At 36.1% G+C, this 72,089-nt stretch overlaps 1 protein-coding gene across 7 annotated transcripts; it reads left to right on the top strand.

Annotated features, from left to right (window-relative positions):
* The first annotated feature begins 46,117 nt into the window (after positions 1-46,117).
* Positions 46,118-51,833, top strand: LOC149549877 (ammonium transporter 3 member 1-like). 7 transcript variants are annotated; one of them, XM_089793089.1, is made up of 4 exons: positions 46,118-46,272; positions 48,088-48,819; positions 49,324-49,609; positions 51,076-51,833. In XM_089793089.1, exons 2-4 carry the CDS (start codon positions 48,175-48,177, stop codon positions 51,609-51,611), a joined length of 1,467 nt encoding a protein of 488 aa, XP_089649215.1. In that variant the 5' UTR covers positions 46,118-46,272; positions 48,088-48,174; the 3' UTR covers positions 51,612-51,833. The 7 variants fall into 7 exon arrangements, with proteins under 7 accessions (XP_089649215.1, XP_089649217.1, XP_089649216.1 ...); XM_089793091.1 differs by having other exon boundaries at positions 46,119-46,272; positions 47,909-48,819; XM_089793090.1 differs by having other exon boundaries at positions 46,177-46,322.
* The last annotated feature ends 20,256 nt before the right edge of the window (positions 51,834-72,089 follow it).

Genomic DNA, 72,089 nt, shown 5'->3' with positions numbered 1-72,089 from the left:
CAAGACCTCAGAGATGGAGCGAGAGCGAAGCTGGCGAGTGCGCTGGTCAATGATTGCCACCGGCTCCAGGATAATGGATCCTTCCGTATCCATTTCAGGGAGAGTAGTTTGTGCTCTGACAGTGGTACCCAGAACTTTCTTTAGACAAGAAACATGAAAAACTGGATGAATGCGGGAAGAAGGAGGAAGTTCCAGTTTATAAGCAACTGAACCAATCTTCTGCAGAACCTGATAAGGCCCATAAAATTTTGGGGCCAGCTTATGACGCCCTTTCAGCTTTAGGGAGGATTGTTTGTATGGCTGTAGACGAAGAAAAACCATATCCCCAACTTGAAATGAGCGCTCAGAACGGTGTTGATCTGCTTGCTGTTTCATCCGATTACGGGCCATGTGAAGATTATCCTGTAAGGTACGAAGAATCTGATCCCTGCTGCGGAGAACTATGTCAACTGCCTGGACTGGTGAGCTGTTGGGAGTGTAGGGAAGGAGCACTGGAGGTGCCTGACCATAGACTGCTTCATATGGAGTCATTTTAGAGGCAGTGTGGTAAGAGGTATTGTACCACCATTCAGCTAAAGGGAGCCACTTGGCCCACTGATGTTGTTGTTCGGAAGTGAAGCAACGAAGATAAGTTTCCAAGCATTTATTGACAATTTCCGTTTGACCATCAGTTTGTGGGTGATAGCCCGAACTCATCTTCAGTTTGGTGCCAGTTTTCTGAAATAGTTCAGTCCAAAAATGACTGGTAAAAGTTGCATCACGATCAGAGACAATGGAAGAAGGGAGTCCATGAAGACGAAATATCTGGTCCATGAAGATTTGTGCAACAGAGGAGGCAGTATAGGGGTGGCGGAGGGCACAAAAGTGACTATATTTCGAGAGACGATCAACCACAACCAAGATCACTGTCTTGCCACCGGATTTAGGAAGCCCTTCAATGAAATCCATAGAAATATCAGTCCAAATCCGTGTAGGGATGGGCAATGGTTCGAGCAAGCCAGGAAGGAGGGTCGTTTCACCCTTGTGGCGTTGGCAAGTATCACATTCAGCCACCATCTGTTGAATCGTCTGTTTCATTCCTTTCCAAAAGAAGTTTCTCCTTGCTCGCTCATAAGTTTTGAGGAAGCCTGAGTGCCCTGCTGAAGGAGAAGCATGGAGTTCATAAAAAATAGCCTGATGTAGAGCTGGGTTCTGAGGAAGCACTAGCCGACCCTTGTATCGAAGAGAAGCACCATCCCAAGAGTAATGTGGTATAGCAGAAGGATTATTGGCTAGCTGGTGAATGATTTGAGATAAAGAAGAGTCACTGTCATAGCCCTGCTGAACAGACGCTAACCAATTGGGAATGGGCTTAGAAATAGCGGAAAGGGAAGCTTGATTATCAAATGTGCGAGAAAGAGCATCTGCCACAATATTCTCCTTACCCTTCTTGTAGGTGATCTCATAATCATACCCCATGAGTTTGCTGACCCATTTCTGTTGTGTAGGAGAGGATACTCGTTGTTCCAGGAAGTATTTCAGACTTTGGTGATCGGTTCTGATGCAAAAATGACTCCCTAAGAGGTATGGCCGCCACTTCTGTACAGCATGCAAAATAGCCATCATTTCTTTTTCATAAGTAGAGAGGGCTAGATTCTTACCAGAGAGGGCTTTGCTAGTGAACGCAATAGGATGGTCATCTTGCAGGAGAACAGCACCCAATCCATTGCCGCAAGCATCACTCTCAATAGTGAAGGGTTTGGAAAAATCTGGCATCGCGAGAACAGGTGTACTGCACATAGCCTGTTTCAGTTCTTCAAATGCAGTCTCAGCAACAGGGGTCCAGGAGAAGGCATCCTTTTTTAACAGAGCTGTCAATGGTGCTGCAATTTTCCCGTAATCTTTGACAAACTTGCGGTAGTAGCCAGTCAACCCCAAAAAACCCCGAAGGCTCTTGAGAGTTTTAGGATGCGGCCAAGTTTTCATGGCATCTATTTTTGTAGCATCCACCCGCACTCCATGGTGTGCAACAATATGCCCGAGATACTCCACTTCCTCCTGGCCAAACACACATTTAGATAGTTTTGCACAGAGTTGATGATCAGAGAGAAGTTGCAAGACAAGCTCCAGATGATGGAGATGCTCAGCCCAAGTTTTGCTATATATGAGGATATCATCAAAGAAGACCAGAATGAATTTCCGGAGGTATGGTCGAAATATGTTATTCATCACTGCCTGAAATGTTGAAGGAGCATTCGTGAGGCCAAAGGGCATGACTAAAAATTCATAGTGACCATCATGTGTGCGGAAGGCAGTTTTAGGTATATCCTCCTCATTAACCCGAATTTGATGATACCCAGAACGAAGATCTAACTTGGAGAAAAAATGAGCCCCATGAAGTTCATCAAGAAGTTCATCAACAACTGGAATGGGAAACTTGTCCTTTATAGTGAGATGATTAAGTGCTCGGAAATCAATGCAGAGTCGCCATGACCCATCTTTTTTGCGAACAAGCAGAACTGGAGAAGAAAAGGAACTGGTACTAGGGCGAATAATACCTTGCTTCAGTAAGTCACGGACAAGTATCTCGATTTCGGTCTTCTGATGAAATGGGTAGCGGTAGGGCCTGATGTTGGGCGGAACACTGCCAGGAAGGAGCTGAATACGGTGGTCCTCTGGACGAGAAGGAGGTAATCCCACAGGGTCAGCAAATATACCAGAATACTTGTCCAAAATGTGTTGGAGATCGGCAGGAGTGCTAGAGACTGCTGATGGCTGCATCTGAATGGAATGGAGCTGAGCGATGACACCATGTGAATTCTTCTTAAGAAGTTTTTCCATACGGTGTGAACTGATGATGCTGAGAGACCCTGGTTGTAAGCCTTTCAAAGTGTGTTGGTGCCCCTCGGCTGAAAACTGCATCCAAAGTTCAGCAAAATCCCAGAGAATGGGGCCAAGAGTGCGTAACCATTGGGCACCCAAAACCACATCACAGCCACCTAAGGGTAAGGCAAACATGTCAGAGCGCATGTTATAATCTCCAATAGAGAGACGCACATTGCGACATTTCCCTTTACAAGGTAAAGTGCCCCCATTGGCAATCATGACTTCAAAGCTAGAGCAGGGATGGATAAAGCAATCAGCCTGTTTGGCTATTCGTGGATCAATGAAGTTATGAGTGCTACCAGAATCAATGAGTATAGTAAGAGGGATCTTCTTGAAGAAACCCTGGACCCGCATGGTTTGTGGAGTAGTGACTCCTGCCAAAGCATGGACAGATATCTCTGGTGGAGCTTCTGGGGAAGGAGGTTCAGGCTGGTGAGGCTCAACCTCAGCATCCACTGTTTCCTGAGCATCTACATATTCTTCCAGTTCTGGTGGAGAATCCACATCCAAGAGATAGAGCTTTTGCTGAACACATCTATGGCCCCGAGACCATTTCTCATCACAATTATAACAAAGCCCTTTGTCTCGCCTAACTCGCATCTCTGTTTCAGACAAGTGCTTGATCGGAGTAGTTCTGGGAGCTGGTATGACTGGAGGGTTGTGAGAACCTGTATTTCTGAATGGAACAAAATTAGATCTGGAGCGTTGTAGAGCACTAATCTTGTCTTCCGCTAACTTAGCCAACCCAAGGGCTTCCATCATTGTAGTAGGTCGAAACATTTTGACTTCTGAGCGAAGTGCATCCTTCAGACCACTGACAAAACAACTACGGAAGAATTCATCAGACAAGCCCTCTGTGTGATTAGCTAATTTTTCAAACTCTGTCTGGTATTCTCTTACAGTGCCTGTTTGACGCAGTTTAGTGAGTGCTCCTGTGAAATCATCAAAGGAACTAGGGCCAAAGCGCTCCAAAATGAGGGTGCACAATTCGCTCCACGTTGGGCCTACATTAGCCTTGATGTACCAACGGAACCATTGAAGAGCTTCATGTTCCAAATGAAAAGATGCAAGGGAGACTTTGTGGTTATCCAAAGTATTATGCAAGCTGAAATACTGCTCTGCCCTATAGATCCATCCAGTCGGATTAGAACCATCGAAGCGTGGAAAATCAAGCTTTGGTCCACGGAAATTGCCAGAAGAGGACCCAGTATCTCCTGAATGGTTTCGGCTCATGGCTGACTGCTGAAAGTTAAGACCCAGAATTTTGTCATCCAGATCTTGAAGTCTGGTTTTGAGGGATGCAATTTCCTCTTCCATGATTTTTGCTCCTGTACGCGTAACAACCATAAAACAAGGTTTTTTTTTTTTTTTTTTTTTTTTTTTTTTTTTTTTTTTTTTTTTTTTTTTTTTTTGAAATGGGTAGAAGATGAGAAACAAAAACTTTTTTAGTTACGGCAAACTTGGATTTGGGTAAAACTCATATAGGAAATGGGTGTTCGACGGGTGGTGGGAGACTATCTGGGGACAAGGGAAAAAGAAAAATGAGGGTTTCAAGGGTAGGGAGGCGAAATGAGGCGAACAGTCCAAGAGGGATAAGGGAGCAAAATGAGGAATTGAATCTTGTGGCTCAGTTTGGTGGCGATTGGATGAGAGGTGAAAAAGATAGGGCAAACCCTAAAATTAGATAAATGAGGGATTTAGGGCTTTGATATGTAAAATTTGGGGTTGGGTCGCCAAGGAAGGAAGTATGCGAAATGATATTGCAGACGTTCTGCGGAAGTATGAGCAGAAACAGAAAGCAAACAAGGAAGCTACGACTAAAAAACAGAAAAATTTTTACTTTTTTTTTTTTTTTTTTTTTTTTTTTTTTTTTTTTTTTTTCTGAACAGTCGACTTAGAAAAATTCACTCACAGACAGAACAACTGAAAAGAGTTATTGCAATAACAAGAGATATTAGAAGTGAGAGGAACCTGAAGGCCACGACAGAAAAAATTTGATGTAATTTCCACCCAGCGAGCCCAAGAGAGTGCTCTGATACCAGATGAGAAGAACCTCCTTATAGCAATATCGTGAGAATGCTCGAAATAACAGAATACAAAGTGATAGCAGAACTCAGAATAAATCTACTGATCGCAGGCCACTTCGAGGGGGTAATCTCCTTTGAGCAAGCTCAATACAATAAATTCGTCCGTGCCCATCAAGGGCCTCAACCTATTCTTATATACTGGGTACGATCTAGAAAAGTAATACTACCTATGCATGTGGGATAATAAAATAAACTCACGGGACGACTTACAAAGCATATGCGTCCAACAACTCTACTCTAACAAAATAAACAGAAGGAACACACAGGTTCCTAACAGGATCATGGATACTAACCTCACTCCAAACAATGGCAAATAAACAGTTGTAGTAGAGCTCCTTATCCTCTTCCTCCAAACCCTAGTTGTCTCTAAAGATAGAGAGTGGCCAAGTGAGTTTCTAATTTGGCCATGCCTCTATATATATCACTCTCATTTCAAATTCAATGAAAAATGCATTCCTTTTGGGGTCTCCTAGGTCTTCTAGGCACCCTAGTGGTCATTATTAGCCCCTAACTTAAAGTATTAACATGGGTAGAGTTTATCTTTATCACAAATTTATCTTAGAGCTACTTTATGGCCCGCACAATGCTAGGTAAGTTCAAATTCCAAATTTCCTATGGTGGTAACCTTGTTCTCTTTACTAATTTAAGGCAATAAGTCAAATTTCTCAATCAAGGTATTTAACTTTGGATAAGGTGGCCACATGATCCATCATCAAACAACATGTCATTTTCAAATAATGAGTACAAGTGTCAAGTGACACATACAAAATTCACTATACATCACACATGATACGTTCAAAATCTACACATGAAATACCTACTACACACGTACATCTCACGTTTACAAAATAAACATATCACAGTGAAGTGTTAGAAATGCTTTAAAATAACTGGTGGGGGGTGAATCAATTATTCAAAGTCCAAATGTCCTAATAAAACTTTTCACCAAATATAGTGAGCCAATTTAACTAAACACCCATCTAAGCTTAAAATTTTCCTACTTAGCAAGTTACAGCAAAATTAACATGCAAGAATAACACATAACATAGTGATTTACATGGAAACCCAATTTGGGAAAAATCACCAATAACATGCTACTTAATTCTCACTCTTTTGAAGTGATGCCCTGTGAAAGGCCTGCCCTGTTAAAGGCTACAACATACTGTTAAATGTGACCTGATTAAAGGATTTCAACTGCCCTGTTAGAAGTGGGCCTAGTTAGAGGACTTTAGAATATTCACTTGGAATGCCACCCTATTAAAGGTTTTACAAATGGCTGTTAAACCAACCTTAGTCCATAGGATTTTACCCTGTCTGATACAATTGTTAGAGAGTAACAACAAGGGCTTTTGACTTGATACAACTCAAAACTTAGCTTGTATATTTCAAATCTCACTTCAACTCATAACATTTTCTTGGTTTTCAGTGTCTATAGCTCTGATAGCTTGTCCTCCTTTCAAGCTTCATCTCCTTGATTCTCCATGCTCGATGTACCAATACAATCTCTTATATGGCCACTTATCAAAGCAGAGTCTTTGTGCTATGTTCTTCCTACTTGATGCCTTCTCCTTGACACCCTTCAACAATTTTGTAACTTGGAAACTCAACAACTCTTGCTTCTTGACCTGTGACTCCTTAAATAGAAGTCTGGAATACTCTTCCAACTCTTAATTTCAGTTCGAATGGATTAGGTAGGATTCAATGAATCTACCCCTTATCTTGTTCCTTCTAGAAACATCATGAAGAATCCTCCTAAATTTTCTCAAAAATGGTTTACCTCAAATTTTGTGCCTCCATCTCATCATCCTTATCCTCCATCTAGCTCACAAAATTCAAGGTAACAAATTTGTCAACTTAGATCTAGTGAATCTTTGACTTTTCAAATAATGTAGTAGCTCGACACTATTGAAATTCTGGTGCTCAGCACATACTATGTTACTTAGCACCAACTATATTTTACTGACGCTTGACATCTACTATGGATTCACTCAGCATCAACTAAATTTTACTGATGCTCGACACCTATAACTTGCTTGGCTCCTTTCGTTTCACTTGGCACACACTAGATTTTGCATTTGCTCAACACTTACTGAAAATCTGCTCAGCATGAACTAGCTTGCTTGACACCCACTAATGAACTTAGTCAAACTTTGCAGACGACTTTGTTACAAATTATTCTTCCAAAGTTTCTAAGTGTAGCCAACATCTATATCCTCAAGTATACTGTCAATTCATCATTTTATCATTGTCTTAACTGATCCTTGCACTTCGTTATAAAACCATAACTCAATGTTTCCCTTAGATGCTTTTGTTACATCTCATTAATTAAATCCTCTCCATCAATCAACTAAGTGATAGTACTTGGATCTTATAAGCAATTGTCATTCCAACAAATAGAAAGTTTGAGATCAGTGACAAAACAATGATTGAAAACATTCTTTATCAACAATCTTCCTCTTTGCAAACAATCTTTTTTCTTCAATAATGATCTTTTCAATCAGATTTCCAACAATTTCCCTCGTTGGCATTGATGGCAAACTAAATTGATCAACCAAATTATCAAAATACTAACTAGGTTAAAACAATAAATCAAATGCCAATTTTTTTTTTTGTTACCATTGTTATTTTCATCAGCTTTCATATCTCCCTCTTTGCTGATACATTGTCTTCTCCTCTTTGTTTTGCTCTCTCTCTGCTTGATGCTTGTCTGCACTATTTTTCTCCCTCTGAGCTGCTATTTTATTTTCTCCTTCCTTTCTGCTGTTGTTTTGCTATTTCTCTTCTACTATTTCTACCTTTTACATTTTGATCCTTTAAACTTGCTACTTCTCCCTCTGCATGTATTGATCAATTTCTACTATTTTGATATCATCTCTTTCTTTTGATCAGTTTAGCTACTTCTCCCTTTGTCCAATTGATTTTGTTGATTAGTTTCTACTCTGTCTTCCTCTTTGACAACAATGCTAAAGACATACTATTTCAGCATCTTATCATGCAAGTATTTGCAGGAACTCCAATTTCTCCCTCTATCACCTTGCTTGTGACTTATTTGGTATTTTAGTACTTTGATTACTTTAGGGAAAAACCTAAAGTAAGTATCCTCTGCATCAATTTGTAACATTTCAACAATCAACTCATTTGATACAGGACAGTCTTATTGTTGCTCAAATAACCTTAAATAGTGATATCACCCCTAACTTACCTCTAAGATACTCAAATGCATCTTTAGGTAATTCTTTTATGAAGATGTCAACAATTTGTTCTTTTGAACTGACATATTCCATCCTCACTTGCTTGTCTTCCACCAATTTTCTTACATAGTGATACTTAATTGCAATGTGCTTTGTTTTGGCATGCATCATAGGATTCTTCGATATGTTGATGGCATTTGTGTTATCACAATAAAATATCATAGGTTCAGTTACCTCTTCCTTCATACCTTGCAACAGGTGCTTGATCCATACAATATTGGTGCAATTGATAGCAGCAGCAACATACTCAGCTTCTGTTGTGGACTGTCAGGTGCAACTTTTCTTTTTGCTAGTCCAAGTGACTAGTCTTTTACCTAAAAAAAGTGCTCCTCCATTGGTGCTTTTTCTGTCATCAATATTAACTCCCCAATCTGCATTAGTGTAGGCTTTCAACTCAAACTTTTCACCCTTCTTGTAGTATAATCCAAAGTCATATGTTCCTTTTAGGTACCTGAGTATTCTTTTTACTGCCATAAGATGATTTTCTCTTGGGTTTGCAAAAAATCTTGCCACTATTCCAACAGCTAATGCAATGTTTGGTTTGTTATGCACAACATATTGTAACTTTCCAATCATTGATCTATACATTGTTTGATTTACTTCAGTTGACTCATCATTCTTGGATAACTTATGTCTCATTACCATTGGTGTAATGACTAGTTTTGAATCTTCTAAGCCAAATGTCTTGAGTATCTCCTTGATATATTTTTGATTGGATAAAAAATATACCATGTTTTAGTTGATGTACTTGCAATCCAACAAAGAATTTGATTTCTCCAAACATTGACATTTCAAACTTATGTTTCATTTGATCAGAAAAGTCTTTGCATAGGGCATCTTTTCCTCCATATATTATATCATCAACAAAGATTTTAGACATCAAAATATCTTTTCCTTTTTCTGCCTTGATATACAGATTGTTGTTACCATTTGTTCTCTCAAATCCTATCTTCACAAGATATTTGTGCAATCTCTCATACCATGCTCTAGGTTCAAATCATAGAGTGCTTTATGTAGTTTGCAAACCATATCTTTGTTGTTGTCATCAACAAATCCCTCTGGTTGTTCTATGTGCACTTTCTCTTCCAGTATGTCATTCAGAAAAGTAGACTTTACATCTATTTGGTAGACTTTAAAACCTTTGAAAGCAGCATATTCAAGTAGTGTTCTTACTCCGTCCATTCTTGCATCAGGGACAAATGTTTTCCCATAGTCCAGTCCTTCTTGTACATAACCTTTGCAGACTAGTCTAGCCTTCTTTCTTGTGATCTCACCATTCTTATCCAGCTTGTTCCTAAAAACCATTTAGTACCAATCACATTTTTATCAGCTAGTCTTGGAACTAAGGTCTAGGTTTCATTCTTCTTTATCTGATCTATCTCTTCTTCCATAGCTTTATGCCAATTATCATCTTGCAATGCATCTTTCACTATTTTGGGTACAATCTTGCTCAACATACATGATTCATTCCTTAGTTTGTTCCTTGTCATTGGTCTAGCTTCCTTGTCACCAATGATTTGTTCTGCAGGGTGATGTCTTCTCACATACATGGATAACCTTGGTTCTGTCCTCATTTCCAAGTTTGGTCTTTCATCTTCAGAGTCACTATGCATATCTCTTCCATGTGTACTGATTCTTGAATTAGAATGTCCATTATCTTGATTCTGCAACTCGGCTTCTAAATGCAGCTCGATATTCACTTGTTGTGACTCAACTGATACTGAAACTTGTTGTTGATTCCCAACTTGATTGGTAGCTTCATCTTCAGCAAGAGTTCCTTCATATAAGTATATAAAGGATTTTTACTCTTCTAGTTTCTTAGTTTTATCAATATGAGCTTCTGCATGCTCATCAAAACTTACATTTGCACTCTCCACAATCTTGTTAGTGTTAGTATTCAAACAATTATATACTTTACTTCTAATGGAGTATCTAAGGAATATGCCTTCATCACTCTTTGCATCAAACTTGCCATTTCTAGAATCTTTAAGAATATAGCATCTACAACCAAATACTTAGAAATGTTTTACATTGGGTGAGTGACCATACCATAATTCAAAAGGTGTTGCATTTGTACCTTTCTTGACTTGTACTCGATTCAGGGTGTAGACATCTGCACTTACAACTTCTCTCCAGTACTTTAGAGCAACATTTTTCTCCATCATTAATCTTCTGGCACTGTCTATTACTGATCTATTCCTTCTTTCTGCAATGCCATTCTAAGGTGGAGTTCTTAGTGCTGATGTTTTCCTTTTAATTCCTTTGTCATTGCAAAATTTCTCAAATTCTTTTAATGTGAACTCTCCTTCTCTCTCTGGTCTTACACATTTCACACTCTTTCCTATTTCCTTCTCAACCTTGGTCAAATACCACTTAAACATTTGAAATGCTTCAAATTTTTGTTTTAAGAACATGACAGTCATCGTCCTAGAGTAGTCATCCACAAACAACATTTTATATATGTCTCCTCTGTAGCTTTGCACTTCTATTAGGCCACATAAATCAGTATGCACTAACTTTAGTACTTCTTTGGAAGTATAGGTTTTTCTTTTGAAACTTGACTTGGTCATCTTTCCTAGTTGACATTGCATTTTCAGGCTTCTTCAGCTTAGGCAAGCCTCTGACTTTCTTCATTTTGTTGATGCTAATCAGATTATCAAAGTTGACATGACATAGCCTTTTATGCCATAACCACACATCATCAAATTTAACAATAAGGTAGGCTGCATCTTCCATATCTAGATAAAACAGATTACTCCTAGTTTGGTCTCCTTTTCATATCAGATTTTCATTAGTGTTATAGATTTTGGCAGTTTTGTTTCCAAATTCTACTTTGCAACCTATATTGCCTAATTGTGTCACACTTAGTAGATTGTAGTTCAATCCTTCAACATAGTATGCATTATCACATGATTTTTTCTCTGTAAGTTTAATGGAAACTTTTCCTTTGATTAGACATGGAGCATCATTTCCAAATCTAACATATTTCCCATCATACTGAGTAAAGGTAATAAACTTACTTTTGTCTCCTGTCATGTGATGTGAGCATCCATTGTCTATGATCCATTTGTCATTCTTGTTCACACAGGTTATGAGTGTTGTTGTCTCATCTTCATCTCACTCATCCTTCATGGCTACATAGACTACCTCATCATCATTTTTATTAGAATCCTCTTCTTCAACAATGTAGCACTTTTTGCCTTTATCTTTGTATTCTTTGCTATCATCTTCTGTTCTTGTTCTTGTTACCTTCTCTGAAGTTATTTTTTCTATGTGCATCTTGTAGAAATATGTCCTAGTTCATTACCATTAAAACATACGATGGGCAGCTTAGTTTTGAATTTTCTTTTACCTCTGTGAAATCTTCTGGCCAGCAATGCCTCCAATTGTTCCACATCTTCTTCATATGTGCTGCTATCACTGGATTTTATCTCTATTCTTCTTCTTCTTCTTTGGTTTCACCTCCTCAGTATCTTTCATTGATAACTTGACCTTGAAAGTAGATTCAAGGTTCTTAGGTTTGTAGTTATCAAAGTTGGACAACTCAAATGTAGCAAGTCTTCCCACTATATCTTCAAGAGTTGGTTTCCTGGTACACATCTTAATTCTTGTATGGCTAAAACTCTAATAGCATAGAAGGGAGCAAGGTTCTTGAGGATTTTCTATTAACAGTGTCATCATCTAAATGACCACCCAAACTTCTTATTGCACTTACTACTTCTTTCATTCTAGAGGCATATTGAGCAACGTCTCACCTTCCTCCATTTTCATGTCATCAACTTTCCTCTGAGGCTTTCTCTTTTTGCTCTTTGAACATTATGATCTCCATAAATATTAGTCAAGGCTTTCCACATCTTGAATGCAGAGTCACATTCCTTGATGTCATCAAATTCAACATAGTTGAGGGTAGAGGCAATCTCCAACATTGCCTGATTATGCTCTTTCTTTTTCTTCATATCTTATGCAGTGGGTATAGCTAGATCAACATGTTCTACTTCAATTGAGGTTTGGTGCATGATCAGTTATTGATCCAAGGTGTAGCTTCATTAACCTTTGCCATCTCGTGAAGTTGTCTCTATTGAGCTTGGAAACTTCTCTCTCGGACATCTTGATCTTCCCACTTCTAGTACCTTTAAACTAAATCAGCAGATGGATCTGATACCAATTGTCAGAAATTCTTTAGAATAACTAAGAGAGGGGGAGGGAGGGGGGATGCATCATTTATTTAAGGTCCAAATGTCCCAATAAAAATTTTCACCAAATATAGTGAGCCCATTTAACTAAACATCCATCCAAGCTTAAACTTTTCCTACTTAGCAAGTTACTGTAAAATCAACATGCAAGAATAACACATGAAGAATCGACACATAACATAGTGATTTATGTTTTTGGCATATGTAGCTAACAAGAACTTTATAGTTTATCAAATGGATGTCAAACCAACTCTTCTGAATTGAAAACATATACAGAAGATATGGTTTGCAAATTGAAGAATCAACACATAACACAGTGATTTATGTTTTTGACATATGTAGCTAACAAGAACTTTAGAGTTTATCAAATGGATGTCAAATCAACTCTTTTGAATCGAAAACTTGAAGAAGAAGTATTCATTGAACAACCTGATGGTTTTCCTTTGACATATACAGAAGATATGGTTTGCAAATTGAAGAATCAACACATAACACAATGATTTATGTTTTTGACATATGTAGCTAACAAGAACTTTAGAGTTTATCAAATGGATGTCAAATCAACTCTTATGAATTTAGAACTTGAAGAAGAAGTATTCATTTGAACAACCTAATGGTTTTCCTTTGACATATACAGAAGATATGCTTTGCAAATTGAAAAAGGCATTGTATGCACCTAGAGCCTAGTATGAAAGTTTGGACAAATATTTGACAAGTTTGGGATTTGTGAAAGGTAATGCTATAGTAACTTGTATATGAGATAGAATGATAATGGCTTACTGATTGTTGAAGTATTTGTGGATGAAATTCATTTTGGAGGTAATAATAAGGCAAGTAAGACATTTTTAGAAGAAATAATTTGAAATGAGTATAATTGGAGAGATGAAATATCTCTTGGGATTGCAAATTGTGCAGAACAAAGATGTAGTTTCCATATCACAAGCTAATAATCTTAAAGATTTTTTGAAAAAAATTGGATTATAAAATTGTAAACCATTTGGAACACCTATGGTAATTGGTTATAAACTGTCTATAAAAGATGAATCCCTTACTGTTGAACAAAAAAAGTACACATATATGATTGGTGGATTACAATATTTGACACACACTAGACCTGATATAACTAATGCAGTTGGAATTGTGGCATGATTTTAGACATATCCTAAAGAAGCACATTGTGCCATAGTAAAAATAATTTTAGATATTTGAAAGGTACACCTGATTGTGGTTTATGGTATGAAAGATCACATGATTTTACTTTATATGCATATACTAATGTTGATTAGGCAAGAAGTGTAAATGGAAGAAAGAGCACTAGTGTTGGAGCATTCTTCTTGGGGGGAACATTAGTTTCTTTGATAAGAAAGAAATAGGTTTGCATTTCACAAAGCACAAAAGAAGTAGAGTATGTAGCAGAAACAAATAATTATAATCAGATTATTTGAATGAAGTAGATGCAGAAGGATATTAGAATAGAGTTTACTAAACCTATTATCATACATTGTGATAATACAAGTACAATTAGTATCTCAAAGAATCTAGTTTTACATTCAAATTAGTTTTCTTGCTTCATGCAAACTTGTAGTTTTTTTTTGCGTATGGCCTTTCGCTTGCACTACCCTTCTATCAACACTTGTCATATCGCATTTATTGTGAGAGCTTTAGGTTAGGATATAATGGCTTCGACCAGCGGTGAACTAGTTGTTTCTGGTGTTCATGCTGCTACTTCGAACTGCCATGGCATTGCCACCGAACAAACGCCCACGCAAGTTTGTCCCAAAGGTTTTCCACGAGGTAAGCCTGATATTGTCCTTCCTTTGCAAGAATTTGATGCTGCATGTGACTGGTTAGAACAACATACCTTGATAGGGTATTTTGTTGGTAGGACCCCCCTGAAGCTATGCTCAGAGAATGGGTTAACAAAAGTTGGACTCCTCATGGCGTCTGCCTTGACGCTATGCAAAACCTTACCAAAGGTTTTTTTTATTTCACTTTGCTAACCCGTCGCAAGCTGACGCGGTTTTTAGCAACGACCCTTGGTCTGTGCGCTCCTCTCTGCTTGTTTTTCAGAAATGGTCCCGAGACTTCTCTGTCTCGGACGATAAAAAGCTTAGGGTTCCTGTTTGGGTTGAATTCCTAGATCTACCCTTGCCCTGCTGGCCTTTTATTGAGTCTATTGCCCAAGTCCTTGGCAAAGTTGTTACCAAGGAGCCAAAGAAATTTTTTAATGCTTGCCCTCAGCGGCGTGTTTGCATTGAAGTTGATCTTTCTAAAGATCTCAAGGATTCGATGGAAATCCAGATTGGTGCTCAAACCTTCATACAGAAGGTGCTTTACTTGAACTTACCTAACACCTATTATAGGTGCCAGTCTGCGGAACACAAGATCAGGGACTGCCCTTTTGCCACGCCTAGGGTCAAACCCTAGCCTAAAGCGACGCCTGTCAAGCAGGTCGAAGGAAAAAAAGAAGAATGGGTTACTATTGGGCGCAAAGGCAAGCCTGCCTTGAATCCTTTGGCCCCTAAGCCATCCTATGTGGCCATAACCGCGATTCCTCCTACTTCCATCGAAGTGTCAGCACCTGCTAGCATGGAGACGCCAGCGGCTTCTATTGCACCGGTTTCGGTTCCGCAGGTTTCAAACCCTACTGGCTTGCAGGGGATTAAGGCAGCCGCCAGGACCTCGTCCTTGGCTGGGGCTCATTCTCCTCTTGCAGTCTCTTCCATAGTACCACTAGCAACAAGGCATTCTCGTAGTCCTCCTGGACATGCGAAGATATTAGGGGTCAAACGACAGGCTGTAAGTCCAGACAATTTCCCGTCTGACTTTCACCCAATTTCTACCTTTTTGTAGAATAGTTACTCCTCTCTTGAGGACGAGGATAATATGGAAGAGTTTTCATGAACTTCCTCTCTTGGAATGTTCGAGGTCTTATAGACCTCCCCAGAAAATTTTATGTCTGGGATACCCATCATGACTTGGGAATTTAGATTTTCTCTGCTTGCAAGAAGTTAAGATTTTTGGTTTCATGCTTTCTGCTGCATGCTGCATCATTTGGCAGGATAGCGTCATGTTTTCTTCTCAGCATGAAGCTGGCCGAGGTGGTGTAGTTACTCTCCTGTCACCTCGCCTTCATTCTAATATTATTTCACATGGTTCTGACCCCACACACCGTATTATTTGGCTTTTGCTTTCCATCAAAAATCATTCTTTTGGAGTCATTAATGTTTATGCCTCCAATGATGATGTGGAAAGGGCGCAAATGTGGGTTTGGCTTGCTGATAACCTACCGCTGGCTACTTGGGTCTTGTGTGGGGACTTCAATATGGTTGAAGTGGCCTCTGACAAAGATGGCATTCTGCCTTTCTGTTGGACAGCTGGGGAAAGAGAAGCCTGATTTTACATGCGTCATAAATTGGGCCTCTTTGATCCCAATACTAGTCGCCATCATGATAATGGGGCTTGGCACACTTGGTCCAATTTTTGAGCTGGACCTAACCGCATATTGAAACATCTTGGTCGTGCTATGATCTCGGCGCAATCTTTTTTTATTTTTCTGAAGATCGTGATCTACCTGTCATTCCCCTGACAGATGTGATGTTGTCAGACCACTATCCCATTTATTTTGGCATTTCTTGGCAAACAGCTGTCCCCAAAGTGGTTAAGTCTCAATTCTTCCTCAACACGTCTGTGCTATTGCATGGCTCCACTATCTCCCACATACAACGTGTCTGAAATTTAGAACCATGTCCACATTCCCATTGAGGTTGGATTCAATGGTGGAATGATGCCATTACCAAAACGTCTCATTTTTTGCGCATCTACGGGCGTCAACTGGCAATTTTCAGAAAATGATCTTATGAAGCCAACACCCTTGCCCTCAAAAAAGCCTCTGAAGTGCTCACCTTCAACCCCTTTGATGTGGGTCTGCAACTTTAGCTTGCCAAGCTTCGCCATGAAAAGCAAATTGCTGATAACTATGCTGCTCGAGGAGCTCAAATCAAAGCCTGTCTCCACTGGTTGGAGGTTGGCGACAAAGCCTCGAAGGAGTTCTTCCAAGCTCTCCGAGCCCGTCATACCAATATTGGGATTAAAAAGATAAAACAGGAAACTGATGTTCTTTCTAATCTGCTAGACATCCTGCAAGCTTTTGTTCTTCACTATGAGAACGTCTTTGCTTCGTAGGGCCATTCGGTTGCTCAGGAGGAGGCTCTCAAAAAGTGTATTACTGTTACTCCAAACTGTCTCATAGTTGAGCAATGCACTTTCTGTGAGCAACTTCTTTCCCTCTGAGACCTTAAAGAGGCAACTTACTCCATGGCGGATGACAAATCCCCTGGGTGTGATGGATTTCCCTGTGAATTTTACAAACATCTTTAGGAGCAAATTGGTCCTAATTTGCACAAAGTCTATCTCGAAGCATACCATTCTAAAATCTTAGGAGCGATCATAAATAAAGGCAATATAAATTCATACCTAAAGCTGGTGATCCTAAGGACATCTGCAACTAGAGGCCCATCACCCTCCTGAATGTGTCTTATAAGATCATTGCTAAGGCGCTCTCTCTCAAAATTCACCATATGCTTCCTCTAATTGTGTGGCCTGAACAAACTGGCTTCATCAAATCCAGGTATATTCTTGACAACATCATTGTTGTCTGGGAAGGTATGGAATGGGCCCGTAAGTCCAACCAGCAGGCTATCTTTTTAAAGATAGATTTTGCTAAAGCCTATGATTGCATTGAATGGCCTTTCATTTTGGCTATGCTTCAGGCTCTGGGTTTTGGTCCCAATTTCCTTCAGTCTGTGGAGATGCTCTTTGGTGATGCTAATGCTTGCATCACCATCAATAATTTGCAATATGAAGCTTTTGGACTTTTTCGTTCCATCAGACAAGGTTGTCTGTTAGCTCCAGCGCTTTATGTCCTTGCTGCCAAAGGTTTTGGTTATTTACTTGCTCACTCTGTGTCTTCTGGGCTGGTCCATGGCATTTCCTTGCCTGATTCTTCCTCCCAGTTAGTCAATGGACATTTTGCTGATGATTCTTTTCTCACTCTTCTCGAAGATGAAGAAAACATCAAAAATGCTTTAAATTGTCTTGACACTTTTTGTCAAGCCTCTGGCTCTGCCATTCAATGGCATAAAACGCTCTGTTACTGACAGTCTTTTTTGCCAGCTCCACCTTGGCTCAGCCAATTCCAATGGAAATGGGTTACTCATGGAGAAATTTTCCACTTTCTTGGCATTCCCTTTGCTTTCCAGGCTTCCCCTATGGAACTTTGGAATGCTGTGCTTACAAAGATTACCAAAAAGCTTGATTATTGGATCACTAAGCTGCTTTCTCTTGCTGGTAAATTCCAGATTTGTTCTAAGATTTTGGCTGCCACCCATGTGTTTTATTCTTCTTGTTGGGCTCCCTCCAAAGCTTCATATCTCAAATTAGAACGTTTGCTCAGAGATTTTCTTTGGGCCTCTGGTTCTGACCATCATGGTTTTCACAGAGTTGCTTGGGATTTCTGTTGTCTCCCAAGGGAATCTGGGGGTCTCGGCCTACTTTCCACTCGGAAGCAGGGCCTTGCCCTCTGTGCTAAATGGATTATCAGAGCTATTTCTGGAGATGAAGCCTAGAAAATTCTTGTCAAGCATTGCATCTCTTCAGGCTTCCCTGCTAATAGACTGGCGTGGAAGGGAATTGGTTTTCAGACCCTTCTCACTATGCGAGAACCAGTTGTCATACAGGGCTCTTTCATTATAAAGAGCATCTGGAAAGCCTGGGAAGCTGTTAAACCTTGGCTTTGTTGGGCTGGTAATGAGTTCCGCAATGCGCTGTCCTTAAATCAACAGAACATTTGGTGGTCTCCCCTATTTGCCTTCCAGGGTATTCCTCTTGCCAAGACTCAAGGTGCCAATGCTCTGCGCTTCTATAAACGAGGCATTCGCACTACTAAGGACATTTTTTCAAGAGTCGCCATGAATTTCAAGTCTTGGGAGAATATGCAAGTTCAATACCGCCTTCTACATGCCGATCGCTAGACTTATGAGCTTTTGTTGTCTTCCATCCCTGTGCACTTACTTCATAAAGTGGGGATTCAGTCTGTTCGACCTTGGTGGTATGATTGGAAGTGGTTTCCTGCCACTCCATTTACCAATTATAAGCCCAATATGGGATACAGATGGCTTTTGCCCCACCTTCCGATGGTGGACACGCTCAATCAGCGGTGGCATTTGCATTCTTCGCTTTCTCAATGGAGAAAACGGTTCGACACCATTTGGAGTGCCATTACAAAACCTAAGATTGCTCACTTTGCTTGATGCCTTGCTTTCCAAGGTCTTCCCTTGGGGCCTCGGCTCAAGCACATTGGGGTTCCTGATCCTAGATGCCTCTTCTGTGGCAAACCTGAGTCCTTTTTGCATATTTTTTGGTTTTGCAAACGTGCTCAGAATTATTGGTACTGGATCCATGATTTTTTCAAGCCTTCAGGCCCGAACCTTTTTCATGGCACATGATCCTACTGGGTGATTCCCCCAGATTTCCTCAGAAGTTTTCCTAGATTTGGCATACCTTCAGGATGGAAATTTTGTTTTCTCTATGGAAAGATAGGAATGCAGTTTTATTCACTCACAGTTTTTTGGATGTTAACATTGCAATGTACACTAAGGCATGCATTTGTAACAATGTCATTATGCAGATACAGGCACAAGCTAATAAAGTTTCCCTGGAGGTTGCCCACTTACAAGAATTGTTAAACCACTGGGGCAATGCGCCTTGTACCATTGCCAGAGTGCCTCTGGATGCCTCGGCTGATGCCTCCTCATCTCGCGGTCGTCATTCTAGACGCCAGTCCTCTGACCGCCATTCGCACACGCTGCACTCCCAGGGTCCCCGCCACCGCTCTCCCAGCGGTGGGCATGGCGGTTGGAGGCGCCGCTCCGCTTCCCCACCATGTGGTGGTTCTAGCTGGTCTCTGGCTCCCCCCTGGGCGGGCTTCTGGCTGGTCTCTGGCTCCTCCCCCTGGACAGGTGCACTCTGGCAAGTTTCCCCAGCTGGCCTTGGCAATTTCTCCTCCGCGGCCAGACAAGAAGGATGCAGAGACTACAACTACCCTAGATCCTGCGGATGCTGCTGACGGCTAGACTGTTCCTAGTCCGCCTCACAATCCCACTGATGCGTTGGGATTTCCTGATAAAGATGATCCTCCTCCCTCTACTGGTACTGCCTTGGCAGCATGAGGTTGTTCTAAATTTTTTTTTTTGATGAATAGTTTATAGTTGCTGGCTGTGGCCATGTTGTTTGCTCTGGCTTCGGCCGATTGAACTCATTTGCGGGGTGATCCTATATCCCCTGGCCCTTTTTTGTGAATTGATCTTAGTAAATTTTATTAATTGAAAAGGACTATTCATCAATATATATATATATATATAGTATAACCTTTTGAGAGAGAAAGTTGCTAAGAAAGAAATCAGATTGGAATATGTTAGCACAAAGGAGAAGATAACATACATATGTTATAACAATTATTCAATTGTATATTGTCATTGATGTTACACAAATGTTATACTCTAACTAAGAACTGCCAGTTGGAACTGAGATAAGAAGAATCCTATATTGATCAAGTAGAAGACAAGTTCAGTGATCCAGTTGAAATGGAGCTAGGTTGGTCACCAAAGGAGTTTAGTTGTAACCGAGTTAGAAGTTTAGTGTAAATCAAGTCAGGTCGGTTACCAAGGGACTCAGTGGTAATCGAGTGACTTAGTTTTAGTTCAAGTTGACCTGCATCAGAATAATTTCCTTTATTTATTTTATTTATGCAAGTTGACTTAATGGATGTTAATTATTTATTTGTAAGGATATGCAAGCCGACTTGACATTGCATTTCATATATATGAAAGGTTAAGTTATGGATTGAATAATGTGTAAGTGTTGAAGAAGATGAGATATGAATAGAGAAGGATATTTGATTAAGGGTAGAATATCCAAGGAGCTGCAAAAAATATTTTGATCAGGGAGGATCCAAAGGATAAGCCATAATAGTGATCTGAATCTATAATCCAATTGCTTTGTCAATTAGGTCAATCATTGCTACTCTCTAACAATTGTAGCAGTGAAGAAATCTCTTAATGTATAGTTGACTTAACAATCATTTTGTAAATTCTCCATATAGGTGGCATTTCTAGATTGAAGTGTCTTAAGACCTATAACAAGGTCACTCCTAACAGGGTGATTTAAATCCTTTATGTGGGTCACACCTAACAATGTGTTTTGTAACCTTTAACAGGATTGCGCTCCTAACAGGGCTCACTTAAAAAGAGTGAAAAGTTGTAACTAGTTGCATTGGTGGTTTTCCCAAATTGGATTTCCATGTTAAATATTGGTGTATCATGTGATCATATTATTTTATAATTGCTTAATATTTTTGCAAGTAAGTTACTAAAGGTCAATGCACATTAGTATATTAGATTTCTTTGTTAATTGAGTTACAGTGGATTTCTAGTTCTAACCGAGCTGTGAGTTTCAAGGAAGTTTTTTTTCATAGGGATTTGGAATCTTTTTAGTGGTAACTAATTCACCCTTCCCCTCTCAGTTGCCCCTCTTATATTTCCAACAATTGGTATTAGAGTTGTTGGTGCTTACAAAAAAGGTTTCAAGGACCTAAACTAAAGAGCAAGATGTCTTACATAAGAGAGATTTCTAAGTTGAAAAAAGATAACTTCAAAGCATGGAAGGATCTCATGAAGCTACATTTGGGAACCATTTGAGATACAGGCCTAAAATTACTAAACACCAAGTATGTGTCACCTCTTGATCCTTTGACTGTAGATCAAATGGTAGAAAAGAAGAATCACAACACAATGATTATTGACATTGCTTCTACTCTCAATTATGTTGAATTTGATGAAGTCAAAGATTGTCCTACTGCTCATGAAATGTGGAAGAAGTTGTAAAATATCTATGGAGGAGATTATAATGTGAGGAAAGCCAAAGAAAAAAGTTTAAGAGATTAATTTGACCAGATGAAGATGAGAGAAGATGAAAACATACAGTGAAGAAGAAGATGAAGAATCTGATGATGATCTTGAAGCCATTGAAGCACTACTTGCAAGGAAGTTACCAAAAGGAAAAGGTAAATATAAAGACAAAATTACATTAGTTTGTTTCTCTTGTGAAGAAGTTGGTCACATTGCTGCAAGGTGTCTAAACAAGGAAAGTAAAGATGACAGAAAATCCAACAAGTTCAAAGGCAAGAAAGGTTTCAAAAGCTACAAAGACTACAAAGACAAAGGTAATAAATCTTGTTATATTGCTAAAGATTTTGATAGTGATAATGAAGATGAAATGGTATATATTGTTATTAAGGATGAATAAGATAATGAGGATAATAAAAAGATGGCACTTATTTCTCATTAAGAAAGAATGACACATGGATAATAGAAAATGGTTGTTCTCATCACACGACTGGTTATAAAACAAAGTCTGAACACTTGGAGCACTATGATGGTGGAAGTGTTAAACTTGGAAACAATGAACCATGTTATGTGAAGGGAAAAGGCTGCATTGCATTGATTGATGTAATAGATGTGATAATGCCTATTGGGTTGAAGGATAGATACATAATCTTCTAAGTGTGTCACAATTGGACAACGTTGGATTCAAGGTAGAATTAATGAATGGCAAGGCCATACTTCTAGACAGTAAATGAAACCTATTTGGAATTGGAAATTAGATAAAAGGTAATTTGTTTTACCTATAATTCTCTAAAACTACATGTTTGCTAGCTCAGACAGAGGAAACTAAGTTTCAAATAGAGGAGACCAAGTTGCAGCTGGTGCAACCCAAGTTAGAAACAATTCTAATCGAGTCTCAGATAGACGAAGCCAAGTTGCAAACAAAGGAGATATTGAAGACCTTTGAAATGGAAGATTCCAAACTAGTTGGAACACCTATGTCTACTGGACACAAATTATCCAAGGATGATGATTCAAAAGAGGTAAACTAATCTACCTATAGATTTATGATTGTAAAACTTCAGTATGTTGTTCACACAAGACCTGATATTGCATTAGCATTTGGTATAGTTGCAAGGTTTTCTACAAATTTCAAAGAAAATTATATCATGGGAATCAAAAGAATCATGAGATATCTAAAAGGTATTCAATACTATGATCTATGGTACAAAAAAGGAGGAAACTTTGAGTTGAAATTATTGACTAATGCTGATTGGGATGGAAGCATTAATGATAGGAAGAGCATTAGTGGAGGAGTATTATTTCTTAGAAAGAGGTTAGTAACTTGGACAAGTGAGAAGCATAATTACATCTCTCAATCTACGGTAGAGGTTGAATATGTTGCAATAGGAGTTAATTGTTCCAACATAATGTGGTTCAAACAACTGTTATCAAGAATAAAAGAAGAAATCAAGGATCTAGTGGTTATCTATTAAGGTAACACAAGTTAAATAAACATATCCAAAAATCCAGTGATGCACACCAAGACAAAACGCATTGTAATCAACTGTTATTTTCTAAAAGAATTAGTTCGAGATAAAGAGGTTAGATTGGAATATGTTATCACAAAGGAGAAGGTTGCTGACATATTTACCAAATCTTTACCTAAGGATGCATTTTTTATCTGAGAGGAAAGTTAGGGGTCATTCCCCTATCTGATGCTCACTAGAGTACAAATTAAGGATGCATCAACCAAGCTTCATTGAAGAACTATCAAATTGATGCAAAGAAGTTAGAGCTCATTGCATATGAATTAGTATATTAGGTATATTATAAAAACACTGTGTGAAGTCTATGACATTTGATGTCAAAGAGGGAGAGATTGAATCATGTCATATACTTATTTAAGGGAAATATTGATGTATTCAGAGAAGAATAAGAGTAAGTAATCTATATATTAGAAAGAGGGAGAACTTGATCTGATGGAGTCTAAAGATAAGATGGAAAAGGGAGAATCTCAAAGGGAGTTCTCATGGATGGATAGAGAATCATAATGAAACTAAGGATACCATACAATCTTATAAATCATTTGATTTCTCTAAGTTTTCTTTTCATAATGACATGTTGTTTTTCCATTAATGCCAAAGAGGGAGATTACTGATAACAATGATTCAATTGTATATTGTCATTGATGTTACACAAATGTTATACTCTAACCAAGCACTACCAGTTGGAACCAAGATTAGAAGACTCTTGTATCAGTCAAGTAGAAGACAAGTTCAGTGATCCAGTTAAAGCTGAGATAGGTTTCTTACCAAAGGAGTTCAATTGTAACCAAGTTAGAAGTTCAATGTCAATCGAGTTAGGTCAGTTACCAAGGAGCTCAGTGGTAACTGAGTGACTCAGTTTCAGTTCAAGCTGATCTACATCAGAATAATTTTATTTTTATTTTATTTTATGCAAGAAGACTTAATGGATGTTAATTATTTATTTGTAAGGATATTCAAGCTGACTTGACATTGTATTTCATATACATGAAAGGTCAAGTTGTGGATTGAATAGTGTGTAATGTTGAAGAAGACAAGATGTGAATAGAGAAGGATATTTGATTAAGGGAAAAATATCCAAGGAGCTGCAAAGAATTTTTTGATCAGGAAGGATCCAAAGGATAAGCTAGAACAATGATCTAAATCTGCAATCTAGTTGCTTCATCAATCAAGTGTTAATCTCAAAGTGGTTTTGACATATGAGTGACAACACACTTAATTCATTTTCTTAGTCCATGTCAAACAAGTAGTGTATCCTGAGTGTAATTTGTCAGATATACAATATATACCGAGTAACTAGTGAGTGCCGAGTCACTCAAGTGCCGAGAAGATAGTAGATGTCAAGTCATTTAGATGCCAAGTGATCAATGGGTGTCGAGTCATTTAGAGGCCAAGTTACAACATTGAAGATATAGTGGACGCTGATCATCAGATGCTTCAAGTGTCGAGTAAATAGTTTTGGACATAGTTGTTTGCAATGGCACAAAATTCTATATAAACCATTTTTGAGCTAACTTAAAGATTCTTTCATGATTCTAAGATGATAAGGATGAATCTATATTGCAAATTCCTATGCAGTACATGCAACCAATCAATTAAAGGGATGTTTTGAGTGGTTAGATGGATGAATTGCAATAGTTGATTCATACCTAACCCTAAGTCACCTAGGTCTTCTTAAGGAGGACAAACCCTAAAATTTGTATGAGAATGTTGAAGGAATCAAGAGAGAAGTTTGCATATTCAAATTGAGCATTCATGGTGGCTAAGGAGTTGTGAATTGAGATACATTGCATAATTAGTTAGAGGAGAACAGAGGAAAGGAATTAGAGGACATAAGTTATACATCTAATCAAGAGAATCAAGTACACATTAAGAAAGAGGTGATCTGTCATCTAGCAGTAGAGTGCTAATCGAAAGATCATTGCTGATACATTCTAGTAGGTCAATCAGTTAAATCTCTTAACAAAGTAGTCCTAACAGGCTGTTATAAATCCTTTAAAAGGGTTCTTACTTCATTTTAAGTTAAATTCTATTAATTAGGAACACTTCTAGCATGGTGTTGAAATCTTTTAACATGGTAAGATCTAACAATCTTGTAAGCCTTTAACAGGGTAGATCTTTCACAAGGTAGATCATGTCTCATGATCAAATATTGTAGCCTTCATTGGATACATTTTATTACTACAGTAGTGAAGATTTGTGGGTGTCATCCCCACCCCAGTTTTACCTTCTCATTGGAGGTTTTTTGGGTAACCAAATATCTTGTGTCATACATGTGTTGATTGTTATTTGCTTTCATACTATGGATGAATATGTTTAGCTAGCTATTTCAGTTTACATGCAAATTATGAGATGGATGTGTGGTGAATGAATTTATGGTTAAATATTTGAAGGAATGATTCACCCCCCTCTCGGAGTTTACTTTTCCTATTGTATTTCCAACATCAGGTCAATCATTGTTACTCTATAACAATTGTAGCAGTGAAGAAATCTCTTAATTGAGTTGATTTAACAATCATTTTGTAATTACTCTAACTGGGTGACATTTCTAGATTGAAATGTCTTAAGACCTATAACAAGGCCACTCCTAATAGGGTGATTTAAATCCTTTAACAGGGTCACACCTAACAATGTGTTTTGTAACCTTTAACAGGGTTGGCTCCTAACAAGGCTCACTTTAGAGGAGTGAAAAGTTATCACTAGTTGCATTGGTGGTTTTCCCAAATTATGTTTCCATGTTAAATCTTGGTGTCTCATGTGTTCATGTTATTTTCTAATTGCTTTATCTTTCTGAAACTAAGTTACTAAAGGTTAATGTATATTAGTATATCAAATTGCTCTGTTAACCAAGTTACAATGGATTTCTCTAATTCTAACCAAGTTGTGAGCTTCAAGGAAGTTTTTTTTTGCATTGACATCTAAGGGCTTTGGACTTTTTTTAGTGGTAATTGATTCACCCCTCCCCTCTCAGTTACTCCTCTTATATTTCCAACAACATAATCATAAAAAATTTGGCTATAGATACATTTGAGTACTTGAGAGGTATACTTGGGTTATGCCCTACCCTACTTTCGATCGATTGATGCAAACATCACACCACTCCAATTGGTAGAAGAGCACTATTCTTATATGGACTAGACACTTGATGCTTCTACTATTGGGGAGTATCTCTATTTGAGTTGAGTTATCAAGGACTCATGGTATTGGTATTCAAAAATATCTTTGGACATTAGATATTGGACATATTATTTCAGAAATGATTGAACTTCAAGAATTAACACAATGATACCTTTTTCATTGATGTCAATGGGGTATAGATACATACATGAAAAACATCCTCTGGGAGCGAGTGTTGATTGATGCCAATGGGGGAGAATATTTGGAGTTTCTTATGTATGGGGGAGATTAACACCTCCCTTGTGCATGTTGATTAATTGATATGAAAATTTTTAAAGGGTGCAAGAATGTATTATCTAAGACTAAGATGTATGTTTACATTCATGAGCAACATGAATTGTGGAGCAAAGGCAGATGAGGAAGAAATATATTTGTTATTCATGGTACTTAGATATTTTTCATCTATGTTACCATCAATGCCAAAGGGGGAGATTGTTAGCATGAATGTTGATGATATTCCTATGGAGGAGCATATTAGCATTGTTTGAGATATGATTAAGTGGTTATGTATTACATTCATGATATTGTTTGTCATTGATGTCAACGCACTTGATATTCTGTGAAGATTGGTAGAGTTACAGAGGAAGAAGTGTTTAGCATAGTTTGAGGATTAAAGATCAGCTTATGCACACTTGAGGATATGTTTATCAGTATGTCTAGATGCTACAACTATGAGAGTGTATGAAAATATGAAGACTGGTTCAAGTTATGAGGATTTTACTAAAAACATATTTCAGACAACATTTTTGGAAAAGCAGGTACTGTTGTTTTGATTCTATCTCCTCACAAGGATGGAATTAGCTTAAGAAAAATAAGATAGAGGTTAAAGACATGCCATATATACCTTGGTTAAGAAGGCATAATCCGAAGATCATTGTGTGAAAAGTAATGAAGATTGTGAGTCGACAGTTTGCTTGTAATCTTGAAAATATGTAAAATTATAATGTAACGTGTATTGTAATATCTTAAGACTCTCCTATATTATTATTGTAAATTGGAAAATTCCTAAGGTTGTCTCAATACTTTTTCATTAGGACTTGGTATAAAGGAAACCTTATTTTCTTGGTTGTAATTATCAGTGAGATCATTTTTTTATTATCCAAACTTGAAAGTGAGATCCAATGTGGATAGTTATTGTATGAGAGAACCTGAATGAAAATATCTTTTGATCGGAGAAGATATTGATGAGGATTGATGTACTATGAGCTTTAAAGGAACTAGGAGTTGTTTAGTTAAGAGATCTTGGATATGCTTATCTAGAAGATTGTTTAGGGAAGACTTTTTTTTAGGCTATTTGGATAGTGGGTTCAGTTATCCTCCTTTCAACTCCTAATAGGGTTGGCACATCTCCTATCAAGGATATAAGCTCCTAACATGGATTCCAAGTCTCATAATAGGGACTCATATGTACTGATTATATTTTATTGACTCCTAACAGGGTCTATCCTTTCAAAAAGAACTCTTATATTATTACATCAGCTTGTGGGCATCATTCCCACCGGGGTTTTCCCTCTGATTAAAGTTTTCCATAGTTTAACATATTTGGTTTTATTATACATGGTTATCTTTATATGGTTATTGCATCTACTATTTAAATATTTTAGAATTAATAAAGTTATTGAGAGTTATTTTAAATGCACAAACAAAGCTTGAAAGATTCTTTTGTACCATTGTATTTATTCAAGCTTTCCTATGAATAGATCTGCATCGAATGAGGTTAGCTTTCAAACCCTTATTGTTATGGAAAAGCCACCTTGGATCCAAGGTATTTTTGTGACTAAAAGTATTTGGAGAGCTTGAGAGGTTGTCAAGCCTTGGATTCAATGGGTTGTTGATGGCTTGCATGATGGGATTTCTATGAACAAACAAAACATGCGGTGATCTCCTCTTTTTTATGTTCAAGGCTTTCCCATTGCTAAGCTTCTAGAGGTTAGTGCTCTTTGTTTTCACAAACACGACATTCAGATTCATGATGATATTTTTCTAGAACTACTATGAGCCTTATCTCTTGGGAGGATATGCAGGTCTGGATTCATCTACCTCACTTGGATTGATAGAATTTTGACTTACTAGTCTTTGCTTTGTTACCATAGTTAATTCCCAATTTGGATACTATTTTTGTTAAACCTTGGTGGAAGGACTACTCATCTTTCTATATACAAGCCCAAGCTAGGATATTATTGGTTGGTCCTTCACTTGCTTATGGTCACCAATCTTAACCAACATTAGCATTTGAGTTCTTCCTAGAAATCTTGGCATCATAGGTTTCTTACTACATGGTCTGCCACAATAGAACCTGAAATTGCTCATTTTGCCTCTTGTGTGCTTTACCAGGGTTTCCTATGGGATCATGACTTAGACAACTTGGAATTCCTAATCATAGATGCCCATTTTGTGGTCAACCTGATACTTTCATGCATCTTTTTTGGTTTTTCCAGAGAGCTCAATTTTTTTTTGGAGTTGGATACATAATTTTTTAAACCTTTCAGGAAATCTTGGCACTTCAGCTTTGTGAGCATCACCTATATCAAATAAGTGCCAAGTGCTTCATTTATCATCATGAGAGAGGGATTCGTGTGATAAAAACTACATAGTTAAATCTTGATAGCAATATCATAATTTGACTTGTCGTGGAAAAATTTCTCCTAATTATCAATTGATGAGCTTAAGGGGCTTGCTAATGAATGGTTCATAAGGCACAATGCTTGGTGAAGGTTTTGCAAATGGGGTTGCAAGTAGAGTGGGTTTAACCATGGAGGAAACTCTGTAGTTAAGCATGCTTGAGCTGGAGAGGTACTAGGATGGATAATCTCCTGGGAAGCCCTGATGTTTCACCTCTGTAAGCATCACCTAGATCCAATGAGTACTAAGTGTTCTACTTATTATCACAAGAGATGGATTCATGTGAATCACTACTCATGAAATATGAGTTAATGAGTTTGAATAAAAAACTATATAGTTAAATCCTAATAGCAATATCATAACTTTTTAAGCCTTTCAGACTTGAACAATTTTTTTGGCACATGGTCTTGCCAGGGTATCCACCCAAGCTTCCTCACAATTTTTCTTGTGTTTGACATGCTTTTAGGATGGGGATCCTTTTCACAATTTGGGAGTATAGAAATTGAGTTATTTTCAATCACAATCATATAGATGTTCATGTTTTTAATCACACTAAAGCATGCATATGTAATAATGTTATGTTGCAGATCCAAGTTCACACAAATAAATTTGCTCTAGAGGTGGCCCACCTTTAGGATCTCTTCTAGCATTGGGGAAACGCTTCGTGTATAGTGGTTTGAGTGTTGCCAACTTCTTCCTATGTTGACCACACTCCACCTCATGGACACCACCGTGGTCACAACTCCTTTGCTCGCCACTCATAGCCCACATAGTCCTAGGATCCTCACTACTCCTTTGATAGAGAATGAGATGGGTGACAACATCACTTCGCCTCCCCTCTGTGGCATGGCTCTAGTTGGTCCCTTGTTCCTGCTTCTATTACTTCTCCTACTTCTGCTACTAGGTGGCCCTCTCTGATAAAGGGTTTCCTTGCCTGGCACTTGCCATTTCACTTCCTAGGAGGGCTGAAGAAGAAAATGAAAAACACGATAACGGTGGGTAGTCTCTTCCAGACCCACCTCCAAACCCCATTGATGTATGGGGTTGTGATGACCATGATGATCCACCTCCCTCGATTGGCATTGCTCTAGCAGCTTAAGGGCTTTTAATACTATTTTTTAATGAATTGTTAGGTAGTTTTTGACCTTGATGTCAAGTAAACTTTTGTTGGCTGATCCTATATCCTACAACCCTTTTTTGTGAATATGTAACTTTATATTTTTACTAATAGAAAAAGACTATTCATCACAAAATAAATAGAATACCAAATAATACAACCTTATAATTTATGTTTGTGTTGGTATCATAATGACTCTTGCAATTTTCAATTTACACGCTCTTACAATTTACAATTCACAATCTTGTCAATTCCTCTTACAATCTATAATTTACAATTTTACAAATCTCAACATTATTTTGACTTTTTAACACAACCAAAACATATATAATATCTTTAAGATAACAACCACCACTAAACATAGAAAAAACATGTTTTATTCTTTTATAAAAATATACATTTTAAAATAAAACCTATTTTCCTAAAATAAATTATTTTATAACTTTATTGTTATAGTTATCATAACAAATTAAACAAAACAAAAAGATAATAAATCCTACTATATAATAAGGGGTGCAAGCGCCAAAGTTCCTGCCTATGGTCTGTAGGATTTTGGGATAAGTTTCGAGCAAAACCTTCATGGTGTATTAACAATAGATAAAATACCATTTTTACTGTCATAGAAGAGTGTTCCTATTCAACTAGTTATAGTAGCACAAACAATCAAAAGGTCTTGTTGCAATATTGCATTTTATAACATTATAGTGAAGACAAATATAAATAGAAGGGCTAACAATTGTGAAATAATTTTCACAAAGGTTAAGATGTCATTACTTGATAAGATGGTAAGATTTTGGGCTACTACATGGATAAAGGATTACAATATTGAATCAAATTATTGAAATGATATATTTGAAAATATAGCATATGTCATCTAATTTAATTCTTAATAATCTTTAACAAGAAAAATATTTAATCTCCATGTTCATAAACATATGATGAATAAGAATATCTTTAAATTTTGTAATTGAAATTTTAAGATAGAGAGTAAACATTTAATGAATAAAAATATCTCTAAATTTTGTAATTAAAAATTTAAAGATATATTTGAAATTGATTTTGTTAAAGACCTTTATGCATAAAAATATTTTTAAATTGTGTAATTATAATTTTAAAGATGGACAGAAAACATTTAATCAATAAAAATAATAGTAATATGAAATGTTATTCTTTAACTAACTTTTTAAATTTGAATAATTTTTTGAAGAAGCATATATTAGAACATTTGGATGGATTAGAAGTTATTTAGATGAACTAAATTGTGCCATATGTTGAATTGTATGATCATATATTAGTTAAATTTCTATTAATTCTTACATTTTTAAAATAAACCTTTTGAGAAGAGAGATGAAAAAATGTCATTATAGACTTAAAAATCTTAATATCTTTGAAAATAGTTGATATTCAATTAAAATACATATATTTTTTTAAAGATGATAGTAATTAGAATGTCGTTCAATGATAACCATTGGTTAATTGAAGAGTTAACATAATATTTTGTTGCAAATATTTTAGAGTTTTGAAAGTTAAGATGTGAATATATAAAACTATCATAAAGGAATGGGAAAGATTGTAACATATAAGATTGGACAAAAATATTTTAGAAACACTCATAGAGAAATGAAATACATGATTTAGACAAGTTAATTATTTGCAAAGAGAATTCATAGTTTCAAAATTATATTTTTGAATAATTTATTTCAAATTAAACAATAATTTAAAAATATGGTTTAATTTCAAATAGAATAGATAATTTGTCTTAGATTAATTTAAATAAAAATAAATATTTATATTTATAATCTATAATATATAAAATCTATGATAAACATAATTATAATTTAAAACTATATACCAATAAATATTGATAAATGACATCTCAATTTAAAATACTTAATATTTATAATATACAACATAATATTGAATATACTTATATAGATTAAATATATAGTTTCTAATAAGTAATTTTGATTAAATTATAGGAGATTCTATGTTAAAACTTTTTTTTTAATATATATAAAATTAAAACTCTCAATTTTTATTTACAAAAGTAATATATTAATTATTAATTTAATATTTAAATTATAAATAAAAATATATAATCATTAAATATATTCATGTTATTAGTTTTACTATTCATATATTATTAATTTTAATATATTTATATATCAAATTTATATTATACAAATAAAATATATATACATTAAATAAAACATATTATAAAATCATAAATTATAAATATTAAATATATGGCATAGTAAAAGTCATTTTTTTATCAGACATTTCTCAACATCACATTGTACAACTTTGAAAATGGAAAAATGTAAGAGTAGTGTTGAATGTTTCTTAAATATTTCTAATACTAATATGCAAATAACGTTGAATGTCACATTCTTATATTATAATTTATTTTCATTAATGTCTAATCTCTACAATTACATCTTTTCATTAATGTCTAACATGTTCTCATTAATTATATTTTGTAAAAGAAAATATATGTTCTTGATATGTCCAAAAAAATTATATTTTTGATTGAAAAATAATTTCACTCATTACCAAAATTGGGATTATCCAATAGTATTAAAGAAAAAAGAAAATTATATAAAATTAAATATAGATATAAATAATAGAATTTGTTCTTACCCTTTTAAATTCTAAAATGTGATTGGTTGAATTAATTGAAAAATAGATTGAATGAATCCATTAGTATCACGTGTCAAGAAAAGTAAAAATATATAGGTAGAAATGAAAAATATATGTAATGGACAAATACATAGAGAGCGAGAGGATATAAAAAGAATGAGGAGATATAAAAAGGGTAAAAAGAAATTTAGAAATAAGAAATTATCAAGCTTTGTGTATTTTATAACAAATTTAAATAATAAATATAACTTTTTGAGTTAAATAAGAGCAAATTATTAAAATAAAAAATAAAAAATTATAGAAATATAAATTTGAAAATATAATTAGTACAATAACCAAATAGGTTTGACTTTTGGAATTGTTATATAGTGATGATTAACTTATAATTATATAATTATAAAATGTATCCTTAGTTCTAAAAATTAGCAAATGAATATGTTGTTGTTGTTGTAGTAGAGAGCTTGACAAAAATATAGTGATATGATATTATATTTGATGATGTGGATTGAAATATTAATATCATTTAAAATTATACACACGCGTGCCCGCTTTAAAAAATAATTATTTGTAAAATTATGTATCAAATTTTTAAATATTTAATTTAATTCAATGTATTCTTATTTATTCAATAAGTGTAATACTTTATATTAAATATTTTTTACATATAATCTATATTAAATATTTTTTTACATATAATCTATCTTCAAACTATTTTAAATATTTAATGTAATATCTTAAAAATATTTTCAAAAGTGAAATATACAATCTATTTTAAAAATATTTAAATCTATAGTTTAAAAATAATTATAATTATTAAAAACTTACTCTATACTTCCTAGAAGTTAAATAATGACATTTTTAGAATATAATAATAATAATTTAAATAAATTGTATTTAAAAATTAAATTAAAAATTAATTATTAATATACTATGTTAAAGTATAGTGTGGTGTTGAAATGCACTCATACACTAAATCCGTTTATTTAATGTACCTTACTTTGATCAAATTAGCAAACTGTAAAAAAAATTGATGTTTTTAATGAGTTTAAACATTTACTTTTTCGTTTGAAAATAAATGAGTTAGAAGTTGCAAGGATCAAATCAATTTGAATTTTATAGTACAAACATTAGAAATTACATTTACGAATTAAAAATTCTATCATTTGATTAGTAGTTTAATTGTAAAATGGAATTGAATGATTCCAATAGTATCATGCTTTGATAGGAACTAATAATAATAATTATATCACATATAATGTAATGCTCCGCCATGTGATCTGAAAGAACTAACCTAAAGTTTTACTAAGTTTGGCATACATTTTTTTTAAAAGTTAAAGATAACATACACAACAATTATAGAATAGCGAAAGCAATTAACATACACTCATACATCAACAACACATAAATAGGTTACAACTCTTAAGGGTCCCATGATAATGAATCACATTTAAACTTAATTAATACTAAAACCAATATATTCATATTAAAGAATAACTACAAGTACAAATTCCATTTAAACAATATATAATTATATATGATGTCACTTGGCAATAAACAAAATGCACAATCTTCCACTATATAGGTCACTGGGTATGAAAGGTTGAAATAATATACATCATGAAATAGATTACATCATCTCATAAGATCTATGAAATCGAAATACAATACAATATGTATAACCATCCATTATAGAAATACAAGATTCAGATAGAAAGGAACATTTGCACAAACACATCTAACAATGACATCCAACAGATGAATCTCAATGGTATAAGAAAAAAAACTACCACCTGACCTCATGGAACCCAAAAGATCCACTCCCACCGCGTCGAGGAGATAAACTCAAGTCCTAAATAGGATAACAAACTCAAAAGTCAAAATCCAACTTCTAGGTCAAGGAAACACTTGAAAGTAAACTATCTCAAAGGGTACCAAGACACAAGTATCAACTAAACCTAGAGGCAACATAGACACGTAGGAAAGATATTGTGCATGTGGGCAAGTGTCATCGCACAAACCAACTCTAAGATTACTCGGCTAGTCTTTTAATCCTCTGCCCCCCTAGTGACTCTATGCGGCACTAGCATCCTTTCGTACTAATAATGCATACTAACAAAGCATGGTCGCAACCAAATGTCCTCTCTACTCCCATCCTAGCCTATACTAGCACTAGAGGCATGGGCGAGGAAAGAAATGACTTATTAATTCATTTAAAACCCATTTAATGAAATGTTATCACTTATTAAATAACCTACAATGGGTTAATCGTTAGCCTCTTTAGGGCCTCGACCTCCATTGCAAGCCACTTCCCAACACGACGATAACCTACCCTAAACTCAGTAAAATCAAAAGATCACAAAAGACCACATACCATACATCAGTTCTTAAACAAACAACTGACAAGTATTGAGAATCACTGATCATAATCACATATTCCACCAATACATTCATCTTAATAGGACTGATCCAAGAAAGTACACATAAATCAATCCACATCATAGCATGACATTGCTAGGAACAAATCATACAAACACCTCAGTCCTGTACAAGCGATTGAAAAGCAATCCAACTACAACTGATCAAAGACTCAAAGGTTATATCAGAAAGGTCACACCATTCACCTCAGTTTCACAGAAGAACACTGGAAAGCAATAATAATCAATAGATCAAAACACCTCATAGAGCATACCAGACACATTGCCATGGTTGAGTATAAAAAATCCTATACAATGCATCATCATGACATCATAGACAAAACTCCCAAGCCTTTGGTAATACAATCTAACTGGTCAAAGCTAAGTCAAACCCTGACAGCCAATAGTAAAATCACACATCATCAAAATAGTACATACAAAAGTAACTTTCATAATTCATTTTGTTTTGAAAAACACACAAGTTTAAACTTCACTATAGGTTTCCAAGTTTTTATTTTCATTTCCAAATATTACTGTTAATGTTTTCGATCTCCATTAGGGTTTCAATTTCCAATTTCTCTAGTTACTAGATTTACTAAGGTTTTCTTGAGCTCACCAGAATCCCAGACAATTCAACTAATTCATATAAAGTTATTTAAACATAGTTCCATAGTTCAATTCATTATCAAGTAAACACAAGATTCAATATTCAAAATTAGGGTTTCAGTTTTCATTTTCTCAAAGTATTATAATTACTAAGGTTTTTGAATGATAAAATTTCCTCAGTATTACAAATGATTTTCATATATCTGAACCATATATATACATCCAAGTTTATAAAAGAAAACATTAATTCTCCCAATTGATTTCTTTGATTTTTAATTTACTTTAGAATTATATTTAAATAATAAAGCAATAAATCAAATTTTCAAATAATTAAATTTCAAATTTTAACAGTACAAATTAAAATTATTAATAATAATTATCAATTATTACCATAATAATTTTAAATTTATTAAACTTTGAATTTTTTTTCCAAAAAGGAAACTTTCCAAAAATGGGAATCAGCTAAAAAAATAACTCTCTAAAAATAGAAACTTGCTAAAAATATAAACTTTCCAAAAATAAAAAATTACTAAAAATAGAAACTTTCCAAAAATAGATACCTACTAAAAATAAAAACTTTCCAAAAATGGAAACCTACTAAAACATAAACTTTCAAAAGATAAAAACCTACTAAAAATAATTTTTTTCTAAAAATGGAAACTTACTAAAAAATATAAACTTTTCAAAAACAAAAATTTACTAAAAATAGAAACTTTTTTTGATGAATAGTCATTTTCTATTAAAAAATAATATACTTAAATTACAATTCACAAAAAAGGGTTAGGGAATACAAGATCATCCAGCGAGAGTTCACACGGCTGAAGCTAGAATCATAAACTATTCATAAAAAATAAATATATATAGCAACCCTTAGGCAGTTAAAGAAGTGTCTACTGAGGGAGGTAGCTCATTGCAATCATGGAATCCCCAATCATCTTTGGGATTGGGAGGCGGACTGGGAATAGTCCAGCCGTCAACAACATCAGTAGCCTGGTCAGCATGCTTCATATCTGGCCATAGAGGCGAAATAGCCAGTTCCAAGCGAAAAGGCCATTTCCCAGAGACCACTCTTCAAGCAAAAAAAATGGAAACTTTTCAAAAATGAAAAGTTACTAAAAATGGAAACTTTCCAAAAATAACAACTTACTAAAAATAGAAACTTTTCAAAAATGAAAACTTTCCAAAAAATGGAAACCTACTAAAAATGGAAACTTTCCAAACCCTCTTCCCATTTTCTAATCAATCAGACGAAGATTTCAAAACTATAATCATTCACAGATGTTTCTGAAACAAAGAACAATAAATCCATTACGAGGTTTCAAATTAAATCACAAATAATTTTATAACGAAAATTCAATTTTCTAAAACAAGGGTTTCAATCAAATTACTTCGCTCAAAGATGTATTAAGAACAAGGCAGAGAAGATTTTAACACAAAGGTTTTTTCAACCACATTTAAAAACTCTGAAAATAGATTTATCTAGACACGAAGAAGACATGAATTCGAAGAATGAAAATTCAGAGATCCTACCTAAATTTGATGCTAAAACGATGAATGCACAAAACACACAACAATTTCCTTTTTTTGAAAACCATCCTTTTTGAAATTACTCCTCCAAAACCCAAGTAATTGCACAATGAGCTCTAGCTCACGAGAGGGAACTTGTTGATCAATTACTATTTATTATTTTATTACCTTTTACCTTTTCATGCCGAACTCTTTTAGATATTTAATTACAAGATATCTTTATTTAAATAATTAGTTTTCTCTCTTTAATTAATTTACTATATTTTAATTTCATGCATACGCTTTATGCAATTTAATTAAAATAAATCTTATTAAATAATTGCTTACTCTCTCTTATTGAATCATGAGACGCTTTAATAATATATTTATTAATTCAACTAATAATATTATTTAGAGTTTATTATTAAAATAAAACTCTTAAATAAATATAAATACACCTAAATTAGAACTATAACTTTATCTTTAAGTTTCATTCTTTTATTTAATTAATTCACAATACATTGTTTAATAATATATTTATTAACTTAATTAATAACATTATTTAGAGTTTATTATTAAAATAAAACTCTTAAATAATTATCATTAAATTAAATAAATATAAATACGTCAAAATGAAACTTTAGTAAAATCTCTTAAATTTTATCCTTTTTATTTAATTAATTTCTCAATTAATTAAATATAATTAAATTTCAATTTTTTTTGTAAAATCTCTATTAAATCAAATCATTAAATTATCTTTTAATTTGATTTAATTATAACAAAAAATCACAACAGACCCACAAAACCAAATACAATAACTTGAACTTGGAGATTTGATATTTGGAGAATGTGGAGAAGCGTTGGCTGCCGGCTGGGCTAGGGTTTTTCCCTTAGCTTGTTCTTGGTGTTTGATCTTTACTATTTTTCTGTTCTGTTTGGATTGCTAGCTACTGGACATAATTTGCGTCGGTGTTTTTGGATATCTTCTGCAGTCAATTTTGGATTGGAGTTTTATTGTTTGCATGGCAGGGCCTGGGATTTCTTCTCCGTTGGTGAGAACAGATGGTTCTTCTCCAACTATGCATGCAATGCGATCTGAATCGTTTTATTCAGGGGAGAGCTCCAATCTGAAAAAAGTTAATGGTTATTTTCCGTGTAGCTATGATCGCCCTATTCTGGTTATTCTTCCAATGGCTGTAATGGAGGACATTGATTATTGGACCAAGCATGCTTTGATATGCAAATTTCTTGGAATTCGGATTTCCCTATTCGCTCTTGAGGCATGGATCTGCCGCTCATGGCAGGTGGAAGGCGATATGGAGATTATGTTGGCGGGGAATAGTTATTTTTTTGTTGTATTCTCTTGCATGTCTGATCGGGATCGTGTTTTTGAAGGAGGCCCTTATTTCTACAACCATGTGGGGTTATTTGTCAAACCTTGGCATTCAGGTTTTAATTCTGCTGAGGATCTCCCTTCAACAGTGCCAGTTTGGGTTCGCTTGCCTCGTCTTCCCTTGGAATTTTGGCGTGAAGACATCCTTCGACAAATTGCTGCTTTGTTGGGGAAGCTGGCTGCGATTGCACATCAATCTCTCGATAAAAAGCTTATTTCTTATGCTAGAATTTGTGTTGAAATTAATTTGAATAACCCATTACCAGATTCTTTGGAAATTTGTATGGGGGATTTTTCTTGGGTGCAGTAGTTAGATTATGAATCTCTCCCTTTCCATTGCCAGATTTGTCATGAGTATGGTCATTTACTGTGTCAGTGCCCCCGTAACTCAAGTTTCAAAAGAGTGGATGGTTCTACAGCTGGCAATACTAGTGGTTTGGCAGATACTACAGGGAAAGGACAATCTTAAATGGCTAATACTACCAAGGGGATGAATCCGCAAGATGCTACAGGTAAGGGTAAGGCTCAAATGCAGGATATGGATGGATTTACCCTTGTTCGCCCTCATGCTAAGGGTCGTGGTCAAAAGAGGCCTTTGAAAGAAAGATTATCTGATTTAGGTTTTAACTGCTTTGAGGTGCTAGATAGTATGGTTCTAGAGGAGGGTATTCCTCCTCCTATCTCTTTTGATCCAGTTTGCTCAGATGAGAGATCTTTTCCTAATGATGCTTGTGGGGCATCCCAAGTTGTAGTATATCAGAACTGTGAGGTCCCTGTAGCTCCTGTGACAGAGGCTCTGGTGACTCCTGCAGTGTTCGAGGATAATGATGTTGTTTTAGCTGACTTGGTTAAGGATGTGCTACCATCAAGTAAGGGCAAGGGTTCTCCTCTCCCCTTGGGGTTGATGTCTCAACCCTTTAAGCGGGCTTCTTCTACTCCTCCTCTAAGGAGTGAGCTCAAAACATACCAAGAGAAGATTAAACTCACAGGAGATATATTGATTGAGTCTGGTTCAGTGAAACCTTTGGATTCTCATTTTCCCAATTCTACCCAATGATGATTATTCTCTCATGGAATGTAAGGGGGTTGAATAACATCCCTAGACAAAAGGCTATTCATAACTTGGTGGTTGATCATAGCCCTGATGTTTTTTGTATCCAAGAGACTAAGCTCTCTGTGGAGTCTATGGTCCAACATGCCTCTAGTATTTGGTCTCGTGGCCAATGCCAGTGTGTTGGGGCAACAGGCAGTGTGGGTGGTTTAGCTATATTTTGGGATCCTCAAAAAATTTCTCCTCTTGGCTGGATGTCTTCTCACTCAGCTCTCTCTATGGTAGCTTCTGCTCTAGACTCAAGAGAGGTAATCATGGTTACTAATGTGTATGCACCTGTTGATCTTGTGGGAAAGGAGGAACTTTGGGAACATATTCAATATGTTAGAAATTGTCATCCTTATCATCCTTGGGTGTTAGCAGGGGACTTCAATTCAGTTTTAAGTCTGGAGGAGAAGCATGCTGGTTTGGCTAGATTGGGGCCTTCTTCTGCTCTTCTTCGACAACATATATCTCTTTTGCATCTCTCTGATGTTAAGCCTTCTAATGGTCTCTATACCTAGAATAATCGCAAGACTGGTGTTGCTGCTATCTCAGAACGTCTGGATAGATTTCTTGTTTCTTGCTTCTGGGTTAGTGGCACCCTTACTATCTCTTCAAAAATCCTTGATTGGAGGGGTTCAAATCATTGGCCAATCAAATTTTCCGCTATAGGGGCTTATGTTCTGAAGCATCTTCCTTTTAAGTTCCAGTTGATGTGGCTTCGGGACTCCTCTCTTCATGATTGTGTTTTCTGTTGGTGGAAAGATGGTGCTCCTGCATATGGTACTACAATGTTCTCATTTTCTAAAAGGCTTCAATATGTTAAAAGGCAACTCAAGATATAGAATAGGGAATGCTTTGGGAACCTTCACTTTATGAAGAGGCTTGCTCAAGAAGATCTTGATGTCATCACAAGGGAGATTAGAGATCGAGGTTTCTCAGAGGATCTTGGCAAGGCTGAATCCCTTGCTTCTAGAGCTCTAGAAGAATGGGAACATCGAGAGGAAATTTTTTGGAAGCAAAAGGCTAGAGTTGATTGGCTCCAGGAAGGTGATCGTAACACTGCCTTTTTCCATAAAACAGTGCAATCTTGCCGGAATCAGAGCACTATCTCTTCTTTGGTTAATTCTCAAGGTATCCAACTGAATTCCTTGCCAGCTTTGTTCCAGGAGGCTATTTGGTACTTCTCTACCCTCTTCTCTGAGGACTCTCCTCTTGTTGATAATGAAGAAAATCTTATTTTGTCCTGTATTCCTTCCCTTATCACTCAGGAAATGAATGATTATCTGATGCATCCTATTTCTTTGGAAGAGCTGGAGGAGGTGGTCTTTGGCATGCCTAAGGGGAAGGCTCCTAGTCCTGATGGCTTTCCAGTTGAATTCTTTCAAGAATTTTGGGACATCATTAATCATGATTTGTTGGAGGTGGTTAAAGAATCCTATGCTAGCAAGCAGATGCTTCGAGCTTTGAACTCTACATTCTTGACTCTTATTCCTAAGAGAGAGGGTGCTAATCAATTAGAGTTTTTTAGACCAATTGCCTTATATAATGTGGTTTACAAAGTTATTACTAAGTTGATTACTGAGAGATTGAAAAGGTGGCTTCCCATTATTATCTCAGAAGAACAAGGTGGTTTTGTTGCTGGCAGACAAATTTTGGATGGGGTGGTTATTGCTACTGAGGCTATTCACTCTATGGCTACTTCAAGGGAGAGAGCCATGTTTGTTAAGTTGGATATGGCTAAGGCCTACGATAGAGTTAAATGGAGCTTCCTAAGGAGTATTCTTCTTTCTTTTGGATTTAGCTCTGACTGGGTGAGTTGGATTATGAGTTGTGTTACTTCTGCCTCTTTTTCTGTTCTTATTAATGGTCAACCTTCTCAACTATTTGGTGCTTCTAGACGCCTCCACCAGGGTGACCCTCTCTCCCCATATCTATTCATCATCATGGCTGAAGGCTTGGGTAGATTCATTAAGCATCAGGTGTCCCAGAATTCTATTCAAGGCTGGTGGTGGGGTAATGGCTTACCTTCTCTTTCCCATCTTCAATTTGTTGATGATTCTGCTCTAGTTGGTCTTGCTAGAATCAAGGAAGCTGAAGCCTTTCGACATGCTTTGGACGTCTATTTGGCAGCTTCAGGCCAGAAAGTTAATGAGCACAAATCTTTCATTTACTTTTTTAACACTCCTGATTCTATTCAGCACAGGCTTGTTGGTATCCTATGGTTTCAGATAGGATCACTTCCTTTGACTTGTCTTGGCATCCCTATTGCTGTTTCCAGGCAGCCACGTCTCTTCTGGCAAAATTTGATTACCAAGCTCCAGGATAAGGTAAATCATTGGACTCATAGATGGCTTTCTACTGCTACCCGGGTTACTCTTCTTCAAGCTGTTATCCAAGCTCTTCCTACTTATTGAAGCATGGTTCACGCTGCACCTATTTACTTTCTCAAGGAGTTTGATGCTCTTTCTCGACAATTCCTTTGGAGTGGTAATTTGCGTAGTACTAAATGGAGCTTGGTTAATTGGGCAACTGTTTGTAGGCCTAAAAAGGAGGGTGGTCTTGGTCTTCGATCTGCTCTATTGAGTAGTCAAGCTTTGGCTGCTAAACTTTATTGGCGATGGTGCTTTGGACAACATCAACTTTGGGTTCGTATTATCACTCATAAATATTTTCATGGTGCTGATCCTTGCTCTGTTTCTGCACTTCCTCTTGAAGGTCGTGGCTCAATGGTTTGGCATACTTTGAAGACAGGTGCGATGTTGGTAAAGAGGGGTCTGTTTTGGATATGTAAAGGAGGTTCTCAGGCTTTGTTTTGGTTTGATGCTTGGGATGGATTCCCTTCCATTTTATCCATATACCCTCATCTTCAGCCTCTTTGTGACTCTTTTCTTGCCGCTGGATGGGATAAAGTGGCTCATTACAAGACTCCTTATCAATTGGGACCTGTTGTTGGTTACAGATGGAAGCATTCTTCTGATTGGCCTCCTGGAGGTACATACATGGATCATCAGGAGCTTTCTCAAATTTTGGCCTCTAGAGAGTGTTCTTCTTTGCTTGGTCCAGATGTTTTGGCTTGGGGTGGTACCTTGTCTGGTAAATATCATGTCTCTACTGGGCATCAGGAGATAACTAGACAATTATTTGGGGATGCTGAGGTCCCTTGGTGGAAGCAAGTTTGGAATAAAGTTTCTTGGTCCAAGTGCAATTTTTTCATGTGGCTAGTGGCTCACAACTGTTGTCTTACCTGGGATAATCTTTGTAAACGTGGATTTCAGGGCCCCTTTTATTGTGTTTTGTGTGGTAATGGAGAGGAGTCTGTCTCCCATCTGTTCTTCCATTGCTCCTATTCTACTCAGATATGGCACCTTTGGTGGCGCGCTTGGGGTTGCTCTTGTCGGCATGCTTCCTCTTTGCCTGAGTTTTGGGCCCGCTTGGGTACTGCTCCCTCCAAGTCTTCTTTTCTCCATGCTGCTTGGATTGCTGGCCCATCTTTCATGCTTTGGCATATCTGGTTGGAGAGGAATCGTCGCATATTCCAAGATGTTCGGCTTGGTGTTTTGCATCTTTGGTGGAAAATATCACATTCTCTTCAGGAAACTATTCTTGTGAAGTGTGAGCTTGATGGGGGTATGGATCCGGTTGATCTTGCTATCTGTAATCGCCTCAATTTTCATCTGCAGGATGGGGCTGCAGCTCATAGGTTTCCTTCTATGTCCAGGTAGCTTCACCATCAGAGGAAGGGTCGGGTTAACCGAGATGGGCACTGGACTCCTCCTCCCTGTGGAGTTCTGAAAATTAACACTGATGGCTCGTCCCGTGGGAATCCTGGTCCGGTTGGTATTGGCGGAGTGGCTCGTTGTAGTTCTGGGGATGTTAAATTTTTCTTCTCAGTTCATAAGGGTGATTATACTAACAATCTCATGGAAGCTCAGGCTATTTTATATGCTGTGGAACAGTGTTGCTTGCGGGATGGAGTAAGATTATCTGTGAGTCTGATTCCTAGGTGGTGGTGAACATGCTTTCTTCGTAAGAGCTTGAGGATGTTAGTTGGCAGCTGGCCACTGTTGTTAAGCAGATTCTTTTCTTCTCTTCCTCTTTTCAGTTCATTAGGTTCATGTATATTCCTCGTGAATGGAATAGAACTGCTGATTGTTTAGCCAAATGAGCATCTAGTCATGATCCGGGTTGGAATATTAGGGATAGGAGGCAACTGTCCTTTGAGATGGTGCAAGAATTTGATGATCTTGTTGCTCAGGATCGAGCTCCTTGTTGAGCTCTCCTTGTTGTATTCCTTTCTGTCTTAATAAATTTTTACCCCTCTTTTTGCAAAGACAATAACTCAATTGAAAGTCAAAGAACAAAGTCAAACTCCAAGGTCAAAGTCACAAATTCATGTAACTTGACAGATTCGAAAAGGTGTAACTAACTCAGATACTTGTCCTATTTTCTAGGACAACTGGCTTAGGATTTAGGATTCAGACTCAAGAGTTATCTCCTCATTTATACCATTGAAATACTGCAATAGGGTATGCTCATCTTGACAATTCAGGAAAGTCGATACTCGGTACTTGCAATCTACATAAAAACTACGCATGTACAAACACATATATTCTAAACTAAATAGACAATGACAGGAAGTGGTACATCTTGTAGATCCCAACTAGCAGGTGACTACGACTCACTTTCTTAACCACATCAGAAATGTCACACATAAAGAAAACATACACGCACACCATACACATGCAAGTATGGGGGTAAGTATTCATAGAAACCGCATAAAAATCATTCATTTAACTAACACCATTCAATAACTTAAAGTTACTACATGAACATATATATCATCATTGAAACAATCATGAAATAACTGGAATAACTAGTACTAAAGTAACTCAACACATATGTTAATTGAATATGAAATAACATTTATTGAAATCTGGTAACCAAGCACGACAACAGTTTTAAAAATCAAGTAGAAATAAGCATTACATATAATACCCTATATATTTTTGAACAAATTTATATATAAACTTTAATAATTAGCAAAATAATTTCGAATACATTAATTTTTCACAATTTTTGAATCCATGAAGATAGCTTTTTCAATAGAATTGTATATTAGATTTTGGATCAACCTTCCATCAAATTAAAGAGAAAAATAAACAACTCTAAAAATAGTAACAACTATGCCAATTTAAATCCGGCCAAGAACAGAGAACCAGAACTAATATAGCTTTATTATCAGTATGTAATCTATAATTTATAATTATTTTCTTATCTTTCGATTAAGCTGCATCTATGTTTGCTTTTCCAAACCTCTCATTTGAAATCATATTCCATGGTATATCGTGGAAATGATGAAAACTAAAAGATAAAAGTGACTGAGATGGGCGTCCCATTATTGCCTCACAGCTGATTCAAGCAATTTTGAAGTTTGTAGAGCTATACAACTAAGAGAAAGCAACCATGAACAAAAGTTTGAAAGAAACTTTAGAGAAGTTGACCTCTATGGCTGCATTTAACAACTATTACTATGAAACAAACACCAACGACAATTAAGTAAGACAGAGTAATCTTTCTAGTTCAGGTTGCTTCTCCTTTAAAAATACTGCATGCTGTGCCGTTTGCTTTGGAGCTACGTTATAAGAATGGGGAAGAAATAGTTATTTAAGGTCCAATAACCAGCCAAACTTATGTATTTGAGATTCTGGAATCTTCAAGGAGAGAATATCTATGCATAGAAAGCGAATGGATCTAAAAAGTCCAATTGCTACTAAATGAAAAATCCTGTTCACATGATACCTCCGTTAAAGTTGGTGACCATTAATAGAGGCAAGAATCTTAGGAAGGAATCTTGGGATCAAGGATATCACAGGCTACTTGTGAGAATTAAGAAGATTCCATCATAAAGTTTTGAAATGTGAACAGCTTCTTGTTTACTTTTGTTTTTTATTATTTTGATGATAGATTGTAATTAAAAAAAAAAAAAAAAAAAAAAAAAAAAACAATTGAAAAAGTAAATTTTTATAGTTATTTCTAATATTATAAACTGATTATATAGAAAATATAATTATATGATAAAAAATCATCTCTTGCATTCAATAGAATCTGATTGAAAAAAAAAAAAAATACAATTGAAAAAGTAAATTTTTATAGTTATCTCTAATATTATAAACTGATTATATAGAAAATATAATTATATGATAAAAAATCATCTCTTGCATTCAATAGAATCTGATTGACTTTTTTCAATATTTTATATTTTCAAAAATAGTGTTAGAGATTAAATTAGCCTAGATTTTTAATGAAAAAGAATATTCTGAAGCCTGCAAGTGAATTTTTATAATTTTAATTAAAAGGAACCATACAACCATTAGATTTGAGCCGTGCACAGAAATGAACAAAATTAAAGATAAAAATCTTTGACTGGCTACAATATAGTGAAGTTAATGTGTACCTTAAAAATCGACTTCAGCGTAGGAACCATACAACCATTACATTTGAGCCGTGCACAAAAATGAACAAAATTAAAGAGAAGAATCTCTGACTGGCTACAATATAGTGAAGTTAATGTGTACCTTAAAAATCGACTTCAGCGTGGTGTGTCACTGTGGAATGCTAGTTGTGGCCACTACCTATTTTACAATAGATGAATTCCACCTTTGGCGAGTATTCAACGAAGAGAGAGAAAATAAAAGCAAAAGTAGGTTAATTGGGTTCATTGATTAAGGTCCGTAGTTCATTGAATTTTGGACCTCGTTTTGTAGAACCTTTTCTGTTTAGAGGTGGTGATTTCTTTGCCGAGAAAATAATTTGCAGGTAGACTTTATGCAAGGTTTGATAGTGAAGTTTGGACTGCAAACTTGCAGGTTTAATTTGTGATGAGTTGAAGTTATGTTTGTTTTCATACTCACTGCAAGCGTGTATTGAAGTTGTTTCAGCCGGATAATTGCATCGTTCAGCTTGTAATTAGAGCTTATTTGTGCCTTAATAACAGTTTCAATTCTTGGTTTTTTTCTGTTGGCTGAAGCTGCCTGAAGTGCGTTTGGGAATGTGAATAGGGCGCTGGAGGAGCATATCTTCTTGGTTTTATACTGTGCTTTTTATGCATAATTTTGCAAGTCAGTGGTTTTTCTTTGCAATGGGTTTTCTCTTACAATCAGTATTCCAATTTCAAAGTGGAGCTTATAATCTGACTCAGATCTTAATTTGATCAGGAATCATCATCTCCTTCCAATTGATATAATCTTTATATGAGTTGGGTTGTTTCTTAATCTTACCAACAATCATCATCTCCTTCAAATTGAGACATTACTTGTATAAGTTGGGTTGTTTCTTAATCTGACCAACAATCATTTATTTGAGTATCTCTATTTGAATAGATGGAACTTTGGTTTCCATTGATAGTTTTAAATTTTGATTTTTGCTCTGATTCTTTGGGCTGGTAGAGAGCGCAAAACCTCTGCTGAACCTTTCTCATCAGTGATCAGGACGGATCCCCTTTTGTTTTTTCATAGACGAGGGTCCAAGGCGGTTGTTCAAAAGAATATTTCTGAAGAAAATTCTGAACCCCAGCAAATATTGAAAAGTCTCTTGTACTGTAAATCAACATTTCATAAGTCAATGTTTGGTTTGGTGTTTATTGAGGACTATAATTAGTCTTATCTCTTCATAAACAACACAAAATTTGAGCATGGCTCTCCACATGCTAAGTACCCTTTTCTTGCTACTCTACCACAGCTCACCGTACTGGCTACCGATGTTTTACGAATGGTCAAAGCTAAGTTCAGTAAAGATATCTTGGTTTTCCATAGTCCATGTTACGCGGCTCAGGTGTTTTCTAATGGGGATCAGAATGGAAGTCTTGATTGCTAGTGAAAATTTCTTTGATAAATAGTCTCGTTGCCCTAGAGTTTGCTTTAGAGTTTAATAGTTAGGGTAGTATCCCATGCTTGTTGATAAGATGTCAGTCATAAATGTAACCTACACCTACAAACATTTTCATTGCCAACTTAATACTATTGTGGATTCATTAGATTAGGAATCCACCTATATTTATGCACATTTACACTACTTCGAAGTTCGCAATAGTTCTTTTCCAAAGCTTCAGATTTATTGCCATCTGCAGAACCTACATCGGCCCTTAATTTCTTGTGATTGATGATTATGGTTTGATGCCAGCACGAACTGTGATTTTGTTCACCTAAGGTTTGCTATATGTTTTGTGATTTCGCCTTGATCATCTAGTGTGTATTTGGTAAATTTCTACTATTCTTGTCTTACGAAGTCTATTTGTTGGGTATTATGGATATAAATCTTTGGCTACAAACGTTCTATGTTTCTTTTGTTCGACTATGGTTTGTTTCATGGTTTTGGCACTAAATGTTTTCCTTCCAGTTTGCTTTGCACACGGTACTTGTGCTGACTTTGGAATTTGAATTTTATCTTTCTGCAGAACAGGGGTTTGAGTTGAGTTACAGGGGTTTGAGTTGTAGCTTAGACACTGGTTTGGGTTGTAACATAGACACTGTTGGCAAAATGTTCAGCGTTCTTTTAGGGTTCATAATAAGGGTTTAATTGCCTCTTGTATAATATAAGTTGAGTGGTATAATATAAGTTGAGTGGTTGTATCAGGCACACTCTTAGATTGGCGGCAACCCCACTCTAACAGATACTGACTTCTTGGAAAATTCCGACTCGATTGTTTGTTCTTCTACAACCATGACGACTACCCTTCCAGTAGCTTTACAGAATTCCACGGTGTCCCCTGACTGGCTTAACAAGGGAGACAATGCATGGCAAATGGTAGCAGCGACATTTGTGGGTATGCAGAGCATGCCAGGCCTAGTCATTCTATATGGAAGTATAGTCAAGAAAAAGTGGGCTGTCAATTCAGCGTTCATGGCTCTCTATGCATTTGCTGCTGTTCTGATATGTTGGGTGACTTGGGCATATAAAATGGCGTTTGGGGATAAGCTGCTTCCTTTCTGGGGCAAGGCGGGTCCTGCATTAGGCCAACGTTATCTCATCAGCGAGACACTTCTCCCTGAGACGCTACATAAACATCACAATGGGAGTGTTGAAACTCCAGCAATTCAACCCTTCTATCCCATGGCTACCATGGTGTTCTTCCAGTTTGTTTTCGCAGCGATAACAGTTATTCTATTGGCGGGTTCGTTGCTTGGAAGAATGAATATCAAGGCATGGATGGCATTTGTGCCACTGTGGCTCACCTTTTCATACACTGTAGGAGCATTCAGCTTATGGGGAGGAGGGTTTCTTTTTCATTGGGGTGTGATTGACTACTCTGGAGGATATGTTATTCATCTCTCTTCGGGTGTCTCTGGTTTTGTAGCAGCCTATTGGGTAAGTGTAATTACCTGCTAATTGGACTTGACATATTATATATCTAAATTTTATGTTTTTCATTCAATTGTGTGATTATTTTTGTATCAATGTTTCAGATCATACTCTGCGATCTATTGTCAAGATAAGAGAAACTTTCTTTTATTTTGATGATGGATTAAATAGTGTCATGATGCTCTTTCTGTTATCCTGATGATGGATCACAGAGTGTCATGATACTCTTTTTCTCTTATCCTGATGATGGATCATAGAGTGTGATCCAAAACGATGATGCAAAATAATCACACAATGGAATCCAGAGATCGCACATTGTGATCCAGAACATTGATTCTTTCTTTCTCTTAAACTGATGATGGATCAGAGAGTGTGATCCAAAATATTGGTGCAAGAATAATCACACAATCAAATCCAGAAACCTAAAATTTAGTTTGATATAGATTGTAGAAATCTTCTTGTTCCTATATTTATATTTAGAGATAATTATATATTATTTTCCATCCACAGGTTGGACCTCGGCTGACGAAGGACAGGGAACGATTCCCTCCAAACAACATACTTCTTATGCTTGCTGGAGCAGGGCTTTTGTGGATGGGATGGGCTGGATTCAATGGAGGGGATCCTTATGCCGCCAACATTGATTCATCCATGGCAGTCCTGAATACCAACATTTGTGCTTCCACTAGCCTTCTTATATGGACTTGCTTGGATGTCATATATTTTGGAAAACCTTCTGTCATTGGAGCTGTCCAAGGAATGATTACAGGTCTTGTCTGTATTACGCCAGCCGCAGGTATCATTTCTAATCCCCCTACATTCCAGGCAATCTTAGAGTAGAGTACTTCCACGAAGAAAATATAAGAAATATGGTTTTGATTTATCCTTGAGCAATGCTACCGGAATGAAACACTTTGGGCTGTAGAGCATCTCAGTGAATTTTATCAACGAACCACTTCTGATAATAGCAGCAGCCTAGTCCGATTCACCTTTTACTTTGTCAATTGAAATCCAGCAAAAACTTGAAAAGTTTTAAAAGTCATCTCAAAGGAATTCTCTTATTTTCACGCGAATGATATTGCAGTTTGGGTCCTGATTTGGGATCCTTCCAATTTTTATGTATCTTATTGTTTCTCATTACCCATTCTTGTAATATTAAAGTACCCCAGTTCTAGGAAAGAGTTGAGCCATGGAAAAAGAAAGATCTCATCTTTTTGGGTTCTGTTTGTAATCTTTTGGTTCTGCAGGTCATTCTGAAACACTACATACACCGAAAAAATTAAGCTTGAAAAAATTAAAATAATTTTGACTATTTAACACTTTTAATCTAGAATCTTAATATGTGATATTTAAACTATTTAGATTCTGTAGACCTCTTAGATCCCTTAAATCATCTTTATTCTGATATATAAAGAAAGATAACAAGGAGGATTCTAGCACATATCCTAAAGCTCTCACCTCAAAGTGTGCTAATTCAATTTCAGAGAAGCTATTGCTACATGTGATTCCTCCATAAAGCAACTACATGCGATTCTTCCATAAAGCAACTGTTTTTCATAATTTCATCCCTACACAATTGCGATTCCTCCATCAAAGAACCATTTTTCACAATTTAATCTTTTCACAATTTCATCGCTACACAATTGTGATTCCTCCATCAAACAACCATTTTTCACAATTTAATCCTAAAGAGATGTGATTCCTCCATAAAGCAACTGTTTTTCACAATTTTCACCCATGCAGGATTATGTGCAACTTACACACACATCCAACATAAGAATGAGAAGAGAGTTTAGTTCGTATCAAACATGCAATCCAATTCTTTTTCACTTATTCATTAGGGAAGGGTATTCTGTGCATATACATTTCAGAGATTATACCAAATAGCAAACAATCAGCTCATATCCATACTGCTTGAGGTATGCCCCTAGTGCTGTAATGTGTAGTCAAATTCAAAATGGTTGCCAGATTTAAAAGAGCCATTCGTTTAGCTAAATTGGTTTCTAGAACTTACTGGATTGTATAGAGTTTTTTATTGAATTACGAGATTGTGTCGATAGGGTTTTAGTTTTCAAATGATGTCTCCAGGCTTGTTTTAATTATCTCGATTAAGGATTTCATGTATAACCCTAACTTTGCTTTGAATGTCTTGATCTTCAAGTTTTCATGAACTATGTTATGAATGGGCAATATCTATTAAATTGTGCCTAATATAGTCACTCCATAAAACTATGTCTCATATCTATCCTTATGTTACATTAGGTGTTGTACAAGGATGGGCAGCGATTGCAATGGGAGTGGCATCTGGTAGCATCCCATGGTTCACAATGATGATAGTGCACAAAAGATCACGCATTTTACAAAAGGTGGATGACACTCTAGGTGTATTCCACACTCATGCCGTTGCAGGAACACTGGGTGGAGCTCTCACTGGCCTTTTTGCAGAGCCCGTTTTGTGTTCTCTCTTCTTACCAGTCACAAACTCCAAGGGAGCCTTTTATAGAGGGCCAGGTGGGGTGCAATTCCTCAAGCAATTGGTGGGAGCGGCCTTTATTATTGGGTGGAATGTTGTGGCCACAACCATAATTCTTCTTGTGATTAAACTAGTTATCCCCCTGAGAATGCCTGACGAGGAACTCCTTATTGGAGATGATGCAGTCCATGGTGAGGAAGCTTATGCTCTGTGGGGTGATGGTGAAAAATATGACAACACATTGCATGGCTTGTATTCTGATGAGACAACGCATCCCAAAAATGGTGATGGGCAGGGTGCTAGAGGACTTACCATTGATTTATGATGCATTGACTAACAAGGCTTCTAGTATTTTATGCATCAATGATTTGGATCAATAGAATGAGGAAAAGTCACATCTCCTAATTAAAAATGTAATATTTTTTCAAGTTTGTAGAAATAGTTTTGAGAGGGTTTTCTTTTGTATTCTGTTGGGGTTCTCCTTTGTATTTTGCTGTAAGTATGCTTTTCAATATATTTAAATTGCTGCGTTCTATTCTTCAGAATATACCATTTTCTGTTCCTAGAGTCTTTATTAAATAGCTAAATGGGTCTGAAGAAAATGCAATTTCCTTATGTATCATCTAGGCTAATTAACTAATATAAGTAATAAACATCAGCAAACGTGAGTGCTGAGCTGGTGGGTTAGATAATCAAAATAGGAATGTTAATTTAGGAAATTAAAAGCAACATGTATGCTTATATGCCTGAATATGGGGATTGATGATCTTGGTATGCGACTTTGCTCAGATTTTTTTTGGTTGAACAATGAGATTCAAACAACTCTTTGTGCCGGAGCAAAGGAGATAGACTAGTTCATTGCTGCACAAATCTGCCCTTGAACATGTGGGTCTGATCTGGTGAAATTTACATTTCGATTATCTGATTTGCTCCATTCCGTGTTGTCTGCTCTGGGGTAAGGACTAGTAGTCTTTAAATTAACCTTGACAGCTTACTGAACTTTGATGGTTCGAAGTAATTCTCCGAGCTTACTGAATTGTGACGATTCATGTTCTCCTTGGTTAACTTCTTTTTGATGCACGAAGTTACAATGTTCTTATGAAAGCTCTTCTCAAAGCTCAAGATGTGCCAATTAGATTCGTGAAATAATTCACAATAAAGCATTGATTAAGGCTTCTCTAGCAACGATATTGCAAGTAAATTTCTTCCTATCCTAACTATTAGATTCCAACTTATTTTTAGTCTTGATGTATTCTTCCTTTTTTGTAATCAAGTAGTATTCAATCTTTAAACAAATGAAATGATTTCTCATTTTATTCTTCCATTTGTCATAGTTCACACCATCAAACTTAGGATTTTCCTTCTCGTACCTTCCTATATTAGATTTCCTCAAGGGGTTAAGCTTTTTTTGTCAAAGAGGACCACAAGCTCGAATGCCTATTGTTAGGAATAACAATTCTAACAACACAATTCAACACCATATACAAGATTTTTGTTCTCGAGGAAAGTCTCGTTGAGGTAAAAACCTCAATGGGGATGATACCCACAAGGTCATGAACTAATATGAAGATGGCTCTATTAGGAGTCAATGCATAGCATTTAGTACATCAATCTCTGTTAAATGACACGCCCAAGCTATTCAAGGACATAACCCCAATTAAAAGGTTCACAACCTTGTTAGGAATTGATAGAGAACAAAAGGCTCATTGCCTGAGCACACTACTCAAATTGTGAAAATTAAAACTACCATCAAGAGGACTCATTGTTTGAAGAATGAAAGGTTAAATCCACCTTTGATGGATTGATTGAATAGCAACTCAATTGCATTTATAGTTTCAATAAAGTACACAAGGAATGATCACAAATTCCACTCACTATCAAAGGATCTAACCAACCTTTAGTTCTGCTATGATATCCAACACCAAAACTCACACATATTATTACATTATACATTACATCAAAGGAATTTCTTTCCTTCATAAAAGATACAAACAAGCAATCAGGTCAGTCTTTTAGGACTTCCCTAATGCACATATAATTATGTCAATCAATTCTAAGGTACACATAGTACCTATTACAAGTATATTATAATTACAAACATCAAAACATGCACCAAGATTCATGATCAATGCTTTTCAATCCATAATACACAGTATACCTTCCAGTCGGCTCCCAAAAGCAATTATCAAAATGATACACACAAGCGGCCAACATATCATGAACCAAATGAACCAAAAATCTTAAAGCATGGACAAAATCAATTCTTCTACCATGTCCTATACTTGTATACAATGATTCTTTCTCATCAACAACTTATATTTGAAACATAGCAATCACCTCTAGCATAATTCCCTATTATTGGTCGGAAACCAATCGTAACCAAAGCATCTACAACTCTCTCAGATAAACACATAGAGCTCTATGAACATAGACATAATGTTCACACTTACTTGGAAGCATAAATTCAAACTCGCATACTCAAGGATGTTGTACATTGGTCATAGTGTCATGCTCAAATGTTTGTAACACACAATATTATAGTTTTTCTAATTCATCTTAGAAACCCATAATTACATGTTGACATAAATGAAAAAACATGTATGTTAACACCTCATATAGAAAAAAAATCTAATATTAAAATTTCTCAAAATCCAACATATCCAACACATAAACACAAATGAACAATAGATTTATCTGGGAAAACCAAAATGGGAAACCTTGCTCGATGTTCAAAGAGATTCTTGTTAGGAAATCTTATTGGTTATGTTATACATTAATGTTGAAATATTTATGTTTACCAGATAGTATTCTTGTTGATGAACGGTGTAGAGAGGGTTTTGGTGAAGACAAATTTTTGAGCCTGAGGTAGGGAACTTGATGGGATGATGTTTGGCAAGTCTACATGCTATGATTTCCATCACATGTGTTTCTAATTTTATTTAGAGAAGCTAGAGATATTTTTTATTTACTATGGAATATTTTAAATAGAGGTGTAGTATACTCTTTGATGAGTTTTGGTGGAACAAAATGTTGGACTTTGATTCTGCATGTGTCATAAAGATTTGGATTTTCTTCTACTTTTACATTGGATTGTGGATTGAAGAACTGGAAGTTAGTTTTCTCATTGGATAGTGAAAGGAAATTATTTTATGATCAACTTAGTCATAAAATGCATTGATTGGATTATTATGATTAATTATATATTGGTAGCATATTGTTTTGTATTGTGATGTATTATATATGTGTAATAGTAGTCAATGCTTATGGAATATAATTGGATTGATATAATTTGATTTGTAAATAGGTCTCATGTGAGACAACCTAATACGTGTTAGAAACTTGTATAAATTTGAGGCCTCACCTTGACCCATCATAGCTCAGCTGATACATTTATTTTGATACATTATGATTTGATATTTTGAGACATTACTCGACGGACTAGACAATTATCAATGTTATTTATGTCATGTGATGATTACTCTAGCATGCTTTACTTATGATGATTTATGATGATTATATATAGATACATGCATCATGATGGCTAATTGTGGTAATTTAATTCGAATTGATGAATAGATTATGGTATTTCAATTATGCAATTCAGATATATTTTATCAATGCACAGAAATGGAAAAGATTACTAAGACAAAATTTAGAATATTTTGAGTTAAATTTGATTATGCAAGTTAAGTTATATACATGTGATTTTCCTTGAACTACTAATATTCGAATTGAGTGTGCAAGAAGTTAACCATGGAATTAATTGGAGAACCAATAACCAACCCTATGTGTAAATTGTAAAACCAAGGTTGAATCTAGTGAAGATATTTGAACCTTGTTGTCATGTAATTTAATTTATAATCATAATTTGAATGTATGTATTAGGTTAATTCATTATGTTATTAGTGACATATCAATTATTTTATGTAATTTTCTTTTATGGTATCACTTGACACTTGTCATGTGTATGTGTGAAATTACATGTCAATTAGGGTTGGCATTGTGGCCCTTAACCTAAAATTGAACCTAAGTAGGAGCGTAAGTTAAGCACCCTTGTTTACAGATATATTGTGAAGTCCCACCAATTATGAATTTTAAATTCAAGATTTTGAGTCACTTTTAAAGGTCAAAAAAGTGGTCCTAAGAGCCAAATTTAGTGGAATTTAAGTGCCCAAGTGGTAAGGGTATGAGTTAGGGACCTAATTAGCACCACTAGAAGACCCAGGTAACTTTAGGGACCCTCCAAACTTTCCATTTTCTAATAACTACGAACATAGAGTGGTCTTATGCTATTATCCATATCTGCACTCTTGCCCAAAACTTGCATTAGGTAGGAGACATGTATGATGGCCAAAGGAGTTAGAGTCAACTCAGAAGTTATTGCTTGTAGGTGGGTGAGATTTGGAGGCCTTTTTAGAGGCCATTGGAGAACTTAGTTGGTGTTTTCCCACTCTCTATCTTTAGGGACACTAGGGTTTGGAATTGGAGCAACAAAGGGATAAGACTCTTCTCAACTTATTCCGTAACACATTGAGAAGGTTGGTGTTTTCCTTTCCATGAATATTTTTCAATTCTTGCAATAGAGCAGTATGTTTGAAGTTCTTGTTTCTTGCATTCTTGCATTTATATGTATTGTTGTATTCCGTTGTGAGGGTTGGAAGCATGGTGACTTCAATCTTGCTTTCTTTCTTTTTCTTGCATTTTCTTGAGGGATTGTTAATGGGTGTGAAGGCATTACTCAACCGTGGATAGGGAAGAAGTGGCCTTGTGGGGTGAAGGGGTTAGTTGTGACTCCATGGAAGTGTAGACTCTCTTTTTATGGAGAAGAGAGAAAAAGGCAAGATGTATGGGCCCTTATTCGCCAATGTGTTTTGATGATATTTGGGGGAGATAATGAGAGTATGATTGTGAAAGATGTATGTGATTTTGAGCCTTGTGAAAGCAATTTTTTGTAAGTTTGTCTTTGGCATCTCCTTCATGGATGTTCCACCTTCACCTTTGTCATGGGTTCATAGGTGTAACCCATTGTGAGAACTTTGGTTGGGTGTTTCTTGTAATGTTCATGTATTTGTAGTTTGAGTTTGAATGTGACCCAGTTGGCATTGGTTCTCCTAGCTCGATGGGTGGCCTCCTTGAGGCCTAAGTTGGGAGGTTAGCTCTCCATGGTATTGTTCTTCCTAATTTACAGGTTTTTGTGGATTTAATTGTGGGAGAAAGCTTGGAATCTTGGTCTCTTAATGGTGCCTCTACGAAGGACAAATTTGATATTTTTCCATGTCTCATTATGTCACCTTTGGATTGGAGAATTCTCCTCTTGTGTCCACCTTCTTGTTGCATTCTTGTAATGAAAGGAATAATGGTAGTTTTATTGCAATGTCTAAAGATGTCGTGTTAATTGATAGGAAATTATAGTTTCATTTGAGAGGAAAGTTGTAATGAAAGGATGTAATACTTCTAAAATAACCTTCATTGTAATCCTTGATTCCATATTGAAATAAAAGATACATTTGATTGAATCATTGATTTATATCATTGTGTGAATCCTTTCTTTTGCAATTTTGTGATAGTGTTGAAAGAATAAAAGAAGGCTTTATTAAGTAGTTTCATGAATTTGCAATGTAGAACCGAGCTGAAATTTAATGAATTATAAAGCTCATGGAATAAACAACACTCTAAATTATTTCATAGTTTCAATACTATTAGATCCTATATAATAATGGATTAACTTCTAGTTTTTATTAAGTCCATATAAAACATTAGGAGCATGGCACTTAGCTATGAAACTCCTAGCTTAATTAGAAATTTTATGCATTAACAAAATTGAAATGAATAGAGTTATAAACCCATTTGGAAAGCAAAAAGAAACTAGTTTATTTTCCTCCAAATTAAGACCTATAGGTCTCTAGAATTTGTATGGGAGGAAAAATAAATTCCTCCCATATAAATTCCTTGCATAGTCAATTAAAAATAATGTTCCTTAAACCCACTTGTTCATATAAGTATTATTTAACTAAACGTTCATTAAGAAAATATGAAGTCAATTCAAAATGGAAGGAGGCAAAAATTCATTTAAAGAAAATATGAATTAAACCAATTAAAGTGAGAACTAGTGGAGGAGTGGGATGTGACCCCATGTGGGGTCCACACCCCACCTACCACATTGTTAGAAAGTAAAGTCCACCAAGATATTAGAGGCGGGCAGGGGTGAATCAATTATCCAACTCTCTGTCATGCTCTCTATCTTTCTTCATCATGATGATGGATCACAAAGTGTAATCGAAAATGTCGATGCAAAAAATAATAACACAATTGAATCTATAAATATTTTAATTCTTCTCTCTACAATTATCTAACTATTAAAACATTTATCAATCTTATTAATCCTTACCCATGTCAACAATATAACCAACAACCATAAGAAGATACACATACACAATAAAGCCATATATGTTAACTACAAAAATCCTTGATCAGAGGGAAAACTCCAGTGGGGATGGTACCCATAAAATGTGATGTCACCAATATTATTAAATAATAATTTTTTGTTATGTGGCCAACAATCAATGTTTTTATCTCTCGGGCCCACTCTTTATTTTATTTTTGTTGTAACTTGTCAGCCTATTGACATTTTTGTAATTCTTCGGGAAGCTTCCCCAAAGCCCTTTACAAGGCCTTCTTGTAGGTTGTTTTAGGCATGTGATTTGGATTATTTTATTGTATGTGAATTCTTGTTGGGGTTCTATGTTATTTTCCATTTTGAAGGTGAGAGATCTTCCCTATTTGGCTTTCATGGTTTTTATGAGATTCAACCCCACCCTATTTTGTCCTCTATATTACTTGTTTAGATTTGGCAAGTCTGAGTGCCGTCTTTGTCTACAATATAATATTAATAATAATCTACAATTTATTACATCTCTATATGTGGCTTACTTTTGGTATTTGGTGAATATCTAGCATTAAGTGGTTCATAGTTGTCTTCAATTAGTTGAATCTCACATTAATATCTTTCTTCCCCGTGGCCTTTGCCTCCCTTTCCGTTGCCTTTGGATTCCTCTCGCATGACCTTAGGTTTCCTCCAATGTGACATTAAGCTCTCTCCAGTGTGGCCTTGGCTACCTCCAATGCTGCTCCCTTAGGTATTTTTCCTTGGGTGGTTTCCCTCAGGTACTTTTCCTTTGGGTGGTTTCCATCAGGTACTTACTCTCAAGTATGTCATCGAGAACATTACACAAAATGATATACTAATATAAAAGTTCCTTGTAAGAGGATGAACTCTATTAGGATCCAATGAAATAAATTCAATACATATCAGTCCATATTAGGAGACTTTGAATCTCTGTTAGGGGATTCCAACCTTGTTAGGAGTTGTGTTAACCCTGTTAGGAGTTGTAGAAGACAAATGGACCCATTGTCCAAACAAATATAGGGGAAAAATCACCAAACTCACTGTCTAACTAGTCTCTGTATTATTTTTTGAAGAATGAAAGAAATGAAATATCTCAAACTCCTCTATCCTCTTGACCAGATCAAAGCCTCTTCTGGTCTCAATACTAGATCTTCGAACTTCACATCCAATATCCCTTAGATCACTTATATTTACCAAATATTTCACATATCACACTTAAATCCACACATCATCACAAGGAAAATAATCTTCCTTCAAACCACATCCTCAAAATAATTCCTTGAGTTGGCCTTGTAGCTTTCTTAATTAATTATAATAGGGCCTCATTAAGATATTACAATTCATTACATCTTTTCATCATTACAAAACATTGTAGGCTCACAGTCTTTACAACTTCTCACACGTGCAACCTTTAACCTTGTGCTCTCATTGACTTCATCATAAAGTTGTCTACTTTCACTGTCTAATTTCTCTCATCACAATTCTATCCTTGTTAAGAGATACAATCCAAACATCACAAATCACTTATCAAATACTCTGTCTACACATTGTCCTTTGAATCTCTTGATTAACTCTTTCTTGTCTTTGACTTTCTGTAGAGACACTTGTCCACTTCATTAGGACATAGTGTATAACATCTCCTTAATTGTGCTTGACCTCATCCTTAATACACAGTCAATACAATCTCTTTCTCTTTTTGCTACTTTGCCAATTTTCACGGAAACAATACTATGTTGACATCAATGACAAACATAGTCATGAATGCAAGAAGTCAATCATGTTAACCATCTCTCCAATGCTTAGGATACCCCCTATAGGAATACTATCAACTTTCATGCTAACAAACATTCCCTCCCAAAATCCATACTAGTTTGGGCAAACAATGGATGAGCATTTAATTTTTACCTTTGTTTCAAACCATGTTTATGAGGTTCTTTTGAGGTGGGACCCACAACTTTTATTCCAACTTTCTCAATAGTCCAACCCTTCCCAACACCACCTTTTCAACCTATGTGTACTCTTCCCTCATGCACATTTGTGTGATTAGGCATTATTAGAGTGTCCTTTTGTGATTTCCCTTTTTATGAGCTTAATTACACTAAGTCCAACCTTTATCATTCATATTAGGAGAAGTTGTAGACTCATGGGATCCTTTGATTATGATTCCTCTTTTGTCCTTAGGACTTATAATGACATTGATATATTTTCTCAAGATATCAATCCTATAATGGAGCATACCTCTTCTCACTCATCCCATGATGAAGATGAATCCTTAAGAGGTCCTCCACAAATTGATAATATCACTCATGAATTTGATAAATTGGAAATTTGGCTTATGAAAGAACATATAAATTTTGATAGTGTTGCTGCTATTGCAGTTATTAAGAAGCTTGTTAATAGTCATGATAATAAAATCTCTATATTGCATGGTGTATATCACCTTATCAATACTCATAATATGCCTTTGACAAAATGTGCTCAAGAGCTAGGATACCTTCTTCCTTCCATAAACATTGAAATTTTTGTTCTAACTCCCACTACTATTTCTAGCATTCCTACCTATTCTCCAACTCTTATGAAAACTTCTACACAAGTCTCCACTCCTCTAAGTGTTGGTCTTGTTGAGTTGTAAAATGAAAGCACTTTAAATAAGATCTAGACTTACAACTTACATGGACACTAATCCATTCAATTGCAATGTGAAAGTGAAAGAGGGGAATTTCCAAATATGATTCCACTTTTAACTCAAGATAGATTAACTAAGACCTAAAAGAGGAAGGGTGCTCATTCTAAATCCGGGTTATAGGGGGAATACAATACAAGGAAATGTGCTCTTGTGCCCTTTGATAGGATAACATGAATGTGAAATTGAACTAAATGCTTAGGAAATGTAAATCTATATTCTATGTGAATACAATCAGCCCAATTAAGATACAAATCTAGGGTAAAGATATGAAAGGAAAATAAATATGAAAGACTCGCCTTGAAATATGTAGAGGAAGGTGTATTTTTTCTCAAGAACTCCCATATTTGAATCTTCTCTGAACTTTCGATTGCAGATCTTAGAATCAAATGACAAGGAACAAAACCCAAAAATATCCCCAAAACTTGAGATTGAAGGACTTGATCAACTCGAAAAGATATCGCACACCTAGGTTGATGTAGTCTGTGGCTCTAAAACTAATACCTCTAGAAATCTTACAAACTATAGGTTCCATATATGTAATCCTTTTCATTCCTAACCTACATATCAAACACAAAAAAGAAAGGTTTGGGGTTGTGGTTGTTAGAAAGTAAAGTGCACCAAGATTCTAACCTTGTTAGGAGTTATGCCAACCCTGCTATGAGTTGTAGAAGGCAAAAGGACCCACTATCCAAACAACTTCAGGGGCAAGAGCACTGAACTTACTATCCAACTAGTCTCTGTATTATACCTTTTAGAATAATAGAAATGCAATTGATCTCTACAACTCAATACTTGCTCTATCCTCTTATTAGGTCTCTACCACACCAAAACACTTCTCAGCTCTCAATACTAGATTTGTAAACTTGCTTTACAATGATCCCTTTGATCATTGCTCACATTTACGAAATTCACAAATTACATACTTATTGTACACTACTTATCTTACATCACAAGAAAAATAAATTTCCTTTATACCAAGTCCTCAAAATAATTCATTGAGTCAGCCTTGATGCTTTCCCAATTAACTACAATAGGACCTCATTAAGATAACATGCTACAATACATCTTTTTTATAATTGCAAAATATTGTCGGCTCACAATATTCTCAACTTCTCACTTGTGTGACCTCAAACTTTGTGCACTCACTTATGTCATCATCATGTTTTCTTCTATCTCTATCTTACTTCACTCATCCAGATTTCATCCCTACTAGGATATATAATTCGAACACTAGAAACCACTTCTTAGGTACTTTATCTATAAATTTTCTTTTGTAAATCACAAATAATTACTATTGGTCTTCAACTTTTGGCATGTGCACTTGATCACCAAATCAGGACACATTGTAGAACATGTCCCCAACTATGCTTGACCTTCTCTTCTATACTTGATCCATATGACCTCAATCTTTGTCTTTTACTCTGCCAATTTTCTTAATATGTTGACATCAATGACTAATATAGTCATGAATTCAACAAACACTCCTGCTAATTTTCTATCCACTTCTCCAACAATGCTAGAATACTCCCCCATAGGAATATCATCAGAATTCATGCTAACAATCTCCTCATTTGGCATTAATCGCAACATAGATGAAAAAAATTTATGTTCCAAGAAAACCAAACATACTATTCTATTTTTGATTAAGGAAAATAGGTTTTAACGAGGCCCTGAAACCTTTACACAACAAAGAACTACTAAAAAGGAACGCTTAAAGAAACAGTACAAACTAAAAGCAAGACAAAAAACTAGGGTTGCCCAAAAAAGCCAAGATGCTAAGGCGATTTCTCTCATAATTCCTACTGCACCAATTTCCAACTCTGACAATCTACCAGCTGCTTTCTTCATGTCTAAGAGATCCTGGTAATGTTCTAGGATGTCCTTCTTCTTTATGTTGGATCTAGTATGCTTCCTCAAGCTATCATCAAGTGTCATGTCCTTGGAGCTGTGGGGAGCAGGGTCCTCCTCCTTGCTAGTTCTATGCTCCTTTGCTTTGTCGATGAGTAGCTTAATATTATCATTAGACTCTTTGAGGATATTATAGCTTTGTTCCACTATAATATGCATTGAGCTCTCCATCATTTGGACCCTATTCCTCACCTCCTCCACTCTGTTGTTCATGTTCTTATCTTCCTATGTTATCTTGTTCTTCAAGATGTAGTTCTTCCTCTCTAAGCTACTCACTCTATATTTGAGCTCTTGGATTTCATGAAAAATCTATTTGGTGGTGCAAAATATGTCCACCGCACTGTTTTTGGCATTGTTGAGGACATCCATATGAGGATTTTCCTTAGTGGTGTTGCTAAAAATTACAAGGGCCAGGTCAATCAGCTCTTCCATTTGGATTTTTCTCTCTTTATTCTCTTTGACCAGAGTTTTGATCAATTCTCTATTGATCCCCATTTTAGCAGAAGTAGTGTCAAAATTTCTCCACACAACATTCCTGTCCTTGCTTGTAATCAAGCATCTGTATTTACTAGTTCCGAATTCCTCATAGATTTTCTCCTACTCCTCCTTTCACTTTGATTAATGTTCCCTTTTGTCCCCTCCTTCCCCATCTCTAATTTTGCCTCCTTGGATTCAGAGGCTTGCCCTCTTTTCTGGCCCCTGGAGGTCATGACATCATCCTCTTTGCTTGTTGGCATTTTGATGGTGATGTTTCTCTTTCCCCTCTTCCTCTTCATGCCCTCCCCTTCTCTGATATCCTCCTCACCTTCAACACTATCTTCCCTTGTATCCATGCCTTCATCTCTTTCATTATAGTCCATGTCCGAAGAAGTGTGAAGGCCCCTATTTAGGTTTAACAATTTCTTTTTTCTCCTTCCTTTCCATTTTGATGATTCTTTTACCAGAGATGTGCTATGGGGAATTATCCTCCTCTAAGTCTGTGTGCATCTCAAGGCTATCCTTAGTATTAGAAGGCATACAATCCTTTCTCAACTCTTTAGAGTCTCTTCTTCCCTTCTTGCCCTCTTTCCTATTCTTAATTTTCCCCCCATAAATCTAGCCTTAAAAAATGTGTAGATTAACAAAAAAATCCCCTCATGGAGTGCTAGGTTGCTAGAATGCTTCTCCTTATAATAATTGATATTCTCATTTATAGAAGAGTAGAGGTAGAAGGGAATATATATCTTCACCCCATACCTAAAATGGTTGAGAAGCACGAAATGGTGGGTGCAAGGGTGGTCGAATCTAGTATCGAGGGAGATGTACTTGATAATAACCCACAACATGAACCTCCAAAGTAGCTTAATGGAGCTCAGTATATAGTAAGTTACTTTCTTCACCAGTGCCTTCTTTTCCTCTAAATCCTTGGTGAATTCTACCACCGCCTACTCTGAAATCTTTCTGTCTCTATAGAATTTCTTCCCCATAATGGGAATTCTAGTCATAGTAGAGATAACATCCTCCATCATCGTGAAATCCACCCCATAAATTTTAACAATTCCCTCATTCCAACTCTTTAGCATACTCCTACTAATGGAGGGTTTCCAATCGTGAGCTATTCTATGAAGTTCATGATTTCCTCTTTTGTTAGAATGCTCCACACCTTGGAGCATCTATGTCACTTCTGAGCTTCATCCTCTGGTTCCCTTTTGTGTTTTTCTCCACCATGATGTCTTCCTCTATGCAAACTCTATTTCTAGTATAGATGCCCTTCAAAGCCAAAATATCTTTGGCACTCCTCATTTTCTTGGAACTTCATTTCACCTTGTGAACTTTTTGCCCAAAATCGATCCTTGAAGTGGGTTGATGGATCATATTGTTGATGTGAGAAGTACAAGTGCTATTATACTTACACATCACATTTATGCACATTCCCCATAACTCATTAACAATCATAATAAATCTACACATCATATTTTTGACCATTCCCCGTAACTGATAAACAATCATAATGGAATTTTTATGATTCCTAATCTACCTAGGATCCTTTCCCTTTCAATTAACCCATTAATATTTGATGAGAAATATACCCATCCGTCCACTTAGCCACTTTATTATACTTAACTGCCCAATTAGCCAACCTATCCGCCACTTGATTGGCTTCTTGATACTCATGAGCCACATAGAATTTTTTGAACATCTTGAGATATTGAATGCATTCATCTATGATATTCACAGTCATACATGTTGGCTTGTTCTTCTCATTATGGCAATCTATAATATTTTTTGAATCTCCTTCCAGCTAGAGATATTTAACTCCCATTTCTCTAGTCAGTTTGATAGTTTGGTGAGCCACAATTGCCTCTGCATAATGATTAGTTTGTATTCAAAGGGGGGTAGAAACCACAACAATCCCTTTACTGAAAGCATTTCTGATGATGCCTCCCACCCCAGCCTTTCTCGAGTTTCCTTTGGTCACCCCATCAAAATTAGCTTTATGGCATCCCTCAAGTGGAAGAGTCCATCTGCAACCATCCCTCTTATTATTATCCCTAACCTTTGTGTAGAGAGAGGGGATGGGACCTTTGATTTTGGTGTAGTTTTCAGTCAAAGCATTAAGGCATTTGTAGAAGACAATGTCTGTCTTTGTTTCCTAATCCCTAAAAATTCTGTTGTTCTGCTCTTTCCAAACCCCCCAACACACATGGGTTAATGCCAATTCCACATAACCACAATATCATTCCCTAATAGCCCATGGTGCCATTGTTTAAAGAGCCCAAAAATGTTGGAAGGGAAGCACCAATAAATGTTGAAAAAAGACATGAAAAGAGACCAAGTAGTTTTGATGAAATGACAATGGATAAAAATATGCTCAACACTCTCACAATGATTTTTTGCATAGAATACATCTGTTGGGCATCATATTCACCCTCTTGGTGAGGTTTTTCACCATAAGAATGCGGTTTTGGAGCATAATCCAAAAAAAAATGTTAATTTTTGGGATGAGCCCCAGAAACTAGGCTTGGCTCAAATAGGGGTAGGGCCTATGTTTTTCAAAGTTTCATAGCCAAAGGTCACAATGTAAATACCATTCATATTCTCCCCCTAGATTATGGAATCTTTGTTATGGGATAAGGGAATATGCTTGACCATGTCCATTAATGGCTTGAGCTCCAGGGACATCTTAGCCAGATCAATCCACTTGTTATGGATCTTATAGTCACTCACCCTGTTCCCATATCTTTCCATACAAACATTAGCCCATCTATCAAAAGGCTCAATGTCTCATAGAGGCCTAGATCTAAGCTATTCATCATGCTAAAAATTGATATCTTCACCATTACCTAGTTTCCATTTCACTTTCTAAAAAACTAGGCTCTTTGTTCTCAAAAAGCCATTCCATCCCCTAGGCTCAGGATCCCTACCGATGAACTATCTGAAATTGAGGTTATCAACATACTTAAGCTTCAAAATATCTCTCCATTCCCCATTGGTTTTGAAAAGCCTCCAAACCTATTTTTCTTGAAGGGCATAGTTGAACTATTTCAACTTTCTAATCCCCAAAACCCCCTACTTCTTTGATTTACAAAGGTTCTCCCAAGCCTCCAAAGGGTATTTCTTTTTGTCATCAGTGCCAAACCACATGAAATTCCTCTGAATAGCTTCCAGATGATCAGCCACCTTAGAAGGGATAGAGAAGAGGCTAAGAGTATAAGTGGGTAAATTTTGCAAGGTGGATTTAATCAACATCACTTTGCCAGCCTGACTCAGAGTGATGCCTTTCCATCTCGCCAGATTCCTATCGAATCTATCAATGAGATTGTTCCAAAAGCTGTTAGGAGGTTTGTTCCCCAAGGGGAGTCCCAAATAAATGGAAGGGAGGAAACCAACATTGCAACCCAGAATGCCACTAATTTTCCTTTGTCTACCCAGTGGGGTGTTAAAGAAGAAGACCAAACTCTTGTCCTAGTTGATGAGTTGCCCAAAAGCCTTGGAATAAGTATTGAGGATGATTTTTACAATCTTAGCTTCTCTCACTAAGGCCTCACCCCCCAAGATGGTATCATCCATGAATTTCTAGTGGGTGAAGACCAAGGGACTAGAGGAAGGTTTCAGGCCCGATAAGTCCCCTCTGCTCCTTTTAAAATGAATAAGCCTTCATAGGCCTTTAGCCAGGATGATGAAAAGGATAGGAGAGTGAGGGTCTCCCTACCGTAGTCCCCTTGAGGAATATTTAAATAAGTTAGAGCGGGTCCCATTAACCATGACCACAATGGAAAGGGTAGACACCAATTGAGAGATAATCTTTCCCACTTTGGCATTGAAGCCAAAAGCTTCAAGAATTCTATCCAAGAACCCCTAGTCCACCTTGTCATAGGCCTTAGAAAGATCAACTGAGAAGAAAACCATCCTATTTGCCAAATTCAAGGGAATGAATCACTTCATGAACCTCAATGATGGAGTCTAGAATTTGTCTACTAGAGACAAAACCTAATTGTTGAGGCACAATAATCTCTACAAGTAATTTGATAACTCAATTAAGACCTTTGCAAAAATCTTATAAAAAGAGTTGCAGAGGCTAATTAGTTTGAAAATTTCAAAAGAATTTGCACCAGTGACTTTACAGATCAATACCAAAAAAGTAGCATTGATTTCTTTAAACAGGTTCCTGGCACCAAAAAATTCTTCAACAATTTTGACAATATCAAATTGAATAATTTCCCAATACATTTGGAAGAAAAAATTGGGGAAACCATCAAGGCTAGGGGCCTTCTCAACTGGTAGAGTAAAAATTGTCTCCTTAATTTCTTCTAACTTTGGGATGGACACTAAGTCCCAATTCTGGGCATCACTGATAACACTAGCAATGGTGTTAAGAATAACATTATGGTTCTCTTCTTCCAAGTTTAGGTCTTTAGTAAGGATGGAATAAAAGTACCTGATAACTTCCTCTGCTATCTCATTATCTTCCCTGATAGTGTTATTCCCCTTTTTGATCTCAAAAATTCTGTTGGTAGCCTTATGTTTCATAGTGGAGAGGTGGAAGAATCTTGAGTTTTTATCCCATTCCTTGAGCCAAACTAACCTAGACCTCTGCCTTCAAAACATTTCCTCTTTCCCCACAATGTTATGAAGCTCAACAAGGATATCCTTCTCATAATTCATCTTAATATCATCATAACCCTAGGTCTGAAATTCTTCTTGCACCTCAACAAGGTCCTCCAAAATCTTCTCTTTAGCTTGAAAAATATTGCCAAAGTCCATTTTGTTCCATTTTTGAATCTCTAACTTAATGAATCTGAGTTTTTTGGCTACCTTATACATGGCTGTTCCTTCAACCTCTATACCCCACCACTCCTTAATTTTGTCAAACAAGCCAGGGTGCTTAGACCATATCTTCTCAAATCTAAATGGGAAAGCCTTCTTTATGTTAACACTATCTAGGGTAAGAGAGATTAGGGAATGTTCTGATCTAGGACACACCATAGACAAGATCTTACACTAAAAGTGTCTCATCCATTCCAAAGTTATGAGGGCACTAACCAATCTCACCTTGGTGTAATCTGTGCCAATTCTCCTATTGGACTAGGTAAATTTGCTTCCATTGAGATCAACATCCAGAAGGTCTAGGTCCCTTATCAGTTTAGCCAAATGTTACATACTATCCACATTAGGCAAGAGCTCACATAACTTCTCCAAGGCCAAGAGAGGGTATTGAAATCCCCCATAACAATGCCCTTTGATTCATCCATTTGAGCCAACAAATCATAATTTTTTTTCCAAAAAATTCTTCTGCTATTCTTAGTATTAGGGGGATAGATGTTCATAAGAAACCAACTAACCTAAGCCTTAGGATTAAAAAATTACATTTGCAAAATATTACCTTTGTTGAAGATGATGTCATCTTCAAAGGCTTCCTTCTAGATTATTAACAAACCACCCAAAGCCCTGTCAGAGTTAGTAGCCGTGTTCTTCATTCCTTTACTAAAACAACCTTTTTAGCTTTCTCCTTCATTTTAGTTTCTTGTATTACAAATAAATCTGGCCTATGATCCCTAATCATATTCCTAACAATTTCCTATTTGTGGATCCCATTTAGTCTACGAATGTTCTAGGAAATGATCTTCATGCTTTATTTTGGCTGCATGTTTCCTAGATGGTTCTTTGGGTCCCATCCAGTATGTCCCTCATTTCTTCCTTTCTGATTTGATTCTTGTTCTTCCTTCCTGGAGTATTGGATTTGCTTCCAGTATCAACTTTTACCTTGCTCCTTATGGCTGTAGCCAAAACTGACGAGGGGTCCCTGCTATTTTTCTTTTTCTTATGCTTGATTGATATCCATGGTCCTTCATTTTCTTCCTTGCAACTATCAAAGAGAGCCTCCATCCGAGAAAGGTGGCCAGGAGTGTTGGCCAAAACTCTCTTGAGAAATTAATTGACCATTAAAAGGGAAACTCCTTTGCTTGTGCTAGAGTTGGATTCCTATGAAAGAGGTTGTCTCGACACCTCCACTAGAGCCCCATCCTAAGAGTGAGGAACACTTAATTTTTCATCGGTTTCCATCACTGTGGTTTCCTCATTAGTATTCTTCCCTATGATCATTGCATCCTCTATACTACCAACCACATTATCCACTCCTCCCACTTGAGAATTGATTTTGGGGCTTGACTCAACATCTATCAAGACCTTGTTGCTATTTGTCACTGAAACCTTGTTTTGTGCCTCCTCAAATTCTTTGTTTTCTTTTGAAGTGTTACATTCTAGTGGGGGCTCCATCTTGTCACTTTCCCCAAGAGCTTCCCCCCCTGGGGCTTTTCCTTCTGTATATTTCTCCATCCACACCTTTCTAGGTGCTTTTTCTTGGTTTAGGGATTTGTGTTGGTTATCCTTGCTCTTCACTTGTTTATTTTGAGCCCTTTGATCCTTTTCCTTCTCTCTGAATATTGGACAAGCCTTTTCTTTATGTCCTACCTTTTTGCAATGGAAGCAAGCAAAAGGAACATTCTCATAATCGATCTGCTGCACCTGTCTTCCCAAGTGTGATTGAAACTCAATCACTTGAGGCATATCTTGGCCTTCAACCACTCCAACACAAATTCTAGCATATGCGAGTCTTTTATTGGCTGTAGTGATAGGATCAATAGAGAGCAATTCCCCAAAAGAATTGGTGATGCCGATCAAAACATCTTCATGCCAGTATACTAAGGGAAGCTCCAACAATCTAATCTAGACTAGGGCTTAGGTTACGAAGTCATTATTGAGGCCAAGGTTGGATGTCCACTTTTGTAGTATAAGAGTAGACTTCCCCATTGACCAGCTTCCCGCACAAAGAATCCTAGAGCAATCTTTTGGGTAGGAGAACTCAAAAGACATAAAGCTTTTTTCCATAGCCATTACTTCAACCTAAACTTTGAACTCCCACTTGTTTCTTGCAAAATTTTCACCAGATCAATATTTGGTCGAGGGCCAATGAACTTACCCACTAGGGTAGTAGCCATGCCCAAAATTTTATGATCTATAATCTTTGTGGGAGCTTCTAAAGCAAAAATCACATTTTCCTTGTTAGATTTATCAATAGTCTTAGGGAAGGAGGATTTACCTATTGGTTTGACTCCAAATAGATTGGTCCATCGCCCCCAGGCCCTTGGGGGCCCTCCCCTTGGTGTCCTTGGTTTTGGAGTAGAGAAAACCATTTCTGCTAGGTGTGGTTGCAGGGCACATGGGTCCCTATCTTCAGTTGCATCCCCCTTTCCCTTGTTGTTGTCCTGCTTGAGGCCTGCAGACTAGTTTCCCTACCCTAGCTTTGTAATATTCTCACTCAAATCTCATTCAAAAAATTTCCTCCCCACTCCACTTTTCTCTACTCTGTTGCTTCTACTCTCCAATCTTTTCAAATCCTCTTCATCAATCAAATTTGAAACTCTTAGGAATAATTGTTTCTCCCTAATTGATAAACTTCTCCCTTATTCTATATACTCATCTTTCTCATGTATTCTATGCTTACTTCTCCCCACTCACTCTTTCCTATTCATAGGAGATGTTTTCCATGTTCTCTATCTCCCCAATTGACATCAATGATAAAAGAATCACTATATTAATGAGCTACTCAAAAGTCTTCAACTAGCTTAAGTGTCCAAAGACACCATTGAATAATAGCTATCGAGAGTCCTTCATCACTCTACTCAGTTATAGATACTCCCCCATAGAGGAAGCATCATCATTCAGTCTAGATAAACAATAGTGCTCTATACCACTAGATAAACAATAGTGTTATGTACCCCAAGCATACCTCAAAATACTCAAATGTATCCTTATGAAAAGGCTTTGTAAATGTATCCACAATCTACTTCTTTGTATTAAAATACTCAAATATAATTTATTTCTCTACAACTTTCTTTCTTAGAAGATGATACTTAATTGATACATGCTTTGTCATAGAATGTAACACATGATTCTTAGACATATTAACTATACTTATGTTATCACAATGTATGATAAGACATTCTAAAAACTCTATTATGATATCCTTCAACATCTATTTCATCCACATGATCTGATTGCAATTGTTTGCTATTACTACATACTCTTCTTTTGTTGTACTCTATTAGATACAATCTTGTTTCTTTCTTAGCTAAGAAACTAATTTTTCTTTAAGGAAAAATGCTCCACCACTTTTATTCTTTCTATCATCCATACTACCTACCCAATCCCCATTAGTATATGCATATAGAGTAAATTTATTTTATTTATCATACCATAACAAAAAATTAGGTGTACCATTCAAATATATGAATATCCTTTTTATTACTGTGTAGTGTGATTCCTTAGGATTAGTTTGAAATATTTCTACTATACCAACTACATTTTTTATATATGGTCTTGTATGAGTTAGATATTGCAAACCTAAAATCATGAATCTTTTCTTCCTGCTCAACTATAGGTGTCTCATCTTTGCTAGATAACTTGTGACTAGTTATCATAGGTGTACCGACAAGATTAAAAATTTCCAAGCCAAATCTCTTCATGAAGTCTTTCAAATACTAGGTTTGTGATAGGAAAATACTATAATTATTTTGAGCAATCTATAAAGCCAAGAAACATTTCATCTCACCAATAATGCTCATCTCAAATTCATTCTTCATTTCATCATTTTTTTTCACTTGCTTCATCATCACCTCCAAAGATTATATCATCCACAAAATCACAATAATCAACAAACCATTCTCAATTTATTTCAAATATAAGTTTCTATCTGCAGTACCTTTAGAAAATCTCAATTTCTCCAAATACTTATCCAACCATGCATACTAGGTTCTAGGTGCTTGCTTTGTCCATACAAGGCTTTCTTCAACTTCTATACCATATTTCCTTCTATCAAATGAAATCCTTTAGGCTTCTCAATGTAGACATCTTCTTAAAGTTCTCCATTCAGAAATATTGACTCTACATCCATCTAATACACTTTGAACTTCTTATTTGATGCATAAGCCAAGAACATTCTTACTACTTCAATTACAGAAACAAGTAAAAATGTTTCTTCATGGTCTATACCGTCTTACTATGAATATCTATTGAATACCAATCTAGCTTTTTTTCTCACAAGCTCACCTTTTTCATTCATTTTATTCTTGAAAAACTGCTTAGTTCCTATAACATTTTTGTTGTTTTGTCTAAGGAATAATTCTCGTGTCTCATTCTTCACAATTTGATCTAGTTCTTCCTTCATTTCTTGAATCCAATGATCATCTTTACATGCTTCAAATGCACTCTTTGGTTCAACTTGAGAAATAAAACATAATTCTTCATGTACTATGTTTCTTGTC

Source organism: Cupressus sempervirens, chromosome 7 (assembly GCF_028749045.1).
Source record: "Cupressus sempervirens isolate cs-2001-9-10 chromosome 7, ASM2874904v1, whole genome shotgun sequence".
Lineage (NCBI taxonomy): Eukaryota > Viridiplantae > Streptophyta > Pinopsida > Cupressales > Cupressaceae > Cupressus > Cupressus sempervirens.
This window is presented reverse-complemented; position numbering and strand designations above follow the sequence as displayed.

What these genes read in the sequence shown, in the direction of transcription:
- LOC149549877 (XM_089793089.1), top strand. Translation starts at nt 48,175, where the DNA reads ATGACGACTACCCTTCCAGTAGCTTTACAGAATTCCACGGTGTCCCCT. An exon ending in GTTTTGTAGCAGCCTATTGG is followed by an intron (nt 48,820 to 49,323) that starts GTAAGTGTAATT and finishes TTCCATCCACAG; the next exon opens with GTTGGACCTCGGCTGACGAA. An exon ending in CTGTATTACGCCAGCCGCAG is followed by an intron (nt 49,610 to 51,075) that starts GTATCATTTCTA and finishes ATGTTACATTAG; the next exon opens with GTGTTGTACAAGGATGGGCA.